This window comes from Merops nubicus, unplaced genomic scaffold (assembly GCF_000691845.1).
Source record: "Merops nubicus isolate BGI_N331 unplaced genomic scaffold, ASM69184v1 scaffold7930, whole genome shotgun sequence".
Taxonomy (NCBI): domain Eukaryota; kingdom Metazoa; phylum Chordata; class Aves; order Coraciiformes; family Meropidae; genus Merops; species Merops nubicus.
In genome coordinates, this window is record NW_008580810.1 from 61501 (window position 1) to 128351 (window position 66851).

Below are 66851 nucleotides of genomic sequence, written 5' to 3' on the forward strand. Positions count from 1 at the left end.
CCCCCCCCCCCGCCTTGGAGAGAGAGTGAATTTCTTTCAGTGTGATAAATCAGAATGCCTATTATAATAACAACTGTTATTTTGGCATGTGGCTAACCAAAGAAAAGAATGCAATCTTAGGTATATTTGCATGCATTTGTAACTCTGGTCTTGCCCAAATCTTCCAAAATTGTGTGAGTTCTGTTAGACACATATATTTTAGCTGTAGTGCACTTGAGGCTTACTTTGCTTTGGCTAACCAAAAATTATGTTTGATTTAAATGAACATCTATGTAGATATATGCATGTGTATGTATACATGTATTTGAAGACTCATACCTTTGGTTTCTAAACCTGAGGAAAAAAAAAAAAAACCTGAAATTTTCATGGGGCACCACACTGTTCCAGTGTTTCCATGATGGCAGTTATATTTTGCATAACTTAACAGACCTTTAGTACTGAAAAAAAGAAAATGTGGTCTTTGAACTATGAAAAGATATAGGAAAATATTCCACATCTGTTTAACTGGAAAGAACATCTGCAGTGAAAAATATTTGATTTGGACTGTTTATGAGATGATGACATTTTTCTTAAAAGCTGATTTATAGTGCAGAGTAGCTGATTATAGTGCAGAGTATCCACTTTAAATCTTTGATTTGGAAGGCTATGATGAGTCACAGAGTAGACTGTTAGGAATGGAGAAATTCTGTATGTAGATTTCAATAATTGAAGTTCTGGCTTTCATTTTCCTCTCCTTTGCATAATAGAGCATTGCTTCTTGTGAGTTTTAATCTCTCTATCTTTGACTATTCCACTACAAAATGGGTAAATCTTTCCTATTACAACTGATTTTCATTATACTTTTGAAATACTGTTATGAACTACTGGTATCACTAAAGCGATATAAATATATTATTTTCTTTAGGGTGGAGGTAGCCTTTTCATGGATAATGCCCTTTGGCGTGTTTGTGTATCATTTGATCTTTTCTGTAACACAGTTTCTAGTGACAGGTCTGTAAGAATTTGTTGCCATATTTGAAAGGCATTTGTTTTCAAAATGTACAGTAAATTAAGACATCTAAGGTCAAACAGAGACTGAAATCTTACTTGTGTGTTGTGAAACTTCATACTAATGCTCCTGTATGCCAGCAGTGGTGGCCTACAGTGGTGTGGTCCACGTCTGGAATGTAGCATGCTGTGATTTACCTAATTCTTTTACCTGGAGGAGCTAGGAGTGATCAGATTGCAGGTACACACCAAAGAGCACTGTGTTCTGACTGGAAGCCCACCAGACCTGTGCCATTCCTCAGAGCGAGGCAGGGAGCCAGTCTCTCTCAGCAGCATTTTTCTTCTGGCCACCTTGTGCAGGGCAACCTGCCCTGGCAGGCTTTGCAGCTCCTCTGATTTTTGTGCAGGCAGTGTGGGAAGGACAGGGGGATGTGTTAGAGGGCTGCAGTTGCTGGGCAGGCTGTGAGAGAGGGGATGTGGAGAGAAGAGGACGTGTGGTGCCCTGTGGGATTCGGCGGTGGGAAGGCAGCACGGCTTCTGCCTGGCTGTGGGTCGCTGCCGCTCCCAGGATGGCGCCATACCCCTGGTCTGGCCGCTGCAGCTGCTGGGGTTGGATTTTGCTGGCCACCTTTCAGCTCCTGTCAGAATAACAGTTCATCTGAGACCCGGTGCTTTTTGGTAGTCATGCTTTTTTTCCAGAAGGACTCTGTTGGTTTACTGCTTCTACATACTTGCCTTTTATAACACGAGAATCTTAAATAGTTTCAACTTGACTTCAAGATGTGACAGTTGGCTTTACTTTCTTTTCAGCCCTGCAAGCAGACTGTAAGCCTGTACTGGGCTGTTATTAATCCCCGAGCAGATCATTTTCTAGGCCTGAAGGAGAGGAATACTTGTCTGTTTAGGGGCAGTGTTTTGTAAGCTCATTTCAGTTTTATGTTGCTCATCCTATTTTGTTGACTGATTTGCATTGCTGTACTTGAAAAGTTTTTTTAGAAAAACTGTCTGTAGTGGTTTAAAGTAGGCATCTTTTGTTGAAGGTGTTGTATTGTGCTGTTTAATAAAAGATGAAGAGCATGATAAGAGTGTATTTTGCCATTTTAAAATGCTGATTACTTTTTACTTAATTACATCTTAAGTTCAGATTAATAATGCAGGAGCTATCCTGAAATGGAAAACAATCTTTACCAGCATTAGGTATCTCACTGGATGATTTTTTTTCATTCTTCTTCTCTATGTCTACATAGGATGCAGAAAATAATAGGAAAATGTTCTTTTTAATTCACAGTCCTTTGAGCTTAGAACTCCTCTTAGTAAGATGGCAACTCCTAGAATTGTCTCCAAACTTGACTGCAGACCATGGTTTCTGGGAGAATCAAAATTACTTTCCCTCAAAATTCCTACATTTCTTTTTGTTAATAATCATAATAACATCCCTTCCCAACTGTGGAATTGTTCTTCTGTATTTCTGGGTTCTTCCCAGAAAAGAGAAGAAGATCATCATGTCTATCCAAGAAATTATGTTCAGGTAGCAGCAGCATGCCAGGCTGCTTGTCTCATGGGCTGCAGAATGTAGGGAAATTAAAAAGAAACCAAGAGAGCAATAAAGAGGAAAAATATCAATAGAAAATACGTTTGTAGAGAGGTGTGTGGTCAGGAGGAAAAAAGCATGTAAGTGGAAGACCTGGTAAATTAATAAAAGGGAACAGAAGAGACTGTGGTGATGGGTGATGAAGAAACAGGGAAAAACTGTAAGACAGGAGAGCTTGACCCCTGTGCAAAAGGACTTTGTTTTCTTTTTAAGACACGTGGTTTAACTTCCAGTTTTGCTGAGCTGTCACAGAGATATGAAGTAGGAGCGAGAGAAATGTAGAAAGCCTGGGATAATCACAGAAGATAAACAGTAGTGCTCATATGTACACTCAAGTAAATACCTGCATGAAATACGAAAGAATGTGTATTTAGAGATCAAGAGAATGCCAGAGAACTACAGTTGAGATAGCCACACTGGGAGAGCAAGAGAATGATTAAAAAATCATGTGCTGTTTTTAGCAGCATGATTTCAAGTGGATGCAGGCATATAAGAGTTTTGACAAATTGGTGGTAGAGTGGAATTTGGGAACAAGTGAATTCAATGGATTTTAACCATGATAGGAAAAAATAACATTCATAGAAGTTTGTATAAACTGTGATAGATTTTAATCTTTAACCTGGCAAATTTTTTTTTGACTGGTTTGGGTTTGGTGTTCATTTTTTTTTTCTTCAGAAGTTGTCCCAGGAATGAATATGGTGGTCTGTAAAGTATCAGGAAAGTTCGAAGTTTCTTAAATCTTAACCATTTAAAACGCTTTGGCCTAGACTTGTTTACATTCAGCTTCAATAACTAGTTACTTTGATCACATCTAATCCTGGAAGCCCATCTATCTACAGAGGGCTGCTTATTTATTTTATCATACTTAATTCTTCTATAATTACATAGAACAAGCTGTGTTCCTGTGCTTAGCAATGGCTTTGGGGCACAGTGGGAGGAAACTGATGCTAAATGGATAATTCCTGATTTCTTGTGTACAAACTTTTCAAGCTGCTTTACCTGTTTTAATGCAAAAGCAGTCCTTAGAACCAAAGTGTAATCCCAAAGCTGTGTTGATGCAAATGATCTGAGTGCCAAAAAAGAAGCCCTTGTGTGAAGAAGGATAAAAAAGTGGACCTCAAGATGAATTTTGTTTTACAATGGCTGCTTAAAACATGTATGGTTGGTCTTATTAAAAAGAATGTGAAATGTGTGTACACTGTTGGATAAACATAAATGGTTTTGTGCTATTCTTTCTTTCTTTCCTTCCAGATTTGAACATGGAATTCAACCCATCAGATCATCCACGGGCCAGTACGATATTTCTCAGTAAATCACAAACAGATGGTAGGTTACTGAATTTATTACAGTATTTGCTATTGTAGGTATCTCTAAACTCTTTGTTAGAAGGCATGTGATAGTCTTTTAATATATAATTCTCCTCACAAAAAAAAAAAAAGAGGCTTTTACAGGCATCATGTTAGAGTTGAAAGAAGTCACGCCTTTAATTATTTTTTCAGACCAGTAGTAGAAGGTACAGGTTTGAATCTTGTCATGTCCTGAAAATCCAAGTTCCAAGTAGTCATTGTATTAAGTCTACAAATATGGATAAGAGCTTCATATAATTATATTTTAAAAATATTTTTCCCTAAATCAAAGATTTTCTGCTTAATTTTTTTTTTTTTTTTTTTTTTTTTAAACTCTGAACATTAGGCCAAGCTTCTGGGAGATGTAAATGCCAGTGTTGCATTAGCAAAGAAGACAGTCCAGAGTTTTCTCCAATGCAGCTGATACTGTAAAGTATCTCAGTACTAGACTTTAATAACAGAACAACTTCCATCCCACCCAAACATTCTCTCTTCTTCTTTCATTATGGATTTGATATAATCATACATTTGTCTGGAGTGGGTTTTTTTTGTATTCATAAACAAAATGATCCCTCTGGAATTATGTCTGCTAAGCAGGCCTCTTGATGCGAGTTAGTAGAATAGAAGCTATTTATTCTGGCTTTTGCATTCCCTGTTGGACATGTATGACATGTTGTTTTGGAAGTAGATGAATAATCGATGCAAAACACATTATTTTCTACCAAGACTTTCAAAGCAGTTTCTACATAGTAGTTCTGACTCTTCAGTATGAATTCTTTGTCCTTCCTTCTGCTGCCTATAAATGCTATTTTTGATTTACATAGTAAATTGCAGTGCCAAACACATAACTTAAAAATAATACAGTTTTTACTTACTGTATATTTTTTGCTAATTTTTGAGCATGACTAGAACAAAGAGGATATACATTTAGGCCTTAATTGAAGAGTTGATTATGGGAATACCTCTTTTGCCCTTCAGATTGTCCTTGTGCATTCAGCCCTGGTTCTGTCAATGCCTTACTCTGTGATTTTGGATGTGATATACCGTTCTAATCTGGTTTGGTAGCCTTTAATATGGTATTTTCATAGTATACTGTATTATGAAGATGTTGTCTATTTTGAAGTGTTTTTATAGTGGTTTGATACTGTATATCTTATATGGGTGCTCTCTTTCTTGTAACAGCTTGTTGAAAGAAATGGCGGAAAAAAAATTTCCAAATCCAACAACTAAAGTTTTGACCAGACCTGATGCTTGTAATAATAGTGATTAATTTATTACAGTATGAGATTATCTGCAAGCATTTTTTAAATGCCGGTTTAGACCTATGCTAGAGTTGATCAATGAGACTTTGTTCTAGTTTAAGTGATATGGTTAACATCCTTTTGAGTGAGAACAATGCATTATCAACAGGAGTGTAATATTTGTTCAGCTATCCTTGATCATTGTGGAGAAAATCCAAAGACTTACTTTGCTTGTACAAAAGAAAGAAGATTCTGCAGATGTTTATCGACTGATGTATTGCCAAGAACCATCCCGTTCTGGTGAGAGAACTCACAGTAGTGTGCATTTTGCTTGGCTGTACTTCAGGCCCATTGTGGAACCAAATGAGATGTAGAAGTTATCGCACTATTCAGGGATGTTGCCTAACACCAAAATGCAATAAAATGCTGGTTAAGGGGAAAATATAAGGGGGTTTTAGGGTGTGTAGGCTTGTATTCTGACAGCCTGCTGTGTAGTCTAGGGGATCTCCAAGTCTTCTTAAGACAATGTAGAAGGGAAGAGCTGACTTGGCAAAGTTGAAAAAACCTAACTTAGGCACGTAACTACATCTCTCCATTACTTGTATAGTGTTGGGCTGACAAACCTTCCTGTTGACTGTAACAGAAAATATTTCTATAGATAAGACCTGTGGAGATTTAAAATACACATATTGGAAAGCTGAGGGGCATCAGGACTCAAGGTTTCATCCAGGATCTGGCTGCAACTCTGGAGTGTGCATCGCGTGTTTGTACTGTGGGAAATGGCCAAGTCCATCACTATGTGCCAGAGTGATTCGGTGACGTTGCCTTCAGGCAGTTCCACGTTTGCCTCTCTCGTAGCCCTGTGCTCTTTCAGCCTCACTGGTAGTCTTGTAGGACTGTCCTGGCACAGGAACTGTGCTTAAGCTGCTTGTGATCAGCATGTGAGTAAAGAACAAGCTGACTACCCCAAATACAGTGAGACAGGACATGGCATCTCTATAATATGTGGTCAGAATTTCCCATTGTTCTGTGAAGCTTGAATGCCACACTAAGCGTTTAAATCTGTCCTGTTCCTCTTAGGCATTAGTCTGAATGTACCCTTAAGTACTTGAAAGTTCAGTGAATTTGTACAAAAGTTGAAGACTACCTGAAGTAGCTTTTCTAAATGTGTCCAACTCTTTGTAGGAATTTTCTAGGTGCTGAATCTTATGTGAGTAGTTCTCCCTGTTTAGAGAGCTACTAAAGAATACCACCTTTTATGGCTTTAATTTCTATGAGTGCTTTATGAAACTTCTCCCTTATTTGCTGAGTTTGTCCTGTAAGCAGGATGGTCTAGGTGACTAAAAGCCATGCACTCTTTAGTGTGTGGTTGTGGTTAAGCCAGGGTTTCCAAACCTTAGCCCTCCAACAGTGTAACTTCCTTTAATTATAACAAAGAGAGCAACCAATGCTACTTCAGGGCACTGATGATTGTCTTTCCTTTAAGAGGGTTACAGTTGTCCACCTCTCCTGACTTATATTAGGCTTTACACATATAATGTGCTGACTAAATTTTGCAATATGAGTGCAAAAGGGGGCTTCAGACTAAGAGGATTTTGAAATTGTATTTATCTAGTGGATGGAAGTGAACTAAGCTGTACTTAGTCTTCAGTGTTACCTGGGGCCAATCTCCTGTCTTGGATAAAACAAAACAAACAATACTTACAACCTCCCAAAATGCATGGCATTTTTATTGATGTAATCATTAAGGATTTTGTTGTTGATCCTGATATAGGTAACATTAAGACAGTCTATAGAAATTGCACAAAGAAAGTTTCTATTACAGCTCAATGAAAAATACATATATGCATACATGTACACACACGTACATATATGTGTGTATTTCCTCAAACCCTTTTATTCTGGGATATTTTCCTACTGTTTAACAGTAACAGTTTAAAGTGCCTGCAGAAATACAAACAGGTCATTGACCTTAAAACAAGGAAAAATAAGAATTTGGCAGCATCTCAGTCTCCACTTGAAGAGTTTCTTTCCAACTTTCAAGTTTTAAAATGTTAGGAGAAAAGTAGAAGTTTAATTGTTTAAAATGACTCTAAATCTGTTCAGCTTCATTTCATCAAGGCTTCATGTTTGAAAGCCAAAAGCCTGGAGTTTCAGTTAGGAGTTTATACTACAAAATGATGGTTAATTATAACTATGGTCTGGTCTGCTGAAGACCAGGCTGTGCTGTGTGAGCAGTGCAAAGTATCCTTAAACTAATTGAAGCCAAGTGATGGAATTGCCTCTTTACAGTCCTTTTGGCTTGGCAGAAGTGACCTTTTGCCCTATGCAATTATCATCTTACCCTTGTTTAAAGGGAAGTTTGTGATCACGAAGGAGAATGGTTGTGATAAAGTGGGTCTCTGCTATGCCCAACTCCCATCAGCATATGTTCTGGAAAGAGTTGGGCTTTATGTTACGCAGGGTGAGCAAGAAGTACAAAAGCACAGCTGCCTTCTTGTGGTCTCTCACTGAAGAATCCAGGCTAACTGAATTTCTGTTACATGGGGAAAATAGGGGAAAGGAGGTCAACGTGGTGCTCAGAAGAATGTGCAGCACAAGCAATGCTTGAGCTGGGAGGAGCAAGGGGTGTGTAGAAATACATTAATTTGTTCTTTTGGAGATGTGCAATAGCAAATGAGCTGTGAGTAATATTCTTGCTTTGGTAAATAGATGATTGTACTTCTGTGGGGAATTGAGTAATGGGTACAAGGGACAATCCAGAAGATAAAAACTAAGGTAGGGAAAAGAAGGTGATTAAAATGGAATTTGGAGTGTATGTGCAGACTGTTTTTATAGGATTTTGTCCATAAGAACTTCATATGCGGTATAATTGTGATTAAAACACTGCTAAATAACTAATGACTGTGTTCAAAATTTCGCCGTTAACAGGTATTAATTTTCAGTTATGTATTTTATTAGGCTTACATGCAGTTTATCAAAATTGTTTACTGCCTGTACATTGCATTACGCAATACTAGACAAATATTTTGACTATTCATAGAAGACAGTATCTACCATCATTTTGTTGTTCCCCTTTAGATTACTTATATCCCTTGCTGGTGATAAATGCAGTGTGTGGAACTTAAGCATAGTGCAGTGTGTTAGCAGGATTTCAAGCAGTTTAAGTATTTACTAGGTGATCAGAATTTTCCTGCTTTTCCTGTTTAATTCTGTTTCTTATACAATGTCCGTAATTGTGGATCTGAGCATGTACTAAGTGACATGGCTAACATCTGTCATGTGTGATTCTCCTTTCTGCTCCCTGGGAGGAAAATTATGTAAGGATTTAAAAAGTTTTTTCTTATTTTCATTTTCTGTCTGCATTAAACAATTATTTCACAGTATTCACACATACAGCCTTGTTTACGTGAGATTGCTTGCTTATAACAGATCACAAATGATGGCTTCTCATCCAACAGGGAATGGACAGGCTATCCCACCATTATAACACTCTTGTGTTGCTAAGTGCATTGGGTTGCATAGCTTTCAAATCATGGTGCACCAAAGTGCATTTAAATCACCTACAGCATGAAACCATTATTATTTTAATCCTGCAATTTGATTTATGTGTTAGTTGCCTTCAGACTTGTATTCTAAATGCTGTGGTATTTTCACTGGAACAGAGCTCCACAGGCTCTCTATGGGGTGAGTTAATTGGGAAAGTGCTTTAAAAGAAAAAATTAAATAGAGTATATTTAGTCAGCTGTCATAAGCATTTGCCTGACAGTTAAGACTCTATACATCTATCTCCCTTGTTGTTGCTGTTTACATTCTGAATATTTTGGCTAATTGTGGCTTTGACTTGCAACCCTTGCTTGTGGTGACTGTTTCATAGTCACCAAAGTAATACATTTTCATTGTTGTATCTGACATGAGTAATAGTTTCAGGCTTGCTCCTGATCATTACAGAAGGCAGGAGTGTAATGCTTATGCTTTAAGGCTCCTCTATGGGAGTTAGTGCACAGTAAGCTATGATGAGAATTTGCCAACTCCGGAGTGCAGCTCTTTAGGTGCTTTCATACCTGCAAGGAAGAGTAGGCCACTTTGCAGCAAGATGCCTTGCACGAAGGCACTAGTGGCTTAGGAGCACCCCCACAGAGAACTGGTGAAGGATGGCTAATCCATTGCTAACGCGGACTGTAGCTTACTGCATATTAACTTTCCCCTGCGCACCAATGCCTGGTGAAGTACCCAAACGGATGAGAATTTTTATCCATCACTGCACTATTGAGCAAAAATGCCTTTATGCATACAGATATATGTTCCTTCTTTGTTTGATATATAAATATACTTGATTAGTGCAAAAGCAGTTATAATGTTGCACTTAGATAGCCTCCTGTTTTTGCCTTTTTTTTTTTTTTTTAACAAATGGTATATAAGAAGCTTAATCAGGAAAAATAGTCATGTAATATTTCTATCATATTTTGTGTTTTTGCAGTGAGAGAAAAACGCAAGAGTCTCTATATAAACCACGTAAGTGAAAATGCCTCGCTATGCAGCTTTCTCCTTGTTGTCTATATTATACAGTAAATAAGATTTATCACACATGATTTCCATATTGATGAAAGGGTGCTGATGCTTCAAGTGTCTGTTCTGCATCAGGATCCAGAAGTATAGGTCTCGACTACTGAGTTAGTGGGATGGATCTGTTGAAGACAGTATGATGCTCACGAGTGCACGTAGGTAACTGGTACCTGGGACATAGAGCTGCACACATTCTTATGATTTTAGAAATTATTACAAAAGCTCTCAAAATTTTAAGCTGCATTTGTATGCAAGCTTTCTTTGGCAGAGAGCTGCAGCATTTGACGTTTACACAGAAGTTCTTAAGTGCCTGACCAGTGCTGGTGCAATGCAAACATGGACTGACATGTGCTACATGCCGATTGTGAAGATGGGGTTTTGATATGCTTGTGTACTCTGGGCATTTTTCAGTTCAGTTCTCTGCTGCTTGAATCAACTTCTCAGTGAAGCTGAGAGCAAATCCCCTGTAGCCTACTTTCAGTGCAAGACCAGGCTCTTTCTCCTAGTATAAAGCCCTTGGAACCAGTGCAGTTCCCAGTACGTCAAGCACTATGCTGAAGAATCTCTAGTTATGCCTCAGTAAAATTGAGAAGGGAAAGAACTAATTGTCTCCTGAATGGTATTTGCTTTTAGGGTGAGGTGGGGAGAAGTTCTGAAACTTCACTCTATCTGGAAGTATAGGGCATCGTTCCATGAATAATTTTTAAGCCAGTACAGCTGCTGGAAGAAACAGATACAGCTTACAGCCTCCGCTTCCCCTTCTGCTGGGGCAGACATTTGTACAGCTCCAGGTAAACTGAACGGGGACATGAGTGCAGGTAGGTTCAGTACAGCTAAAAGCTAAAACTGATCTGCTCCTAAATGTGATTCACTTCTGGGCTTGCACCTGCAGAAAGAGAGGGAGGCATAGAGGCAGGTATGAGCAGCTGAGTGAGAAAGCAGGACTGCTTCATTTGTTGGCAGTACTGGTTTGTGCAGTGTTTCCAATACTGCTGCCTGGCTTCAAAAGCAAGCTGAGCTTTTCAGTTTCCCAGGTTAAGTTTGTGAGCAGTCATGAGACACTGTGAGGCTTATAAAAGCCTTAAAGTCGGCCCCACCAGGTTAGCAGATATTCTTAGTTCTTCTCACCTTCTATTCTACTGTAAAACATTTCCATTGTTCACAGTGCACGTGAGGGTGGTTTTCAGTGCAATTGTATTTCTGCAAAATTACTTGTCAAGGTAATACACTGGGTTCCTGTAGACTTAATAATGGGTGCTCATTAACCTCCAGCACCCTTTTTAGTCTTGAATTTGGAGGATTAAATGCAAAAAAAAAAAAAATACTATTTAGGCACTGCAGAGCAAGGTATTGAGTTTCTGTGACCGTCCACCTTGTCATGGATGAAACTCTTGTGTGTCCTGAATTGTTTCATGTCATGTGAAAGTTGTGTTCTGTGTTAGGCAGACTGCAAGTGGATTCCTCTGGTGGACTAAGCAAAGATGACTGTTACTAGTGCTGCTGGAAGCACACTACTGCAAACCCTGGTACAAAATAGCTTTTAGGCATTGCTGGAGTTGTTGCAGAAGAGGGAAGGGTGATCATACCACTGAGGAATTGTGTTGCTGGGAGCTTAATGTAGCAGCTAATGAAGCTGATACCCCAAACACTCTACCTCTTTGTAATTTCTTTTCTTTTTCAAGTATCATTCAAAGCATTGGCTAAGGTTGCAGCAATGTAAACTTCACTCAGCAGTCTGGTTTACTACTACCTTATGTCTGACTTCTTTGTACTTATAAAGTACTTCTCCTGAACTGTAAAGTTAAAAATAAACTTTATGAAGCTGAGGTTCTTGCCATGGCTTTCTCTGTGTGTGTTCTTACAAGTCAGTTAAGTTTTTTTTAGCCAGTACTCATAGATAAGCTATATTTTCAATGTAGCCTGTGATATTTAAGTTTCTACTTCAGCACACCTATAAGTATTGTTGAGTACCCCCTAAACATTCAGTCTGCTAGAGCTGATGCACAAACTGGTGATCATGTTTGAAGGGGTTGCTGTGGCCTTGAACTGGCAACTGTGTTTAGATTTGTAGACTGCAGGGAACCATCATAATTTTCCTAGACTGCCTTGTTTAAGAAATTTGAGGAAACAGAGGAAACAGACTTATGAAGTGTATGTGACAAATGATGGGTAGTATTTATATGATAAGCAAGTTTATGATATATCCTATTGATTGATCAGTTGTTTTCCACCACTTTTCAGTGTGTGCTAAGTGCATTTCTAACAGGAGCTATTGCTGCTCATCTGTTGCCTCATTGATGTGAAGTGCTGGTTCCCCTTATCTCCTCTGAAGGAGACAAGCCAGAGGACATAAATTTTGGAGCATTATTTTGTCTTCCTTTTAGAAGAATTCCTCACCATAATGCAGCACTCTTTCATTGTTTATCCATAATGTCATCTTTCTTTTTTCTTTTGTAAGTCTTTTATACTTATTCTTCTTTTGTAATAACTAAGATGAGAAACAAAATATTTTTATCCTTTTGTGCAGTATCTTATCGATTATTTTGCAAGCAGAGTTGAACATCTCCCGAATGATGAGGGTGGCTGGCTAGCAAGATAACTATCAGGAAAACTTGTGCTTTTTCTTTTTTAACTGCTTGTCTAGTTCTGTATAGTAAAAGATGAGAATAGTAGTTTATACAAATACAGTTTTAAAATGTTACCTATGGAAAAAAATTAATATTGACTCTGTCTCATTTAAAAGTGCAAGTTCTCAGTATGGTCATGCCATTTTTCTTTTCCTTTCTTGCTTCCTTTTGTTTGTAGAATATTTTAATTGGCTGAATAGCTTCAGCCAGTTTGATCTCCAAATACAAATAGTGGGTTCCTGCTTTGCTTGACTGCACATTGTCAAAGGCTGACAGTTGCCACATTTCAGATTCACCTTCTCAGTAGGTGTGACGGAAGAAGCCAGCAGCTGCTCTTTTTTCGGGGGAAGAAGGAGTTTAAGCAGGGGTGACAGGGTGCTGTGGAGAAGCTGTCATCTCTCAGTCTTCTTAGAGAATCCAAGGAGACGTTCAACAGGTTGGAGGTGGTGCTGGATTCTTTGCGTCCCTGTAGATGCCGCAGGTTACCCCGTGCAGTGCACCTGGCATGTTTGCTTTCTTCCAGCCTATTTCCATTTCTAAGCAGTCGCGGCAGACTCTGCTTCCCTTTCCCGTTGAACTGGCAGTTGTTGGGTTTTGTTATACCTTTAATGCCTCTTCAGTGTGAGCTTGTCTTCTAATCTGCTTAGTCAAGCTGCTGAAGGGAATAAAGATGCAGACTGAGATAGAGACTTACCTTCTTCAGAGAGGAGAGATTGCATCAGTATCTCTGCCTGTGCAAGGAAAGAAAACAGGAAGACATGTTTTGTGTTGGGGGGGGGGGGTTAAGGGTGGAGAGAGAGTGAATTTTTTTGTTTGCCATAGCTAGCTGTTTGTACTGCATGATTATTTTTTTTTTGCAGGGGAGTGAAAAGCTGCTTTTTTCACAAAGGTTTTTCTAGAAATTTTGCCCTTCAGACAAGATGAAAAAGCTGTTTGCCAAAGCACTTTCTTCTCTTTTTGAGATGAAAAAGAGAATCTGTGCTTATGAGCAGTAATATCCAGTAAAACAAGGGATATTTTTTGCACATTGAAATATTTTTTGAAGGAAGATAAAGGGCAAGAAAAGGGAAGGAAGGTAAACGGAAATAATAGCTCTCTTTTGCAATTATTTGTTTATTTATTGTTCTGGAAACCTTTCATCAGCCTTGTAGCAACAGCTTTCTTTCTGCATCATCTTGTTTAGGAATCTTGACGATTTCCACTGTCTGCTATCTGGCAACTGGATATTCAAATCCCAGCAGACTAATAAGGTTTTTGTCATTCCAAGTAGAAAAACTAACATCTGTGTATAGAACAAAATTTTTTCAGCTTCCTGGGGAAAAGTTCCTGGGCATCACTCATGACAGAACACTGGTTCCTGTGGGTGACCTTGTAGAGATTCCCAACGACAGTCCTGCTGATGAGGGCCTGCAGAGAACGAGAGGGTTCCTTTGCTGTACGTAGTTTGGCATAAGCAATTTCTGTGAGCTTTTTTGCATGCTTGAAATCTTGTATGGTATTTGCTACTGTGTAGCTTCCAAATTTTCTTGTCAGATTGGATAAAAAGCCTGTTCTGCTTCCTTGTTGTAGAACTCCTAGGTGTGTGACTGGTAATCAAACACTTTCAGCTAGTGATTATAAGGGAAAAGAAGATACATGCTGAAATGAGAACACAGTCTGAAAAGTAGTTTAATCTGTGTGAAATGCAAAGCATAACATAAAGTGTGAAATGTTTTTAAGTGGACTGCCTGAGGCTTGCTATCATAAAGGTTTGTAATTGCTGTCCAAATTCCTCAGGATATTTTAATTAACATTCCTTACTCGGAAAGGAGAACAAGGTAAACTGGAAGACAGATTAGAGGCTTCTCAGGTGCTCTTGAAGCTCTCCTAGGGATTGCTTAATGTAATCTTTGCTCCTTTCCATTGCAAGATGACAAAAAAACAGATCTAGAAGGGGGCCTTCACAGGCCATCTGGCCCATCTATCAGGTTCCCTATACTGATGCCATTCATAACAGATGCACTTTAAAATGCTTTTTCAGGCTTCCAGAAAGTTAGAATAAACAGGGTCGGTTTTTTTAATGATTTACCTAAGCTTACTGTTTGGGATTTTTTTTTTCCTTAATATCTTTAAGTCCCTTCCTTCCTGTCATCTAGAGTGAAGAATTTTACTTTTCCCATTAACCTCAAGTCAATAAGTTATGTGAAGTGACATACTTCTGTAGGGGAGGAACAAAAGGTAACTTTTAAGGTAGAATGATAGCACGCAGGAGAGTTATTGTACAAGGCTACTCTACAATACTTGCTGTGCTGGGAGCATGGCAAAGTCCCTCTGGTCAAGTTGCACAACACTAGCAATTATACACTGTGTAAATATAAGCCTTTGAGCTGCTTTCAGTGTTCAAAGAAATATTTAATCTTTCAGGTTTGTAAAGCAGGGTGCTTTATCAGTGGGTAAGTAGGGCCTGTGTGTGTGCTGCAGAAGAATTTACTGTTTTGGCCATTATCAAACACTGGTGGAGCTAATGAACTGGAGACAAGATTGAATCATGTTGAAGACTGATGAGATGTAATGGGTATTTCTTAAGAGTGGGTGGACTGGATCTTTTTTTACTGTAGATACTGACAGAGAAAGGTAAACATATAATGGGGCAGTTTTCTGTACCTTTTGTGGAGGTGAATATATCCATATCTTGTCACTAAATGTAGACAGTTATGCCCTAGTATCAAATTATGCAAGATGAAAATAAATTGAAGAGCTTTGCAGAGCCATGCAGAGAATTGTGTTGTATGGCTTGCTTGATTTTTGGAAGCACTTTGTTGACCTGTGAAACCATGTTTCTACTGTGAAAAATGTTGTCAGAACTAGATCATGTCCTGAAGCAATAGAAGATCCCCAAGATAAGAACCTCCTTTTTCCAAGTCAGAAGCAGTCCTGGTATTTTTGCTTGCTGTTGTAATTTGGCTTCATGTGTACTTTTACGTGCCAGTTTTGCCTGTTAGCATTTTGGCCAGCCTCTACTGCCTGGAAGCTAATGGGCATGTCTCCACAGATGGGTGCAGCAGGCCTCAATTTTTCCATGGGGGGAAATACTATTTAATAGTACATTTTAAAAACATGCAATAACTTACACCTGGTTTGATGGAAGAAGAAGCAGTGCCATCATTATTTAGCACAGAAGCTGCTAATTATCTTTTGATGGACAAGTGCAAAAAACTACTGAAAAAGGCAGAAGCTCCTCTGCCAAACTGGAGGCTGACTGGCTGAAGGCCAGCTTGGGTACAAAAGCTGTACAGCTTCATTAGGGAAATGTTGCGCCCAAATTAACAAATCCTGCTGAGCATCAGGGCAGAGTGCCATACTAGTGTTGCTAAAGAGCTTCCAGGACAGAGCTGGCTAGTACCCTTTCTGGTCAACTCTGTGTGTTTTGGTCAGTATACACCTGTCTGTTAGATGTTTCTGTCCCAAATCACCCTGAAATTACTATTTCAACAAAAGAAATAGTAACACTTGCTCTTTCCCCACAAATTTAGGTTTAATTTCTAAGTGATGCTGAAAGGAAGGCTGAAAGAAATTTATCCTTTAGTATATTCCCATTGTGAATTAGTTAGGCATTGTTGTGATTCCTTTCAGCAGGTACATAGAAGCAGTTCTGCAGAGTTCATATGATTTTGAATGACAAACTAAGCCATTCTGTTTCTGATATATTTTCTGTAAACTTCAAGTAAATCCTTGTTCAGATATCTTAAAGCAAATGTGGTTTGGAAAGTTGGAAAGTTTCAAGATGAAGCTTGGTGAAAAAGCAGTGTCCTATCTGTGCAGGAGGGAAAACCTGCTTTTCCTGAAGAGCTGGAGACATCTGGCATTGATGGAAGTACATTGAATCTTGATCTCTTAGATCATGCTGTAATGCATGGAAAACCTTAGCAAGTTCTAAAGCAGTTTTTTCTGTTATATATCTTTTCCTGTAAAGAAACATATTCCACAAAACAGCAATTATGTATTCATTGTAACTTATTGTGTCAGCATTTCTTAATGAGTGCCTTTGGTTGAAATGAGAAAAATAACAACTGTTTCTGGAGCAAAGAGCTACAAATCACCTCCACCAAAAGAAATTTAAAAATAATAGTAAATTGATCCAGGATTCATCTCAAGAAATTGTTCAGTCTGTTTTTTTTGCCTAAGAGCAGAAACCTGCATCTAAGCTATTCCTGGCATATGTTCATTTTACCTCTTCTTTGTAGCTTTTCGTGATGGAGATTCTATCACTGCTCAAATCATTCAAACTATCTCTGCTATTAGAAAAAGGTGTTGGTTTGGGCAGGTATTCTTTGCCATCACCTCCTCTCACACTTCCATATCCTATCTTAATTTTTCCCTAGTTCAGTATAAGCCTGCTCTTTCTTAGCACACCCACAATGATCATGGAGAACAATGATGTCTTCTTTTGAGCTCACTTCAACGTGACTTAAGGCCATTATTGTTGCTCTGTTCTAGGAGAAAACCTCCACTCTTGCAGTTCTTCCTTCTAAATCAGGTTTTTCAAACCTCTGATTAATCTTGCTGCTCTGTCCTCCTCACGGACTCTGAAGTGAATTCGTCTTTCTTGAAGTACAGTGGTAAAAAGTAGATATAAAATGCCATCTGAGCAGAGTGGAAGGATGTTGTATACATGGTAAATATAAATCCTATTTGATATTTTCCTTTTTTTTTTTTTTTTTTTACAGAGGAGTCCTCTACAAGTTAAAGCCACCTGCAAATTGAGTAAAAAAATACCTTGATTCTGTTAGCAAAGTTATTGCTCAGTTATGAGCAATAGTTACTGCTCAAAAGGAGCTATACCAGTCCTTTCTTTATCCTCTGTCAGCCTTAGCAATGGGACAGAACCTGAGAAGGATCCCATGAATGTTGGAGGGTTTGGTTAGTTTCATCAAAGGCTATATAGTCTTTCTCAACCCTTTTAATTTTCCTTGGTTAGAGTTTCTCTGTCTTGCCTAAATGGAAGATTTTTGTGGTCAGCTGTAATGGATTTGAAACGTGAAGGCGTTAAGCTCCTCTACAGTTTCAGGTGTAGACTCATCCCATTGAAATGGGCAAAGAGGGGGGGGTTTCTGTACAGCAGTGCTGAATACAGAGGTGACGCTCAGCTACGTCTTTTGTCCTTTGCAAGGAGCAAGTTCCTGTGCAGCATTTTACTGAGGTTCAGAGAAGCCTATTTGACTAGACTATGGGGCTGTAGATGTCTTCCAGATTAGTGAAGCTAGTCTGTGAAACTGAGGATCTTTTCCAGTATTTTGGAAAAGGCAGAAAATCTGTCACCTGGCATACCATGTGACTGCAGCTGAATGTCAGGGCCAAAGCTGGGGATGTTGATCTACCAATAGGTTAGTTATTCACATGGCACAAGTGTGTGTATATACCCAGGAAAGTAGGGCTTGCACTTGGCACCATTCTTTAGCCTGTGAAAGGTAGGCCCTCCTGCCAAGTTAGGAACAGAAACTGAGGCATGAGACACCACATATTTTTCTGAAGTGTGAAAAGTTCTAAGCCTGAGGAAGTGTGATGTGGGCTGAAAAATGTGGAGAATTCTGTGTTGTGGTAGTTTCAGAAATAAGGTGCGTGGCTCTGATTATTGGCATGTATCATATGTTAGAGTGCTGTTTACATAAGGAAATTTAGATCTGATAGTGATGTTGCTACAGAATTGTTTTGTTTCTTACTCATGCTTGCCTTGAACTAATCCAGTCCTTTTATCTTAAATTTTATCTAAGCCTTTAAAACATGTTGGCACTTAGAATGTAGAATTAAAACTTCCCATGTACCTTTTTTTTTTTTGAAGTGATGCTGAAATGTCTACACCTCTCCCATTTCTCCAGCCACTAAACCGTCTCATTTTCAGCTGATTTTAAGTTGCTTTGCCTTTATTGTGCCCGTGGAATGTGTTTAACAGAATAATCCCAAAATTTGAACTGAACTGTGGCAGAATAAATCACCAGTCCCCTAGTAATTCTCTTTGTACACATCAATGCTAGATAATGTATTCTATGGCAATTCTATATGCTTCCAGTGCTTCTAAATTTTCTGCTTGGTGCCTTGCTTAACATATAATAGCTTGGAATGCTGATGGATTGTGAGCTTCCAAATTATTACAAAGTGCCTTCCCAAACTCCTGGAGAATATTTGAGAGGGGATAGTTTTAATTTTCTTGGTAAACATTTTCCACTTTCAAGAAAAGCAATTCTGCCTATGATTTTATTGATTAAGTGAGGGACCTTGACAGAATTTGTTAGTAAACTTTAAAATAATTTGAACATACTGTAACAGCTTCAGTAAATGACTTTTTTTTTTTTTTTTTTTTTTTTCAATTAACACAAGACTTTGAATGCTCTTTTAGGCATAAATGGGATAAATAGAAAGGTGACTCAGATGCATGTAGGTTTTACCAGGAGTCAACCTGTTCTCTGTTTAAAAAATGCTGCTAAGAATTCTGCTGCCTATGGAAAAGGAGACATTAGTGAGATGATGGAGTGCAGGCACTTACAATAATACCTATTTTGAAAATTAGGCAGGGTAATATGTATTGAAGTAGGAGTCACAGGATGCAGCCTAGATACTCAGTTGCTCTGAGCTGGTGCATGCCTGTGGATTACACCAATGGTGTTGACATGGGTCTTTCCACTGAAACACAAAACAACATTCATTATAAGGCAAACTGAAATTTCCGTGTCGATGTGCCAACTGAATTTTAAACTTATTTTGTTGAAGTTAAACATGTAATTTGACTGGTCTTAACTTTCCTGTCTCAGGTTGTTGGTCAAGCTATTCACTAGTGTAGGTAGAATAAGCAAGGATAAAATCAAAGATCATTAATGAGTGTGATAGCTATTAGCTGATATAATGAAACTATTCCCTTTAGACCAGTGGAGTGCTGGCTGCTCTAAGCAGCTGAAGGAGAAGGCCTTTCAACAAAAAGTCTTCAGAAATAAGTAGTGTTGTCAAATGTCATTTTGTGGTTGATCTTTCCAGTGTTTTCCTACAGTAGCACAGAAATAGGATTGAAATCTGTTGAAAACATTTCCTATGAAGAGATATGTTTCTTTTTTGTCTATCCATTTTCTCTTACATCCTTTGATCAATTTTATTCCTGTCTCATAAGTCTATTCTTCATGAATTATTTTTTTCTTAATTTTTTCCTTTAATTTTTAGAGGTTTTAGTAGATTTAAGTTTGATTGATAGTTTGCTTTTTTTTTTTTAATTCCTTTTTCTCCAAGCACAGTTTTAGATCTGTTTTTAAATCAATCTTCATTGTTAGCACAACTTCTTTTTCACTCTTCCACTTACTCTTTTCAAATGAGGACGTAAAGATAGGTCGTGTTCATCTTTGCTTTCCAAATGTGTGTATGTATTTGAGTAATTCTGCGTAAAAGTTTTTGCATGGTCTTGGGGGAGCAGGGATGGAGGGGAGACTGGGATATAAAAGCCCTAGTCAAGGCTCAGGCAGAGACTGTTGTGACTTTTGCACTGGTAATTATTTCTGAACTTTCTGAACTGCTTCAAAACATGATCACATTACTGTGTGCGTCATTGTGAGAGACAGAGACAGTTATTTTTTAGAAATTCTTACAGCTCCTCAGAAAAATGCTTTGGTATTACATAATTGCCATTGTTCTTTTGTATGTTTTTCATAGCATCCTCCTGGGCAGTTGCGAAGGAAATACAGTTCCTGCTCCACTATTTTCCTGGATGACAGCACAGTCAGTCAACCAAACCTCAAGTATACTATCAAATGGTGGGTTTTATAAATTTTTTTTTTTCTACCTACATTATAGATGTGTATTTAGGTATACATATTTCTGAACCATTAATAACCAAGCTTCAAAAGTTCTAGGGTTTAAGTAGTAAAGTTGCTTAATCCAATCATGCTCCAGAGGCAGTGAATAGGATGAACAAAGGGTATTACTCTTAGTTTAGGTCAGTGCAGAATCAACCTCCCAGTACTGTGTGTCTCAACAGAAAGTACAAATTAAGTATCGCAAATTCTAGCAACTGAAATCCTTGTGCTTCAATGTTCAACAGGGTTCTTGATTTGGATGAGTACTCAGAACATATATATTCAGAATTTTGGAATTATCTAAAAATGAAGAGCCCTTTTCTGTTCATGCTCATTTGCTAAGCTTTCCTTTTGGTTTTCTGTTTGAAATGGAAATCAATTGCCTCCAAATTCATATCCTTGTTGAGTATAAGAGTACTGGCAGTTTATTACACAGCAGTGGGGAGCTTTGTATGTGGTGTGCACATGGGCTTACCATAACTTGGGTGATGTCTCAGTTGGTCATTTCAGGTTTCAGTGGTACCTCTTTACATTTGGAGGGAAATTAAATTGATATTTATAGAGTATTGTTCTGTATGTTTTGTACCGCAAGGGGGAAAAGTAAGAGAACAAATGCTCAAGTACTTTGTTTGCTATGATTGATACTCTCTTGAGTTATTTGTAGGATGGTTATCTTGGTGTACTCAAATGCAAAAATCTATGAAGACGAAAGTCTGTGCTACAGAGGTACTTATGAGAGCCGACCATATTCACACTAAGGTGTCCAAAGGAGTTGGTGCCATTAAAACATGTTCTTAATTTTTCTTTTTGAGGAAAAAAGAAGGGAGTGGAGAAGAGATTTGCAGTCAGATTGACACCTTTTATTTTCCTTCTGGAATCTCATACTCTTCTGCTCTAAAATCCTTTGCATGCAGATTTCTATAAGAGAGCCTTTTGGGTGGGTTTTGAGTCCCTTTTTGCATCAGAACTGAATCTGCTCATGAAAGGAAGAGATGGGTTCTGTTGGCTGCAGCAGCCAAGAAGAATACTCAGCAGACCGCAGTGGCCAGCAGTAGCCTTGTGAAAGAGGAGGCAGCCTGGGGGGAGCAAGGTGGTGATGTTTGAGAGACATCTGGGGTGCATGGCAGGGGACGGAGCTGTAGGGGCGAGGGTGCACATCAGGCTGGAGGAGTGAGGGGAGTTGTGCAGGACTGGGGCCAAGCTGCCAGAGTGGGAAGGGTTGGAACCTGCAAGGAGTCAGAGAGTTTGAAAAGGGGTTATGTGGGGTAAGAAACTGGACTCTGGCATGTAGGGCCTCCTCTTCTTTCATGTCTGGCTGCACAGATTAAAGGGTGAGGAGATTGCAAGATTACTGCTTTTGTAGCGCAGCTTCCCTTCTTGCACCCCATCCTGTCAGTCTCTGCAGATAAGTGACTAGCGTATGTAGCTATATCTCCGAGAGATGTATTTTGGCCAGCGCATTTATTTCTTCTCAGTCGTGTTATGCACTGATGTGTTTAAAATACTAGTGCATCTACTGGAGATCTACAGCATCGGTCACTAGGGTGGGGTGCTGGAAAACTCCATAAGCATCTTTCCTGCACTTGGAGTGCTAGCTGAACCAGTCTACGAGAAGCAGAATGAAGCTTGGATCTGTGTTAATCTTTTACAGCTCTGAAAGACTACCAGATTCTGATACAGATTTCTAAATAGTAAATATTTTCTAAAGTTAATTTGACGTTTAGTTACAGAAGCAACCATATGGGCACCAAGTGGAGCTGTGCACATAGATTCTTGCATCTGCTTTCATAAAATGAACTGGAGATGCAAGTGCGTTCCTAAGGCCATAATTTAAAATTAAATTTTAGGACTAATTCATTTTGTGAATAGCTTTCAGCAAACTAAATTCATACATAAATGTGTTTCTTGTGTTCAGTGAGGACTATGTCCCTTAAATATCCATGGTACACAGTATCTCTTAATCCCTTAAGTATGTATTTATATACAAAATCTAGTCTAAAAAACATTTATGATCTAAAAACATGTAATGCAGTCAGGTAAAAGCTATAGTGCTTATACAAAGTTAGTAAAATATATTTACTTTCAAGTAAGAAAAAATATTTTCTACTACACAGCTGTTTAAAAAACAAACAAATAAACAAAACCACAAACAAACAAAAAAAAAACCCCAACCAAACCTGAAATAATCTTAAATTCTACTAACGGAGTAGCTTCAACATAGTGTTTTCCTACAATGCAGTATGTCAGTTTTCATCTAAAATTTCTGGAATAAAATTACAGAGCAACCTCTTGATTCTTTTAAAAGGCCTTTTATGGAAAAGAAAAGAAGGGGAATTTTGCATCAGTGTGAGACACAAGCATCATGCGGTGAATCACTGGCAAGACAAATTGTTAACAAATAGAATCAGTGAACTCCCTCCTCCTTCCCCTTTAGCTTTGGCTGGATTTTATGCTACTGGAACAAGTAGAGAGGGTGCCAATGCTGATTTATCCTTCCATAAAACTCTCCTTCGATAAAGCTGGAATTGTGAGTTGGAAACTGGAGAATAACCATGAGAAGCCATGTCTTACTTTTTTTCAGTCTCAAATGTGAACGAGACCAGTTAGTTGTATCTGTAATTAAAACCTGAGCTCTCTGCGAGTATAAGGGTACTTTCTGTCTTTGTGCAGAATGTAAACAGGGGTACTTTGGTCTCTGGTTGAGAACATGGGAAATGCATACTGCAGTCAGTTATTCAGGGAGTTGCCTTTCCTGAGTTAAAATAAGTAACTCGAGGCCATAAAACTGTAGGAGCCTGGTATTCGAGTCTGGTACGTGAGTAACTACATAGAAAGACAGCCAAAAGTTAATGGATTTAAATATAAAATCATAAGCCAATGGTGATTAAAACATTTCATGTTAGCTTGGCAGCATTAGCAAACAATAAAGGAGAATGTTCAATGCCTGTGATGCTTTGTGTTAAACCTTGGAAGTCAGTAGGAGTTTGACTTGAGCGAAGTAGGGCGCTAAATAAAAGGTATGTGTAACTTGGTATTTGAAGTAGGAGTGTTTTTGGAAGGTATTTCATTACTAGTGAGAATGAGGCACTTGGAGAGTGCCTCCTTATTGTAAATGCAATATTATTTATAAATATTATAAAGTTATCTGTTGACAGCTGTTTTCCAGGTATCTAACAGTGAAGAAAACAGGCTGTTGAGCATTCTTTTTGCTATACATTATGCTAGATTTTAAATTTGCATGTTAATATGACAAATGCTATCATTTGACTGTCCTCACATGTTAACTCTGTGTTTCTTTTTACAGTGTAGCTCTTGCAATATATTACCACATCAAAAACAGGTATGTGAATAATGGAAGCTTGTACTGAAGATATCTTTAATTAAAACAGATGAACTGCCCAAACCCTAAAAATCCATGCTCTGTTTCTTTCAGGATGTTTATTTGGTAGTAGTTTTCTTACTTCCCATGCTAGAAATGAGAAAATATATTCTCTTGTATTTTTATATCTATTATTTTGCTTATAAAAATAACAATGGTAGGAATACATACCACAAAGATCTAGAAGTACAGCTCAGCATTTAAAAACTTTGATTCAGTGTTTGCTTTTATGTGCACTGGGAATTTCTGCATTGTTGCATGTGTTGCAGTTACGTACAGAGAATCTTGAGTGCACTTCAGTTTTATTTTTTAGCTACACCTTTATAGAGTTAACTGTGTAATTCAGTTAATGGATTTTGAAATAAATGCCAATAATTATACAGTAATAGTTACATTGTGAATAGATGTAATTCAAGATGCTTCAGAAAAAGAGCAGGTCCTGGCTTATCTCTTCTGGTATAGTATGTTTTAGATCTCTACTCGGTTAAGTGGATTGAAATAGAGTAGAAAACAGGTTCTCTAAAAAGTAACTTGGCGCATACATTAGCTTTCTTCATGTTGAATGGAGCTTCTGTATCTTAAATCTCTGTCCTCGTGATATATAAAATATCATCCTATCATAAAATAATATTTCCATTTGTAGTAGAGATAGTACAAATACTTTAAGTGACTTTTGTGTCCGTGGCTTTTCAATGTATCTTTTCAGAGAACTTGGCTTAGATCTTGATCTAACAAGCCAGTTACATGTTTTTTCTTCTGGACTCCAAGACATCCAACTAGAACAAAAGGAATTACTCATAAGTTTAAAGTTAAGCTAGTACGTCATTTGGGACCATGTTTCAGGTCACTGGAACCAATTATGCTTCTTGAAACAAGGCTGACATCTAAAGAGAAACCTTTAGAAGTGCACAAGGGCAGAAAGTCTTACAGCTTGATCCCTGTTGAAAGCTCTTCAAGGACTTTTCCAAGGTATCAGTGGGCCTTGGACTGAAACATGACAATATGTAAAGCAAAAGTTGAAGTGAAATCTTTTTGCAGACTTTTTAATCTCATTTCCCAGGATGTGAGGCATTACTGATCATGCGTGGATTCCACTTGTTAATCCATCTATGGTTCCATTTTTCCTCTTTCCTCCATTGTCCCTAGCTTAGTTTTGCTAACTAGTCAATTTTTACTATGCTTGACTAAATAATAGAGATCTCAAAGATATTCAGACTCTAAAATTTTGTGGAAATAAAGTTATTCTTAAGTGCTCTTGACTCATGTTAAGTATCGTGCCAGCCAAGTAAAAGGCTCAGGATAATGGGGCACATCAGGGACAATGAAGGGTGAGGAACTTCCGTAAGAGCTCACAGTCAAGCAGGAGGAATCCAGATCCAAAGTACAGCAGACTTGCTTGGTGCCAATTGCCATGGAGATGATTTCTGTCTGCAGTAAATATATGCCCATCTTGCAGAACTTGATGTAATTTTGACCTACAACTAGTAATCAGAGACGCTAAACCTTTACAAGATAGAGTCCTATGTCAGTGTCTTGAAAGCAGATGCATTCTGAATGTTATCTTCTTGGGAAACTTGCTGTCAGTCCTTTTGCTTTTGGAATGGAGGGGTGATTTACTCAGGAAGAACGGGTTACTGCTTCTCCCTCCTGGAGCTGCCTGTGGTGGAAGGTGTGGTGTAAATGTGCCCTCTGCTGTGCTCAGGATGGATGGTCTTGCTGGTGATACTGGAGCAGGCTCGTGGGGGTCGGTTAGTGACTCTGAAATACACGTCCTGTCTTTGGTTGTCTCTGACTTGGGAACAGAGGGACAATGTGATAACAACTTGCTGCTGAAACAGCAACAGCAAAACATGTTCTGCTTCCTGCCATTATAGGCAAAAAGGGAGTTGTTGGCATACATGGTAGATTTTGGTTCATTATAGGGGTTGACGAGTAAGAAGCCACTGTAACTGTTATATAGACTCAAGGTTGATTTTGACAGCAAATGAATCAAGCACCTGCTTTGCCAGAGGATAATCCTTTTCAGACAGTGTTCAGTTGATCTTTTCTCCTGCATAGTAGGCTTAAAACCAGATTGCTTCCTATTATTCCAAACTTTCACCAATCCCTTTTTTTTTTTTTAGGAACTATACATGAAATAGAGTATTCCTTCATGTTTTCCGCATTTCAATTGATTGAAACATTCCAGTTGTCCTTCCTTCTTTTCCCAATGTCTCCTGTCATTGTTACATTGATTTGCTTTCTGCAGCTTTTGCTGTGCTTAGCTATTTGACAAGTGGTAAAAGGCTACACCTATACATGAGTATTGGTGAACTTGCTGAATCAATATATAAAATAAATCCCAACAAACTAAACATGAAAAATGTTTAGATCAGTTAGTAGATGGTTCATTTTTTAAATAAAGCAATGTGAATTTGTTCTAATGAAGATGAAAATCTATCAACCTCTTTTTTTTTTTTTTTTCTTGCTGTAATAGATTTTTTGAGGGCAATCATATGTACCTTCATAGCATGCAGCAGGTACAGCATGAAAAAATAAGATAGGAAATTCAGTTTGCTGTAGTACATCAGTGTTTCCAGTGAGATTACGTCTACATTAAGATACCAGCCTTTTTATGTGGGTGTAAAAAATGTCTGGCCTAAAATCCTGGCTTATTAGGAATTTTCTAGTAATTATAACAACGTGGGGTTTTTTTTTTGTTTGTTTTGATTTAGATACTTTTTTAAAAATGGTTTTTCCAGCTGTAGCAGGCTTTATAGCAGAAAAAATGTCATCTTCAGATATTGAGGTTTAAATGTTAGGTGCTATTAAGTACATTTTGTAGACAAGAATTCACTATAAAACTCAGGTTTGCATGCTCTGAGGCACGTGCTGTTGAGTAAAGATGTAAAACCCATTCAGTGGTTTCTTTCTTAAGAACTCTATAACCAGAGTACCAGGGATGCTATAAATAAAGATGGGATTGTAATAAGTAGGTCACATGGATGCATCTTTCCAGAAAGTGACCAGTTCTAACTGGTACTGCTACACCACTCGTTTCTGTGATTGTTGGTGTTCCTGCCAAGACTGCACACAGCAAAAGTCTTTACATTGCATACTGAGTCTTAGGCTTACAAAATTGCATCAACTTAAAACCAGTGAACTGGAATATTATTTTTTTTTTTTTTTTTTAAATGTACTCCTGTTTGATATCAGAAATCAATAGTAGGATAGGATTTTCCAAATAAATTAAAAATGTATGTTTGTATTAGCTAAAGGATAACTGTAAAAAGCATTGCATATTTGCAAAGATTCATGAAGTTGACAATAAAAGAGGAAGAATTAAGAGACTGCAAGGATTAACATGATGAAGTTAAGAAAAGGAGAGTAAGATGGGCTGATTTTATTGTAAGTTATAGCAGTACTATGAAAGCCTCACAGGAGAGTGCACAAAAGCTGTACCTTAGGCACTGAAAGCTGAAAATTTTAGTGTACCTTGTACTATTGATTTCATATTACATGTGAGCCATACGTCAGAATAGGACCCACCTCTACTTGAAAATGCCATTTCTGCACCGTTTCTGAGCACCGTGCAGCATGAGGAGTACTGGAGCTTTAGCAGTACACACGTGCCTGTGAGAGCTGCATGCTGTCATGTTCAGATAATAACACGGCTTTGGTTTTAATACTTTTTAGGGACACAGACGGAAGAATGCTCTTAGATATTTTTGATGAAAACCTTCATCCCCTTTCGGTAAGTTCATCTGCCTCTTCTTCCTTTTCATGTGAACTGTCTTTCTTTCTGTCTGCTTCATTTTGTTTCAGTCACCTATTTGGAAGTATTTCTTCCTTAGAAATCCGAAGTGCCACCAGACTATGACAAACACGACCCAGAGCAGAAACAGATTTACCGCTTCGTTCGGACGCTGTTCAGTGCTGCTCAACTGACTGCTGAATGTGCCATTGTCACCCTGGTGAGTGCCTGAGAGGTGACATCAGCCATCTGACAGACCCAGTTTTGTTCCCAAAGCTTGGGTTTGTATGATTTAATAGATCTAGGTGCTGCCAGGGAATTTTTTCTCAACATGGAGTCCAAGGAAATCTCCTGATGGGAAAAGATATGTTTTCTTGGGGAGAGTAAGTGATGGAAGAAGAGATTGGGTCACATGTGACACAGAAGCCGGGGTTACATCTTGCCCTCACGGAGTGATTATGTTACAGGCCACCAAGGTGACTAATAGAAAACACATAAGGGGTCTGAGCAAGAGGGAATGTTAAAAGCAAAAAGGCTGCTGGTTTTGGGGGGGTTGCTCTGTATCTTGTAGCTCCAGCAGAGACTCAGGAACAGCTGTAGGTAATGCGATAGCACTAATAGGAACTGATGGGCACATGAAGGATTCTGTGAGTGACTGGGGCATGTTGGTGATGGCTCCTTTTTACTTGCACTGTACTTGTCTTTCAGGACCGTATCACAGGGTTAAACAATTGTTCTCAAGGCTGGAGTTTAGCTACTTAAAAATAGTCCAGTACAAAAGAAGGTTCAGATTTTCAGCTGGTGTGGATCAGCATAGCAATGTGGATTAAAGAAGCTAAAGTGCTCTCTACCAGCTGAGAATTTCTTAATTTTCTTGAAATTTTTATCCCGCAAACTCCGACAAGCCTCTTCAGCTTTCAGGCACGATTCTGGCCATGTTCTCAACTCAGAGATTTTAAAAGAACAGTGTTTTTTTACCACTACAACATGTGGTTTCATAACAGCTGTGTTACACATTTTAGATGGAAGAAGGGGAAATTGGAGAAGGTGGATGTTGAAGCACAGACCTACAAATTTCCTCTGTTAATCTCTCTCTCTTGGCTTCTAAAATTATTTGGCGAGCTTTTTCTCCTTTGGACAGTCAGAATGAATTGTACTAGCCATGACAGAACAAGAATATGAGAGAAATAGGGCAAGAAACACCCTGCGGTTCTCCACCCTTACATTTTGAAGTGTTACTCTACCTAGTTACTTGACCCAGACATTACTTGTTCTATGAAATAACATTTTGTCTGTCTCTTTTACATAATTGCACTAAGTGTTTGTCCTCCTCTCTTTTCTTCCTAAGTGTTCTCTGCTGGAGGCAAGATATGTTGTGTGAATCAGTATGTTCTTCTGTAATTTAATTAATCCACTGTCAAATACAGTGGAACCTTGTTGTAGCTATCTGTTGTTCAATCTTAGGCTATTTGATCAGAGAGGGCACTATTTAGTAGAAAGGAAGAGGGCTTTTTTTAACTGAGTATTTTCCTGCTATTGCAATGCATGGAAAGTTCTCCACAAATCTTGTCAACCTAGGCATATATTTCAGTATCTTTCCTTTTTAACTCTTCATTGCCTCTTTTGATTCTCATGTGGTTTCCTTGCAAACAACTTGGTTGATGTGATCTGCAATGAAGTATAAATGATTTTTAGTTGATTTGTTATATTGCAGAGGCAGTTTTCGTATGTATTAGCACTTGAAAACTTAGGTGGCTTAGGGTTTTTTTACCCAACACAGTGATAACAGATAAACTGTTTTATAGCCTAGTTCTCAAAGCAGCCATACAGATCTTGGTGGCTAGATCATCAGAGGTGGCAGGACATACTGATGTCCTGCTTCAGAGGTTTTGGGTAAAGACTGTTTTCCAAGTATGAAATTCTGCTGCTGTTGTTCTGGATTTCCTCTGTACTTGTAGATCCCATTTCTTTACTGTCAGTGTCATCAGGAGGGGCCCGAGAGACCAATCATATTGTTTCTGCAATGTTCAAATGTGGAGATTAATCTGTTAAAAGGCATTCAACCCTTCTCCCTTCCCCACACTCCTGAAATCTTAATAGTGTTGTTATTGCTATTTATGAGCTCTCCAAGTGCTTTCAGTGTTTATATCCGGTCTGGAGAAGAAGGGAGCAGCATTCCCTGCATATGTTCTGCTATAGCCTGGCTGTCCACTGGAGAGCAATCTGATATCCCTGTCTGCCACTTGTTCCTCCTGGGAGGGTTGCCAGAAGAGAGGAAATGTATCTGTGAAGATATATTTTGAACAAGATGCTACAACTGTTATCTTTCTTTCACTCACTTTCATTATTTTTAAAAAGTCCTGACCACCTCGTTTTACTGCCCAGATTATTAACATGGTCTAAGGTGTGCAGTTGGATGCACTCGCTGCTTGTCTTTTTGCTTGCCGTTACCAAGGCAGGAGCAGCAGTTACAGTTGGTTATGTAGCAGTGTGTATGTTCAGCACAGGAGCTGAGTAAATGTGAAACTCGTGACACTTAGATAAGCTAGTCTCTAGCAAAAACCCAGCATTGTGTTGCTTCGAACACTTAATTAAAATATTTCAATTAAAGCCTCCACTATTACAGCAGAACCAATTTATAATTAAACAAAAAATTTAATTTTCACACAGCCTCCAGAGCTGCCAAGAGATTTCCCATACTGGTAGGTGAACAATTAAAATCTCAGGTTCAGACAATTAAATACTAATTCGCATTATTTATTTATAAAATAATACCATAAGAATAAAATTACTTTTAAGAATTATGTTGCTGATTTGAAGTCTTGCAAATAACAGCTGAACTATACTCTGTGACCTGACTTGGTGAGAAAGATAATGCATTTCCACCAACCCAAAGTATTCCCACCCTTGCTAAAACACAAATGCCTGTCTGGTCTTCACCATCTCCTCAAATGCAGAGGTGGCAGATTGTACTTATGATAATCTACTGATTGGATAGCAAATAAAAACCTTCTACAGGAGCGTTGTCCGTACCAACAGGAAAACAATACAGCATTTGTATGTCATGAGAATTAAATATTTATGCTTTGTTCTTTTGTTCTGTAAAAGCAATCTTATTAACTAGGCCTGGAGAGGAGAATAGCCCAAGTTTTCTGCTTTGCCTTGGCATGACTTCCAGAGTTATTTGCAAAAAGTCCAAATCTGAGGCTCCTAATGTACTTCTGTGTCTGTAGTAGTTTCAGAGAGGATATGTTTTGCATTTCTAATTATGCAAATAGGCAAATACAGTAGGCCTGTGTACTCTAGGCTGATCAGAAGCAGAGATATGTAAATACATACAGTAGATGACCTGAATTTCTGTGAAGTTCAGAGGAATGTGCTTTTGAAATATGTCACAGAGTTCATACTGTGACTGAGGGGATTTGATATTGGGAAATTTGAAATTTGAAGTACGTCAGAGTAAATTCTCCTTATGAAAAACAAGGATTTAATTAATCCAGCCAAATGTTCCTGAGTTCTTATTGTACTCTTCGGTCATGTTTTCAGCAATTAGGTACAGAGAGAATATTGTTGAACTGTGTTGTGAAAATTGGAGTATTTGAGGAGAATTTTGTTTTCTGTGTATTTGGAGAAGAGGGGAAAGTATTTAATTGATTTCACTGGGCTGTTTTCGCTTTTAAATGCTATTTTTCAGTTAAAGTGTCAAAAATCTGATGCTTGTTTAAAAGAAAACAAAAACACAAAAGAAAGTGATTAGAGTCCATAGAGCCACTTGCTCTGCAGCAGAAGTCCTTTTCAGCTGGCCCATTATAGCTACCAATACTTAGACAGCAAATAGAGGAATAATGGAGAATTCCAGTTCTGCTGAAGACCTCAGTCCAGTGCAAAGTATTGTTTGTTTCCTGATTTGACACTGTTCCTCTCCATCCAGTGACCATAAAGGACTGTGAGTGTGGTTGGATGAGCAAGGCAAAATGATTAAGCTGGGCTTCACCTCATGTAAGGAACCCATGAGAATGGTTGTGTGTTGGTGTGCACCTTTGTTCTGTGTTTGAAGTATTCTTCAGGAGCAGACTGAAGCCCTTCACCTTGCCACATCTGAAAAAGGTCTCCCAGGTGCAGAGAGAAGGTCTCTCCAGCTGACCTCTGGATCCTAAGCCCCTTGGTGTCTGCCCATGTGTCAGGGTACCCTCTGAAAAAGGCGAAGAAGAACAGGGGCTTCATACCTGTGCTCCAGGCACTGGCAGGAACAGAAGACTCGTTTTCTGGTCCCTGCTTTTAGGGCTATTCTCATCTTTTAGCTATAGTCTAACTTAAAACACTTGAATTATTATCATTGAATATTTATATGTCTGTTAGTCAAGCCTTGCTTGAGGCCTGTTGGGATATACACCTCAAGAAGAGAACATTCAATCTAGGGCTTGGGAAGGAATTTTTTGTAAATCCCTGAGAAAATAGGACATTCAGTCAGAGAATGGGTGTCTGTTTCCTGGTGAATCTCTAAGGGCTTCTGTGTGGGCAAGGAGTGAAAACTGATCCCAGTTTTAAACTGGGAAGAAGATATTGCCTAATAGTTTGAGTGCATTTTATATGTATTATAGATCTTTGTCTTCAAATGGGTAAATTAAGGGGAAAACCTAGAGATGTGTGACTTTTCTGAGTTCCATTAGTGCTTCCTATAAATATCGACAATGGTACTTTGCAGTTGTTTACATTCTCAGAATTTTGTGATGGCATTTGTTATTCTTTTTCAACATTTGGTCTCAAAAAATAAAGAATTCGGTGAATTTGCAAGGACTGTGATGATATGATATCCTGTTCCACCAAATGGATGGCACCAGACCTTTGTGGAACATTTCAAATGTCCAGCTGGGCCATTGCAAGGCACAGTTATTTCTGGAGAGTTGTGGTGGGGAACTGGCTGATTGCTTGGAACAGAGCATATGGCAATTTAGTGATTGGATTTGAGCCGTAATTTGGCTACGTGGGACCCACTACCAATTATAATTTTTTCCGTACAAATATCTTCTTAGTTTCAAGGTATTTTGACACACTGAAGTTTTCTCATTAAAGAGAGAAGGTGGTTGTCTTCATTAGTTACTCTGTGCTCCTGCAGTTTATAATGTTAATTACCTGGTGAGTTCATATGGAGTTTAAATGGGAGAGGGAGAGGAATGTGGTTTTTCAAAATACATGTTCATTTGTAGATTCTCAATTATGGCACTTAAAATACCGAACCCATCCTCTCCTTTCTGTCAGTGTAAATCTAGTGAGAAATAATTAAAGCCACTAGAGTTTTACTGGCAAAATAGAGATAGAATTTGACATAAAGGACTATAGAAGTGGCATGAGGTAAGATAATGATTTGCTCTTGCTGTCACCTCAAATTTCAGAATTGTCCCAGTAATGTGAGTGACATTCCTGGGTGATTGTCCATTTCGTTAACCTGCTCCCACTCAGCCTTCTTGGAGGCAGTGCACAACTTCTGACCTCTCCATGTTGCACCACAGGAAACTCCAGTGCTGCAGACACATGGAATCATGGAATAATCTAAGTTGGAAGGGACCTATGGAGTTTATGCCTGGTCTGGCCTCTGCTCAAAGCACAACCAGCTGGATCAGGCTGATGAGGGCCTGCCCAGCTGGGTTCTGAATTTCTCCAAGGATGGAAATTTCATAACCTCCATAGAAAAACCTGCTCCATTGTTTTAGGGAAACCTAAAAAAAAGAATGATGCTATTTTGGGTGCTTAGACTGCAACTCCAGTGTGATAAGAGGTATCAGTGGGATATAAGAGGTTAATGCTGAAGAGCTTCAAAATGAAGCAACAGAAATAAAACTTCTGAAAGAATCACACACTAGGATTTTAATAAAATTTGAGTGTTGCTTTGGATGATGAAATATTGAAATGAAATTATTTGACACTTTCATATTTAGTTATTTGTTATATATCCTGAAGGGGGAAAAAAAAAAAGAGGAAATAAACTTCCAGTATTTTAAATTTTCTTTCTACTTGAGAGTATTATATAATATACAAAGTATGTTATGATGTCCTCTGAGGTGGAAAAAATGAGATGCTGTTTTGCACTAATTAAAACTGAACTCTTCAGTGCTATCTTTAGGTTTCAGTTTCTTCAAATGGATTTATGTTGGGATGTTGCGTAATCAACTCTCTGCTCTCCAGGATCACGGGGAGCAGGACATCCTAGATAACTGGGACAGCATTGAATGCTGTGATTACTGTCAGACACTCAGGAAGTCCAGGATGGACTCACCCAACTGCAAATAATCACTCTGAGTATTAGTTCTGGCTCAGCAGTGGCTCTGCTGGAGCAGCATTGCTGGAGCTTGAAGGCTGTTGCTGAGTCTGTTAGTTTGTGCCATGTTACAGTTCCCTGTCTGGTTTAAAAAAAGCCCTCCAGGACTAGTGGTGATAATAGATGGCTAAATGCTTCTCTACCATACTATTGCAAGCCTGGGAGTTAAGATCAGAGGCATCCAAAGTAGGTCAACATGAAGTCATTTTGGGTCTGACAGATTTAAGAGCTCAAGATATGTGCTGAAACATATTGGTTCTGTACCTTTGCTGGACCTGAAATGGCTTTGGATAACTACATTCCTGTGGTGCTGCATCTAAGCTAATGAACCTCCCTGGAGTTCATTGAACTTGAAGCCAATTTGGGATTATCTGTACCAACAGAGTGGTAATTTTATTTAATTAGTAGAATTAAATTCTTTTTAATTCAGATAAATGAATTCTTAGCAAAGGCAAATCACCCAGTTGGTTTCACTTACCATTAAATACTAATTTTCTGATATTTCAAATGCAAAGGTCAATCACTGCAAAATCTTGGTCCAAGTCTGTGGGAAGAGTTGGAAAATAATCCAGCACTACTCTTCTTAAATCTTAACTCCATGCAGTGTATCTTCTGGTGGTGTTGGAGTTAAAACTGAGTTATACTTGTTCTTTGCAAGCGGGAAAAATTCAGAATGATACATTGTTTAATGGAAGCCACTTAGACTGAACCACTGAAGAGTTTCTGATAATGTCACGTCAGTAACTTTCATGTTTTATTTAAATAGTTTTGTTATCATTCTGTAAAAAAAAAAAAAAAAAAAAAATAAAATTCTAAAAGTACAGTCATAGAATTAAGTGGGTTATGACAGGTGTGATGAAAATGGTTCTTGGAAACAAAGTGTTTGAGGAGAACTAGGTGTTGAATTAAGGCTGAATCCATCTGTTGGTTTTTCTTGATTCGACCTTTGAATGTCTAGGAGAGAAGTGCTCAAAAGTTTTGGTGTAAAAGCTTGCTTTCAGAAGAGGCACTGCAAAGGGTGAATTGAAAGGAGGGAAAGTAACACTGGTATAACAACTTCATTTTGTTTTAAGCTTTAGTTCCATTCCTAAGCATGTATACAGCTGTTAAAAGTGGGTGGAGGCAAATCACAGTATTTATTTTAAGTCTTCTAGACACAAAAAGCTCATTTTATCTTCTATTAGTTCTGGTTCTGTAAAGGAACAACAATAATCCAGGCAAGATGAGGTTTTCAGACTTACGTTTAAAAAAAAAAAAAAAGAAAAGAAACCCAAAAGTTTCTGACATTGTTTCTTCTGCATTTTTTGGTCTTTCGTCATAGAATTATATTTATTCCAGCATTCTGGAATGTGAGTTACAACATTCTACAGTGAGCTTTTAAAATTCAGCTTTATTATATGAATTTACAGCACCTAGTCCTAAAGGAAATTTAGAAAGTGTTTCACTTTTGAAAATCAGGCCACAGAAATTCATTACAACACACAGATACCCTGAGCTGCATAGTACACACAGAATCCCGAGTCTGATACAAACCCCGTACTTAAGAAAATAACTCCTGTGTTTAAGACACTATTCAACATATAATTGTATGCAAATGGCATTTCCATGTGTCACATTTACCATTACTGGGTCAACATTTTCAATGATTTTTGTTTTTTAGTGAGATGAAGCATGCCTGCCTGCGTGTGGGAGGACTCACTTGCCCTTGCCAGCAAAAGCAGGTGGTGTTCTCCCACCAGCCATGAGTTTGTTTGGGAAAAGTAGCATAGTCACTAACCACCCACCAGCCTCCTTCAAAGGGGCCGAGAGCCACCTGGCTCTCCTCCAAAAGTCTGTACTGATTCAGCACATCTTTGCAGCAGCCAGAAGCATCCCCGCTCAGGAGTGCAGGCTGCTCAGCGCATGGCAGACTCTGCCTCTCCTTTTCACTGTGATGCCCCAGCAAGGCTAAAACCTTGGTGCTGGGGCTGCTGCCATGGCCTGGGCCTAGTACGTTGAAATGCTCTGAGGTGAAAACAATGGTTGAACTCCATTTGTAAGGAATAATGACCTTTCTTACCTTTGTGTAGGAGACTGTGCATGGCTGTGTGTATACTGCTGTTATGAGAATGTTCTGCAGCAACAGGGCGAGAGCTCAAGTATGTTACCAGCCTTTCCTCTGCCTAAATTTCACGATCTGTGGAATCACCTGTTTCTCTCTGTATTAGAACTAGAGAGAGCTAGAACAAAGTCTGGTTGTGGGCTGAGTGGGCTTCATTGAAAAGTTGAAGAACTACACTAATGTGGCAGCACAGGCATGTCTTTGGGAAACAAGTACCAGATTACAGTGAATTCCTACATTAGCTGAGGAGTTTGATAAAATCCTGTGCATGTTTGCTGCAAGAAGGTTTGTTCTTTTTCTGTCTTCTCTTACTTGAGCACATACACTTAAAACCCAAGACTGAGTCAGGGAGGCCGCAGCAAGTGAACAAAACAAAATGCTCACTTTTAAGGCATTTTCAAGGAAGTAGCCAGAAGCCACACTAAGCACCTTTCTCCTGGCAAGGTATTTATCATCTTCCATTTCATCAGAAGATGATACAGAGCCTCACTCCAGTGAACCATATGTCTGCAGTTAAGCCTCAGTTATCACCAAGGATTCAAGTGATTATTCATATCCTTCAACAGACTGTTGGAAGGTGCTTAAGTATGCTAATGATGGTAGTATAAGAATAGTGTCTTATCAAGCTCCTATTAAATTTTTAAAGCTGATATCTCAAGTGTACACTGGTGAGAAGATAGTAGCAGGCTTATGCTCTCTTTTTACTTAGGTTTAAGTTCATCTCCTTGAGGTGTAAGTTCATCTGTTATGAATTATTCTCATTTGTGTTTTGCCTTGTAACATGGTTCTTACCTGTTCTTATGTCTGAAAAGCCTTTGAATTTGAGCTCACAACAGAGTCCTTACTTGGTTTTCTTTTTTTTTTTTTTTTTTTCTTTTTTCTCTCTCTTCCTAAGCCAGAGCTGCACATAATAAAGGACACTATTTAGTGATTTTTCTGTGCTTTCTGTATCTATATATGTGGCCTGGTCATACAAAATTTATTAAAACTGCACATGGGAAGTTGAAATTTAAGATGTTCGCATTAACAGTAAGGGGTCAAATTCAGCACTGATGTAAAGGAAATGAAGTGGCATGATGTTATGGCTTCTATACACTTTCTGCTTATGAAGCTCCCTCTACTAGCATGGTGTATTGCTTTCATGAAGTCTTCTGCTTCCCGGGGACAGTTGCAGGGAATGCTATTTGTTCATAATTCAAGGAGCAGTTTTTCATGTGAAGTTGAGCAAGTTTGTGTAATACTGTGTACAAGGTGTTTTTTTACTCAGGCTGCCTGGAAAGCGAGAGGCAGCCTCTTAAATAGGGCTGTCTGGTAATGCAAACTCTGCTGAGATTCACGTGACCTTTTTCCTGTGCTTTATGTTTCTGTGATTTTATAAGTATTATTGGACTGCTTGAGAAGTGGTGAGTCTTTTTCTTCTCCACCACTGTTCTGACCTCACCCACTTATATGCTCTTTTTTCAGTTTCTGCCTCAAGACCTTGCCTTGGAGTGACCACTTGCTTATTTTTAGGGACTTAATTTCAGTTTCTCAAAGGATTTAAACCGTGCTGTTTATTTTGGACTCATACATCACCTGGAAAGCCTTCATAGGCAAAACTCCCAATACCAAATTTTATACATCAAAGTCTTTTCAGAGATTAAAAATTCTGTTTTTAATAATGTGCTTGACAAACAATTTGGAATTTTATAATTTTGTACTTAAATAGTGTTTTGCCTTCTTTTTGAGGAAAAATTAATTTTTGAACAATAGTTAATTTTACATTATTACAAAATAAAGTTACAGTTTTCTTCAGCCTTAGAATGGCAGGCAGGGGTAAATCATAGCTAAAGAAGAAATTATATATTCTGGAGTCTAGCATCTGGCCTGTTGAAAATTCAGCTTTAGTTTTATGATATCTTACTACCTGTGTTTCTTATTTGTTAAGAAAAAGCCTGAAAAATTAGCAATTTTATCTGTGAGATCTCACAGATGTAAGTATTCTGAGGTCTTTTACTGAGACTTATCCTTTTATTTGACCAGTCTGTAATGTCCAGCATACTGGAACTATTCGGAGTTTTCGAGTATTCTATAATGTCAAAAATTCATTGAAACTATTTTGGCATTGGTAGGATCAATGAGACAACGCATTTCCAAATAAGTTTTCTATGCATCTACCACTTTGTATATATGCTCCTTTTATAATTTTTGTTGTTACTTGTTTAAAGTCAGTCCAGTATTTATTTGAAAGTACGGATATCCCCAAAATTTGGGATAACAATTTTCTAAATATTTTGTGGGGTTTAGTAAGTATCTATAAATAGGTCATAACCCTTCTTAAAAAAGATGTTTTAAATTGATAAATAAAAAACTTCAACATTATTTTTAAATGTGTATTTCTTAAAGTAATATTTTCACTTAGTAGCCGTGTACTACTTTTGTTAAAGTAGAGGTAAATTCCCTTAAGCATCTGTAGAAGAATATCTTTAGGTGGTTAAAATTTTAAAGAAAATGCTTGTCCTTCAGAATCCAAAGCAGTGTTCTGTTTTTATAAAATATGCAGCCTTTCAGGTAGTATTTTGCATGTATATTGTACTTTGATCAGAATATCTCATAAAATCTTCCGCAAGTTTCTGTCAGTCAGTGTAGACTCTTTTAAGAGTACCAGCGACCTAAATAACAGGCTAATTGCTTTTTATCACAGTGCAATGAAGCGGATATTACAAATTTTATTAAAGATGCAAAGAATAGGTTCTTCTTTAGTAAATGCAAACTTGTATTTTTATAGAGTAGCATAGCAGAACTATTTGTTGGTTATGTAAATGTGTCTGTTTGTCATGTTGAAGCACTTCCAGTTTCAAGTTCTGCTCCTTTGTGCACAGGGGTGCATGGGTGAGGTTCTATGGGTGAGAAATGAAACTGCAGAACAAGTTCACTTCCGTGGTGCAAGCGAAGGCAGTAAAAAAATTTATTTCTGAATCAGAGTAGAATTTACTAACTGAGTAAGTAGCTGCATCTGATTTTCCTTAAGTTATTGCCAGAAGAGTGCAGTGAAACCTGTCTGAAACAACCACGCAGTGGACTCAGAAATCTGTTGCTGGAGAGAAGTGGTCTGCTGAGGAGAGAAAATTTTATTCTTTCTGCACATGAATTCATTGTAATGTAACTGTATCAGTGAATGTTACAGACACTATAACTTGAGTTTTATTTTCCTTCAGTAAGAGAATGAGGCAAAGAACTTAACACTTTGTGGTGGCCACTTTGAACAGAAGTTGTCTAATATTGTGTTTTGTGGTTTTTCCCATGATTTTCTTGCTTGGTATGGAATTTGTCCTCGAGAGCATATGAAAAGTTAATTTTGTGGGCTGAATATCTGTGTACATGTATTCACATATTTAAATTTTTTTTCATAAAATATTTTTTTCTGTAAAATTTTAAATAATACAACAGCTGTCTATTGGTTTTAATGATCTTGTTGCCAGCCTTTCATTACTTGTACATATAATTGTGAAAATTCATGAACAAAACTATATTAAGAATGTAATTGGTCTTGGTCTTATTGGTGACTCATGAAAATAGATGAGCTTCAAAAGATATGAATTAGTATTTTTTAAGTACATAATACTTTCTACTAAAGCAAAACTTTTCCAGAAGCACAAATCACTGGAGGTCGTCTATTTGCTTGTGTGAGTGTGCATCCTTATAGAAAATCACATGAGCTGTTCCAGGTTTTAAAGTTTTCCCCTCTATGTTCTTCCTTTCTCCTTCCCCTCAAATCCTTACCAGTGTGTATCCTACACTGAATTTCGTATATACTAGCTATTCTTTAGGCGTTATTTGATTAGATGCTAATGAACATTAACTTAGTCAAACTGCAGATTTATTACATGCCTTCTCAGCTGGTGTATAAACTGTTTAAGTGTTGTGAATTGCAGAAGCTTTTGTTTTGTTGTGAATTGGACAATCAGTGCGACTGATTGCCCATAAATTACAACTATGGGTGTTTCTTTGATAGCTGGTAACTGTTATTGGTTGACTTCCTTGTTAGACATTAGCATTTTATGTGTTGACATTATTATTTTAATAACATGTTTAAGCCATCATTTGAATTCTTTCCAATCTTTTACTATATTGCCAACAGTTACAGACAGAAAAATAAGTTTTTTCTGGTAATATGATCAGAAGGCAAAGGCCAGCTAAAATATGAATTTATCACACCCAGTCTTGAGCTTGGCATAAATGTTTGTATTTAAACCTTTAAACTTTATCTAAGAATAGTTGCTGGAATGGGTTTATGAGAACAGTTTTAATTTTCATTTCTATTTGATAGCAAAATACATTGTCTTGATTTTAATGTGTTTCCACAGGTGTATCTTGAAAGACTTTTAACTTATGCAGAGATAGATATTTGTCCAGCAAACTGGAAGCGAATTGTACTGGGTGCAATTCTACTGGCATCCAAAGTTTGGGACGACCAGGCAGTGTGGAACGTGGATTACTGCCAGATCCTGAAAGATATCACAGTTGAAGACATGTGAGTGCAGTATGTTTATCTTTGTCAACAAATGCCAAGGTCTGTGCACATGAAAGGGGATGGGAAGCTCTCCCATATTTAAACTTTGTGTATCTGCACTGTATCTAAATATGGTGGATGCTGATAGATGGCATGAGGTCTACTTGACAGTTGCTTACATAGAAGACGTGGATTATTTTTGTTTTCTGGTTGAAGTGTATTTTACCAGTGGATATTCTTGCACAGTGATGAAAACATACCAAAAAAACCCAAAACCAACCACATCCTGTATATTCACTACAGCAAGATTTACTGTCCTGCTAGTTCTTCATACATACAGTAGAGCAACATGTAAGGCAGAAAAAAAAAACAAACTTGTGAACCTGATGATCTTTAGATGATCACCCACTTATTTATTGCCATTATTCAAAATTAGTGCTTTTGGGTTTGGGGTGGTTTTTTTTCCACCTTGTACCCTGCAGAGTTAATTTCCAAGATGTTAAAAATCTAGTATTTTAACTTGCAAAGAGAATTTCCATTTTCCTTTTTTTTTTTTTTTTTTAGAGGGATTCTTAAGAAGTGCCTATTGTAGGCATTTGATACTCCCAAAGCATATTTAGAGTATATTCCAACAGTAATAAAAAGAATTGTTATAAGAATAAACACAATTAAGATCTTAATGTTTACAAATACCAAAATCAATGCTCATTTCACTAAATAAGCTAGTGCTTTTTTGTTTGGTTGGCTAGCAGGCGTTAGATATATTGGCTGAAGCACCTGTAGTTTATATCATCTTTATGTTCCGGGCTGAGTCACATACCACATGCCATAAGGGCACACTTTTTCAGGTAAGGCTGCCCTTACCTGAGCTGGCACTTGTGCAAGAGTGGCACTGGAAGGGCTGCAGCTGGAATTGGTGCTGGGATGAGGCTGGGGCTCCAGGTGCCTCAACAGGCCACTATGGCTCATGCATTCAGAGGGTGAAGTTTACAGCCTACTAGTGCACACCTTTTTTTTTTTATAGGAACTAATGACCAACTATTAAAAAAATGTGTTAGTACAGTATCTGTGTGTTTCAGAGCTATTTTAATCAGAGCTAAGTATTTGTAATCAGAAGTATATGGACTGATTTCTGCTTTAGCTCACTTAAGTCAGGTTCACAAACACTGGAGTTTGTTGTGGATGAGTACTTTGGGAGAGGAAGAAAGAAGGAAGGAGGGAAGTAGATGAGATGAAATATTTATATAGACAGAATGCTTTTTGAATCTCAGTTTGCAGTCTCAAAGCAGTGAAAGGCCAAGTGTTTTGGTAAAGCAGCCCTAATTTAGTTTTGTATCAGTTTGTTGTTAGTCAGATTTATAGCTGGTCTAAAAACTGTCTGTTAAATGTTCTGAGTCAGCTGATTGCTTTAAATTAAGCATGCTCATACACTGCCAGATACGACTTAAAAATTGTGAGTAGTTGTCATTGCTCAAGTATTAGAAAAGTTATCTCCAAATCTTGTATTAACAAGCAATTTGTGATGAGATTTTTTTTTTTCCCCCTGGGTCAAAGGGATAGACGTAGAGCTTGCATTGCAGTAGGTACTTGCAGTAGTTTTGGGGAAAACTCTCATTTCAAAATAGAGGTGGGAAATACCACATAATGCCTTTTCAGTATCAGTTTTAAAATATGAAAGCTACTTTCAGGGTGGTTGATGATACTTCTTTTCTGACATAACCTAGACAGAATGAGATTTCCAAAATAAAACAGGGTGTAGCAGCAACGAGAAGCTAAAATCAGGCCCTTCACATTTCTGTGTGCAACATTATTCCATGCAGAACAATTTGATAATGTGTCCATGACTGCTTTGAGTGTTCCTTGAATGATTTTGCTGAGCTACTTTTCCCTTGATCCTTTTCTCATTCTTTCAGCTATTCAGTGGCAGTAAGGGCCTCCGTCCATTCAGTCCTTCTACAAGGCAAATGTGGGAGCTTTTAAAGTATTCTTGAAGCTGAGACATGTACTGAAGTAGAGTGCTTGAAAAGCTTGAAGCAGACTGACAGGCTTGACTGTGCCATATGACAGTATTAATCGGGAATGGTTATAAATATAAGTTTTGAAATTGCTGGTTCTTAGGGCTTTTTTTGCAGGCAAGTGGTGAGGCATACTGTGACAGTGTAAAAGGAAACAACAAAAAAAGAGAATGTATTGTTTTTGACAAACAAATGTGATGGTGCTTCTGTTAGAATTTGCACCTGAGCTATGTAACACCATTACTCATATGGCAGACATGTGCTGCTGTGAGAACATTGGCCTTGGTTCTGCACTACACATTCCCTGTGATGAGTCCTTGTCCCCCCAGGTTTTTAGCTTCTTAACCTTTTCTTGAAGATTTTACGATTCTCACAGTCTGCAAAACCAGAGGCCTGTGGGCAGCCTGTGTTCTCTACATGGTTCTTGGTGATCTGGCTCATGGGCTTAGTCTTTGGGGCTCCTTGTCAATCTTTCAGCAAAGAGTTTGGTGCTTGTTGATCTGATGATTATATTTCTGCTACCATTATTTCAGTTTATTTTTTTTCCCCCTCTTATCCCTGGTTTGGTGGATTATTATTTTTTGCTTCTTAATTGTTCAGGTATTTGGCACAGTACAGTAGTATGATTTTGAAGTGTCTAGCTCTATGCAATAGGGGCTTTTATTGTTTGTATTAATAAGGCAGAAAAACTCTGAATCAGATTCTTCAGCAGCTGTGAATCATTCAGCATAAGTGTATCTTCCAAAACATCAAGCAGACCTTTCAGCATATCTGTAGGTATTCAGTATGTATCTGTAGTCATGTGTGTAGCATTACCTTGAATTTCTGTGTGAATTTCAGGATTGGCCACAGGAAAGCACATGCTGAAGCAGTCTAATGTAGATTTATGGGGGAAAAAAGATATGGTGGTTAGTTAAATTACATTAGTTAAAATAAAAAAAAACTTGTATTTTTTTTGTTCTTTTTCAGCTGTAGTTAGTCTGCTGGTCTAACCTTCAAATCTGGGAGCTAGGGGATAGTAAGAATATGAGGCTATGTGTCTTTCTTAAAGATTTGGGAATGCTTTTCAAATGAGGTACAGCCAATGTCTTTCTCCATTAAAATAGGCTTTATATTATCCATTAACATAGATATTTAGGCGTAGCTTGCAGAAGGTAAAATCTTGGCAGTCTAAAAGGACATTGAAAGATAATATTCTGTATTTATTGGTTGATGTCTCGAAAGGTCATTTTTTTAATTTTGATTTTTAAAAAGCTATAATCTTCAGCGGTGTGAATACATGCTAAAGAGTCCATATCCAGCTTTTAGATAGTCTTTTAATGTTAATTAATATTTAGCATTATGTAAAAATAGAATTTTGGCAGAGAGATTGTGAAGGTAAGGAAGGACAATGATTGTGATGTGAGAGTGATGTAAGAATAAAGACTGAGAAGAAGAAAAATCATTCAGTGTTGAAAAGCTACTGTACCAGTACCTTTTCCTTTTATCCTAACATCCTTCCTCTTCTGTTGCCAACTGCCTGCACATTCCTTGCACACTTACACTCCAGTGAAAATGTAATGTAAATGCAGTATCAGAGTCAGTCAACACCTGCTGGTAACACAGCTGTGCAGTCCCTGTACTCTTAGCAGACATTCACAGCTTTTACCACCCTTTCCTGCCTCAATATCTTGAAATCACTGTTTTGCATGTATCATATGTCCCTGAATAAGTGTGATGCAGGATGTCTAGATACCATGAAATTTATGAAGATATCCAGTCCTTGATTTTCTTATTTCTTACGGAATTTTTAATGTGCTGGTATAGATCAAAACGTATTGCAATACCAAAGTTTTCATGGGGTGGGAGCTCAAAGAGGACCTCTGTTCCTATCAGATATTTTGACAAACACATTTGGTTTACTGAAAAACAAATCATCACTATGAATTTTGGTTGGATGTCCTAGGGAAAAATGCTTGGTTCTGTTCATAAAGGCAGTATGCTGAAAAATTCAGATTTCCCCTGACTAGCTCTAGACTGATTATGAAAGGCTGAAGGGAGTAAATAATTTCTTCAGTAATTTAGGTGTTAGAGTAATTTGCAGTACTCATGAGAGACATCTGACAATTTTAGGGCATATCTGCACGTTGTGTTCACATAGCTGTGTGTGCAGGTCCACCTAGTGGAGGTAAGGCAGAAACTGCAAAACATTTTTTTTCCTGCTAGCTTTTCTTTCCCAGATTCAATTGGCAAAACTGATAAAGGTGCCTTTCTACTAGTACAAGTTTGTGTCTGGATTTGATTGGCATTGCAGTAGCAGCTACAAGATGCAGCATCTCTTATGCTGCTCCATATGGTGTATGTATGCTGATAGAACCTGGTAGACTAGGTCAAACCTCAGGCTAGGATAATTGCATCTGGCAAGAATAAGAAATTCTCTTGGTTTATACCATATGCAACTTAAAGTAAATTATAATCAGAATGCACAGCCTGAAATATGTTTACACATGTATCTTCTTCCTACAGGAATGAGCTGGAGCGCCAGTTTCTTGAGCTGTTGCAGTTCAATATTAACGTTCCCTCCAGTGTTTATGCCAAGTATTATTTTGATTTGCGTTCCCTGGCAGAAGCGAATAACCTGAGTTTTCCTTTGGAGCCCCTCAGCAGGGACAGGGCATATAAACTTGAGGTAAGACAATTTCAGTTGAGTGTGCTCAGAGTGGAATATAAAGGGGAGATTTGGAATTTTTGTGTTGTTTCTCCCTTCTCCCATCTCTTCTTGAATATTCCCATGAGATATTAGAATATCACGTGCCTTGATTGTCATAACTGTCTTGTTTGTGCTGCAGGTATTCAGGGGCATGGGAACAGCTTTTTGGCCCAGTTTGCTTCGTACCTTGTCACGCTTTCCATTTCCTTTTCAGTTCCAGTTGTTTGAATGGGCCTTGTGAAAGTACCTGCAAGTTTTACAATTGCTGTGTTCACAGGCTGGTTTTGTGTGCTCATTCGGCTTCTTAAAACTGATTATCCATCTTAAAGGGCAGAATATTAAGAAGCATGGCTGAAAATAATTATTCCATGTGCTTGTTATGTGCTACTGCTCCATTTCACACAAACCCGAGTCTGTTATCTCCTGTGGTGTTTTTCTCAGTAATGGGAAAACAAGTGAGTGCACATCTTCAGTGAGTAAATCATGAATGCTTATGAGACCTGAATATACCACGTGTAGAAAGCTCGTGGAGTTGTGAAATGGAGGGCACTAAGGATTCCCACAGACACAAGAGGATTTTAAAATCGTTAGCCAGTTGTAGGCACTTTGCAAGACTGGAATCTGTTTTTCCTGAGCTCTCTCATGGGAAGTTTTTTCAAATAAGGGCATTATTGCATGAGTGTGTACATGTTTTGTTACTAATTTTGAAATTTGTCTTTAGGTGGTAGCTGCTTTTAACCTGGTATGCCTTTAGTTAGGTAACAGCTTTGCACTGGAGATTGCTTGCCTGTGGGTTAGTGAGGTTTGCATGTTCTGAAATTTATAGTGCTCCTGCAAAACAGGCAGGCAGTACTACACATGTTTTTGTGGGGGGAAGTGGTGAGTGGGAAGGTTAATTGACTTGTTTGTGACTGTAATTGGAACAGAAAGCAGTGGAGAAAAAGTCAGAGCAGATTTCACTAAAGTTGTATTTCTCATTCTTTCTAAATATCCTTTCTAAATTTGCAGATAGCTCCAATATAAAAATGTAACAATTCTGTGTATGGAATGTGAGGTAAATTTGCATCAGATTTTGTTTCTGTTTAAGAGAATTTAAAAAAAAAAACATTAAAATTCCTTTGGCTTGTAATCTTAAATGACAAGAGAGAGTTTACTAAGTTATTAGATAATGGGTCTTGATAATAGGTGCCATTACATATATAGAAAATGAGTTAATTACTTTTAGAAGATAATTTAGAACACAGTAATTCCCAACACTATCAGTTGCACACAATATAGAGCAGTGGCTTACAAATGAGAGTGACAACAGTAACTCCTCAAACCTCTGAAGAGAAGGGAATAAATGATTGTAAATAACCTGTGAATGCTGGTGGTTCTTCTGTACTAACTAAAGAGAAGACATTTAAAAAGAAATGATGGAATATTTTTTCAATAAATCTGTATTATTAATATTTTTCCTTAGTGCTGCTTAGAAGCTTTGTGCTGCTAGCAGAAACTGGCTGTGAAGTAAGCCTGTTAACCAAAAAGGATGTCTTCAGGGAAGACGATGAGTGTCTGCTGTGAAACCAACTTGGTTTACCAGCTTCTTGGCTCTGTTCTGTTGCCAGAAGGAAGGGAACATGATGGGAACTGCCGTGTTCCATGGCAATGCTTGGTTGTCATTAGTGTGCCCTTGAAACTAGTTGATGGTATAATTTATAGCCTAGTTTCTTGAGCACAGTTAAGCATTTAGCTTGCCAAGAGTTGTGAAAATGCTTTTGCAGCACTTTTCTAGGTCTCTGGTGTGCTGTTCTGCCCAGAGTTCTGTTTTTGAAACCATCGCATGGATTGTCAAGCAGAGTAAATGTAGTACCACACAGGCTGTGATATTTTTGATACTGAGAAAAACTGCAGCCTGTGATGAAAGACAACGAACTCCTAGTGAATGTACGTACGCAGTGGAAGGATTTGCCTTGTCTGGTAAACTGTAAGGACCTTGCTCAGTCCTAAGATGTAAAACAACTTATTTACTGACATTTGAGATCACAAAAGGTCTTGCAAATGGAAATGGTTATATTATAACATATTTTTGTTACTTTTGCATTTTCAAGCTATTTTATGTATCTAAAGCAGGTGTATTAGATCTGGCACTGCAGAATCTGCATTGCTGTTTTTGCAAATATCATGAGGTGGACGTACCTGAGTCAAAAGAACTAGCAAACAAGAAGATCAAGTATGAGGCTAGTAAATACTGTTCCTCATCAAAAGGAAATGCTGGACAAGATCCATCAGCTTAGAGAGGTTATGAGAGGATGTAGTACTTGTTAAAAATGACATCACTTTCTGGAGCATCTGCAGTGGATTTTTTTCCCTTATTTGATGTTCCCACAATTGACATTTAAGTGGCAGCTTTGTCTTTTAAATGACTATATGGAAGTAATATTTTTCTTATTTTTCATCAGCCTGTGGTCAGAAATTGTTCTGAATTTGTTATACCAGTTTACCTGGTAGCCAGAAACCATTTTCATGACCACTCTTCTTTTTTTTTTTTTTTTTTTTTCCCCATTATATGGAATCATGCAAGTTAAAAATGGCAAGTAACCTTTCATTAGATCATCCATTCTGTCCACCTGCCAATGCTGTTTGTTCCAACCAGCATATGTTGTAGTATGTTTTCTCCTTCTGTTTAATTATGTCAAATATCAAGGCTTCCTTTGGCTTCTCCTGAGAACTGTTTTTCTAATATGGGAGATTTTTCTGCCAAGAAGGTTGTTGGATAACCAACCTTAATCAGCTATTTTGTAATTTCCTACTCTTGCACCTGGTTATTCTCCTGTGTGCTAAGCTAAATGAGAGTCAGATTCTGCTCTTTGGGGTAAGTCCACAAAACATACCTACCTAATTTCTGCTTGTGTTCTTAGCACTGTGCTCGTTTCAAGGCTAGATTTTGAAAGAGTTTAGTGCACTCTCAATTCAACTGACTGTAAGTTGTCTGAGCTTTTTGTTGTTAGGATAGCACTTGAGCACATAGTTCAAACCTTTTGAACTCCATACTGTATTTTCTTGACCTTAAAGAGATACCATCCCATAGATCAAACAGCCAGAAAAAAAGAGGAGAATAATATGTAGGTTACAAGTAGAGAAGTGTCTTTATATCTCTCCAGCTTCCCATTGTCACAGTGATTGATTGCAATCCTGCGGGTTTTGTATGTTCAGAACCCTCTTAGCCAAGAAGTGAAAGGAGAGCAGGAGTCCTCTGCTGTTTTGTCAGGAGCAATCTGATTGTTTTTCTTTTAATATTTTCATTCTCCATAAATTAAGGAGAATGCTCATCATTACAACTTGTAGTTATTCTAATATTTTTTTGTTGTTGGGGTTTTTTTTTACATTTTCCTTATCTAGAACCCTTCCAGACTTAGTACTGTCTGCCACTGCTAAGTTCTCCCTGCTCTGTCCATTTTTTGGGAATGTTGTAGCACTCACAGTTACGTGCCTTTGTGCATTCCCAGCAGTGAAGCCATAGCCAGCCCTGCAGCTTTCCTGTTCTGCACAAATGTGCATGCAGCCAACATTTGTACTACTGCTACTGCCTTTCTCCCCTCTCCTTTCTCCTTATATCCACTCACTGCAACAGTGATAAAGTCTCATCTAGAGTCATACAACTCAGCAGAGGAACAGACTTCTAATTCTGTCTGCATATATATATATAATGGAAGAATATATATATATGTGCATTTTTCTAGCTGATTACATGTTACAATCAAATCCAATAAAACTTCACATAATTGAACAGTGTTGCTGTTTTTAAGAATGTTTTGATTTTATATGAGAAATGGTCCCTTGCAACTGTCAAAAGTTGGTTTCTTTTTCTATCAACAAAAGCAACAGGCAGATGACAGAAAGGTGTTTGTTTATAAGCTATTTGGAGTTATTTTAACTGAAGGACAATATAAATATTTACAGTTTTCTGGTTTTGTCTTGTTTCCCCATATGTTACAGTAAAGTTGACTAACTAACTTGCCAAACAAGCTCCAAATGCCGATTTTGTAAATTATTTGCAAATGGAAAGGTATCTCTAGGTACAGAATTGCTTTAAACAGCTGTCAATGTGTTTCTTATCCATATGATTAACACCAGAGACTAGAGAAGCCAAACATTAAGTGCCACTTCCAAGTAAACTTTCATTTTGTCTGGCCAAATGCCAGGACAGAAATTTTCCTGTGAAACAGGAAATTTTGAAGTGATCAGCTGCTCTGGCTGTTTGATTCTTGAGGAAACAGTCTGACTTTGACATCTGAAAGAACCTGAGCTCCACCTCAGTACACCTATTTGCCAAGCCATGCCTTGGCACATTATTTTGTGTTTAAACGCTTTTCATCTGTTCAACTTTAAAGCTGATTGAATTGCATTAACTGTCTTAGTCCATTGAGTTCCTGGTTAAATTAAATAAACTGTTATTTAGCAATTTTAACAGGGTTGAGTTATGGACTACAAAGCATCGGGAGTGTTTGTGCTATTATATTCTGTTGTTCTTTTCATACGTACCAAGAAAGAAAACGGTGCAAGAATGGTCCTAACAAAAGGAAATCCAATTTCCGACTAAAAAGTAGCTACTCTTTTCTTGGTGGTAGCTTTTGTGGTTTTGTTTTTCGTTTTTGCTTTTTTTTTTTAAGTTTAACTATATTTTGTGGTTGGCTTGACCGAAGTGTTCGGTGAGCTTGCTCTCAGATGTCTGAGTTGTGTGCTTCTGTCATAGCTGCCTCTGGTCTTTGCAGGAGTATTAAAATTAAAGGACTCTTCGTTGCTACAACTTGTTGTGCTGTAGAAGTAAAAGTCAAGAAAGAAAATGAACATCAGTGAAGTCAGGCTGTTTATATTGTCTTGGTTTATAATCAAACACTTGTACTGGATTTGTTTGTACGGTACTTTTTATTAAACAACCTACCTTAAGACACCACTTAAAAGCATTCCTGTGGAAATAAAAAATAGTGGTTTAAATGTGACCTTGAGTACTCCTTTCTCTGCAGTTCTCTGTGTTCGATCAGCAGAGTTAACTTCCCTCCTGATGCCAACTGTAGCCTGGCCCAAGCATACAAAGTCTTAACAGACATGCTATTTTAGGGCACAGTGCATTTGTGCACATGAGGTCCATAATAAATATTTGCTTTAAACTTGACTAAAAACATAAAACATGTTAACTCCATCACAGTATGATAGGTGTCAACATTTGAATGATGATTGTCTCTCTCTTTAACATTTCTATGCATTTTTAATGCAAATTAAGTTATTCTGACTGAGTTATGCTTCCCACTGATACCATATAAGATAGCCTCATCACACAGAAATCACTATCTCCTTCTGAAAGGCAAGTAAACATCAGCCCTCTAGGCAAAGCAAGGTGAGTATTCTGCCAGACCATTTATCAGTGGAGAGTAATTACTACATGACTTTCTAGGGAAAAAAAAAATCAAAAGCCATCCTCTGTAAGTATATTTGGAGAATTTATAAAATTTCTGTAACTGTTTTCATTATGTGTTCCCCAATTTTTCACCAATTAAGTGCTACACGAGTTACCATATAGCAGCAGGTAAGCATTGTCAGCTCCCTCAGTGAGATTTGTGATGGCCAGCCTGTAAAGAGGAGGCCTGGAATATGCTCATTGAGTCCTCCAAAAGTAGCTGTAGTGGGCAGTGCAAAGTCAGCCTGTTTCTTGCTTTTAAGGTAAATAGATGAGGAAGAGGATCTGGGGAGAAGCTCTTCATGTGTTTTGCTTAAGGAAGTGTCCTTTTGTAATTCTACCTATATGTAGAAATCTATGTTTAATTTTATTTTACCTTTACAGCTGTGGCCAATGCAATTGAGGTTTTTTCATTCTTTTGTCTTACAGGCCATTTCCCGCTTGTGTGAGGATAAATATAAGGACTTCAGGAAAGCTGCAAAGAAACGGTCAGTCAGTGCTGACAATCTGACTGTGGTTAGATGGTCTCCTGCTATTATCTCCTAACAAAGGAGACTGGAATATTCCTATGGACGTACTGTTTCATCCATCCATTTTTTTTTCGGGGTGGGCTGGGGGGGAAAACAAAAAGAGACTTTTGATTTTTTATTTTTAAATCTGTCGAGCTGCCTTTACAGTGCCTCCCCATTGTGTAGCACATGAGTAAAATACCTAGTGGAAGGAGAAATGGAGAAATCAGTGTTTGGGAGAGAAGATGGGCAAAAACTTTTTTCTTGCTTTCGCTAACAGCTTTACCTTTTTTCTGAGGAAACAGTAATTCAGGTGCTTGGAAGAAGAAATGAAAAAATGAAGTAGAGGCAGAAAAATATTTAAGAACTGTGCTATTTTCTAATGAACTGTACTCATAAAGAGAAATGGCAGCATGAAAACAAACCATGTAGTCAGATGACTGTGCACTAGAGGAATGGAGTTCGGAGAGTTTCATCTTAAAGGTTTCTCTTAATATCTTTTTTGTTGGTTTTGTTTTTTTATGTTCCTCATTGCTGCTTCCCAGGATAAATTCTTCCCCTTGCACAGCAGCAAATATGAAGTCTGTATTTACAGTAGCACAAGCCCCTGAATAAATAGCGTTGGGTTTTTTCACTGCACTTTTCTCTGTAAGCTGTCTTATTAGCATTATTCTTCGTAATTATTATGCATATGTTATATTTCTTGTATGCCTTTTATTGTATTTCAAAAGAGAGAACTTGACCATAGTGCTGAACCAAAAGTGTGTACAGGGATCAGAAGATCTTCGTAATTTCATGATGTGTTTTATTTATAGTGTACTTGGGTGTGTGTGCCTTCCTGAGTTCTTGGAATCATTTAGTTTTCCTTAATATAAAGATACAGTTATTAAAGTATTCTGATGATGATGATAAGACTTGGGCCAAATCTCTGCAATTTGCAACAGATCTTGTGATCCTTTTTGCAGATTTTCATAGCATTAGAACTTTAGCAGAATTCATTTTGAGGGAGATATTTTTCTTTTTATGGCCTGACTAGTTCATTCCTTCACCTCCAGGTCCATTGTTGCAAGCAATATTCTCAATTTTTATATGTTTACTTTAAATCAAAGTGAGTCTGTTTTTATAAAATGAAAAAGAATAAAAAAAACTGTTCCGGTGAGAAGTCCCGTAGAAGAGCAGAACGGAAATCTTAACAAGGTATTTGTCACAAGTAGATTGAGTTTGGAAGCTAAAATAACAAGCCCTGTTTTTTTTCAGCATAGGTGCTTATAGAAATTAAAAGTAACCAAACTGTGAACATCATTTTCAACTCTAGTTATTAAGCTCTTCTGTTGTTGTTATTAGTTCCCTCTTACTGTGGCTGTTACCCTCTTGAAATTTGTAAGAGCATTTTATAGAAAATAACTTGTCATGGTAAACTTATTTGCTTTGTAACACCCCAGAATGATTTTGGGATTTCCCCCATTTCTTTCCCCCCACAGTTTAGAAAGACAGAGCTGAAATCTCTTAGCTCCCTGAAATTATTTCTTTGTGACTATCACTGAAATGAATGGCAGCAGACGTCCCTGATTTAGGCACTACTGTGGTAAACCATAAAGATTCCGTATTTGTTTTATTAAGCCCTATGGGCTTGTAGCAAACCCAGGGGCCAGAAATGCACACCTCATTTCAAGTGCAGTGCTCCTTGGGTGCCTCGGGCAGAGAAGCACTGGCGGGGTAGAAGGAGTAATACCAAACAGTTTTCTGTTAACTTCCTAATGTGATTTGTATAGTTTGAGACATGAAGGTTTTGTCCATAAATTCTCCTGATGTCCTCTGGGCCTTTAAAATAATCTCATTCTCATCATTCTTGTTGTGCCAATGCATCAGAACTGTGAGTATCCAAGTCCATTTTTCCCTTGAACACGGAATGTAAGGAAAGTGTTTATAACAATACAAGTGCAAATCACAGCATTTGAAACCTCTTTACAGGTAGTATCAAAAGGAACATTTTCAGAGAATTTGAAATTCATCCTTTATAAGCATAAATTTAGGCTTTAGAATATGTAAAATATTTTGATTTATTGACACTTTGCTAAACTTATTTTCCATTTAACTTGATATCAGGAATATTGGTTTTATTCATTTCTGGGTGATAGAGATATGAACTTTGGATTATGTAAAGATCTCAATGCATCTACTATAATTTTTGTGAAGTTTATTAAACTACTTTAAAGATTGTATAGTCTATTTATTGTATGTATGTACATACAGTCTGATACTTTAAAAAGTGGATTCCGTAAAACCTGGCTCAGTCTTGTTTAGACTATTGAATATCGTTTTAGCCTTGTGCACTGGACTCTACCTCTGTATAGGAGAATTTTCCATATTCTGAATTAGTACTGATTCTGTGATTAACTCAGTTATGTTTCTTGCACTAAGAATTAAAACAAAAATCTGCTGTAAGTGTGGATTTTTTTCTTTAGTTTAAGTTTTGCTGTAACAATCCTCTTTGTTGAGATGGACATTTCTTTCCCTCATGGTTATAGAATCATTCTTTGCTTTTTCTTCTGGTTTGTTTCAGGCTTGCCAAAAAATATACCTGTCAGTAAATCTCAATGAGTGTCTTTTGTTTGCAAGGTATTCTATACGATATAATTAAAAACGAATTATTATTTAGGATTATGTTGTGTTTAGTGTAGTTTTTTTAAATATTATCTATGGAAAATGCTATTTCAAGGTTAGAGGATCACCTGGGGTGTGAGGAGGGAGGAGAACCAAATGGCATCTTAATTAACAGCACAAATACTTGTGGTTTTCATTTCAGAACCTGAAACTAAATTTGCTGTAAATGTTTTCTGGATTAAGATTTCCATTATTGCTTTGGGCACCAGCTCAGAAATGAAAAGGTGTAGGAGATGTAATAAACCTGTCCCTTCAAGCATCACTGTCTTAATGAATTATTGTTGTAAGTTGAGCCGCTGGGCCATTCATTTGGCCATTTATACATTGGTCATGGGATGAATATTTGAAAAGGGTGACTTGTAAGGGATTTTATTCACATATCTCTCTGTAGCCCACAGACATGTCTCCAGTTCCTCTTTACATCTGCAGGCTTGTTTATATTTCTTTTTTTTTAATATTTAATTTTTTGTCAGTGATATGTATCATTCTGACAGACACTGTTCTTTGGGACAGAGAACACTCAAGTCACATGATGAAGTGCAAAAAAGAAGAAAAGAGTCAAATCACCGTTTCCACCTTCCACAAACCAAATCAGTCTTTCAGATTCATGTTTTCTATTGCTAAAAACATACAAAATCCCATCCTATAGCAGGATAATGATGTTAATTTCAATAATTGTAGATGAGAAACGTGATGGAAGAACTGTTTACATTTATGCAGTCTTAGTTCAGACTTTGTTTTTTAACACCTCTTTCTCTACTTCCTAGCTTTCCTAGTGCCAGAAACCTTAGATGTTACCTAAAGATAAGAAGTACCAAAAACCTCATTGGAAAAGAGTGATGGCGTATTGGTGGCAGGTGACAAAGTGATGTTTGGTAGTGTTGGCTATATATAAAAATAGCAGTATGTGGGAGGGGATAGAGGAGTTGAAAGGACAGAAGCAGAAAAAACCCAAAGCCTTAACAGCTGAAGCAGCAAACAATTTACAGTTGTCCTTTGTTGGTAACAAACACTGGGTTTTCCAATTACATGGTTAAACTAACTGAAGTGCTGCACATCCACAGCAAACTTGTATTGCCTTTTGCTTCTGTGTGATCTTCATAAGGAGTTCGCTCTTGAATTCCTTATGAAGATCACATTGAATTCTGAATTATGATAATAATTATGAATTCTTTATTGCTTACTCACTTATTCAGAAGTGACTTGGGTCACTTCTGTTTCAAACACATTTCTGTAATTAGAATTTTTTTTTTCTTAACTTGAATTGGCAGTAGTTGAAAACAATCTGCCTGCCTCTGCAGTGGAGTGCCCACTTTTGAGTTGCATAAACTAAAGGTAATGACAGAAAATACGTACCAACCACTGTTAGAACTTGCTTTTAAAAAGGAAACAAAATATAGAAGAAAAACTGTTATCATAAGGAAGCCAAAAGTGTTAGCAGACATAGATTATGATGCTGAAAGTGCTTGTTTTATAGTGCATATGAATCTGCTTTTCTGCGTCCTTTTACGAGAATCCACAAAAAGTGACTGGTGAATCCCAGAACCACAGTTTGAAAATGACTGAAGGCTTTAGCTGAGAAAACCATGCTTGAGGTTTACTTCTGCTGCCTGGGCTGATTCATCAAGCTCTTCCCATTCAAGAAAGAAGCAACAGAATGGCACACTGAAGAAAGACAGGTGACAGAGCAGTACAAAAACAGTCTATTTCATGTGTTCCTTCTAGAATGGTCAATCTGAGGGAATTTAATGGGGTCCCCAATTAAATGGGGAGGGCTGAAAAAGAGTTCTTTTTTACACCATATGTAATGTGTTTCAGCATTATCAGCAGAGCTTTCCAGCTGTTTACCTGGAGATACTCTTTGGTGATGATACGCTAAGCAAGCTTCTTGGTGCAGGAATAGGTGACAGTAGACCTGCGTTTCCCATACGGTTTGTTTAGAATCTCTGTAAAGACTTTGTAAAGCTCACTCAAGGCACTGGAAATACCTTTTGTGAAGATGTCAATGGTCTCTACAGATTGAGAGAAGCAAATGGCAACAAAATGTCAAAAACTGAATTTGTGGAATACAGTTGCACAATGTACTTAGTCTAATTTCAGACCTTGTTTGTTTTTTTCTTTTCACTGGCAATGAAGCACCTCAAAAGGCAGATGGAGACTTACACATGTGACATGAGGGCTTTACTAACCAGGTGTCAGAGTAAGACACCTCCTACATGAAAGAGATTCTTCTTCACGTAAGAGCACTTTAAGTCTAGAACTAATTCTCTTACCTGTGTGTTTTCTTTCATCATTGCCTCTGGGTTACCCTTTATTTTAGATGTTGGTGCAAATTATTCTCCATGGAAACAGTATCTTGGGAACTGGCAGCTGTGATACATTGCTGCCTTATATTTAAACAATGCAGATCATCCCGTGACCACATACCTCTCTTTCATGTAGTTCAGGCAAGCTAAGCATTCTTCTGTGGAAAAAACGAAAGACTAAAAAGATGGGAATTGGTGTGTTGGAAGTGTTATGAGGAAGAATTAGGAATGCATAGCTTTAAAATAAACCAGGTAATAAAGATGGGCAAATGTATTTGTATCTTATCTGATGTTAATACCAAGAATCATTGATGATACTTTAAGTAGTGTAATGATATTAAATCAAGGACTTTGAGGGATAACTGATTCCCTTCAATAGGCCAGGATATGCAGATTGTATTGCCATAAACCCTAGGAGGAGGAAGAGCAGATTGTCTTGAGCAAGGTGGCACAGAAACAACACATAAAATACACACACCAGATAACCTTGAATATCATGCATTAGAGCTGCAAGGCTATCTCAGTGTGGTTGCACAATCTAGCTAGCAGTCTTTGGTGGTCACCTTGCATAACTAAATCTTGTCCCTTTGTAGTCATAAAGAAAAAGGTCATCCTGAGGCTTAGCACACTTTATCAAATACTAGAATATAATGAATAATATTTGGAGACTTAAAAAAAAAAAAAAAAAAAAAAGAGATATGTAGAAGAGCTTTTGTTAAGAACAGAAGCTTCTGGGTGTAATGTGGCAACACTGCAGGTCTTCCCCAGTATGCACATTGTGTAAAGAGAGGGCTAAAGAGTCTCCTGCTTCTGACACCTAGTTTATGTCAGTGACACTTTTGGAGGCACAAAGTGAAAGGGTGTGAAGAATTGAAGACACACACACACACCCCACCACCACCCCAAAAAAAATCTAAACAAGGCCATTGTTGTAGTTACAGTAATTCTGCATTAGCAATAGCAGAGTTGTGAATTGCAGACGGGAAATTGTCTTACAACTTCTTTATGTAGTCACCCTGCACAAAAGTGAATGGTTTAAATATCCAAATTACCACCAGCATTGACAATGTTAGATATTTAACTTATTACTGCCAACGAGTATGCACATTACCTTTTACCATAGAAATGAGTCCAGAGTGTGAATGTATACTCTGACAGTGGCCATGAATTCTGAATCTGTCCCCTTAAGAAACTGGAGAAATGATTCTTGTGACCTAGAAAAACAGTTGGGTTTACCTTGATATTTTTGAATACTGTCAGGTAAAGTGATCTTCCAGATGTGCTTGGATTTAAGTCTTTGATGAAGGATTTCTTGAGCTGAAGAGAAAGAAATACTACAAAGCCTAAAGCGGCAGTACTGACTTCATGTACAGAAATGACGGTCATGCCACCCTGACACTTGAGCTTCATTGAACAAAGGGCTGCTCTGATTCTTCTGCTTCCCCATGTAATAATGAACCTACTTCTGAATCTCAGTGAAAACTCCTTCAGTGTTTCTGACCTCTGAGAAATCTAGATCATGAAATCATTGCTATTGTGTGGTGGCCTGTCATGATGGTACATCAAGAAAGGCTTTATTTGTTCTGCTCTGTTCCGCTGGCATGTGGCAGAACAAAACCGATCTGCTCCTTAAAGCATGCAGGTAGCTAAACCATGCATTGGCTAGCTCTGTGTGCTTAGGTAGCCAATTCCCAGCTGTGATGTTTTCCCTTTAACTTTTCTGAAAGAAGTTTCTTTTAGAAAAAGAAAACAGGGCAAGAAATCAGTTGTGATTTTTTTCTTAAATACATAGATTGCAAATCAGCACGTAATATTTTTTTTTTTAATAATTTCATCTGAGCTGAATTTTCCTTGACACTTTCTGTATGTGAGCGTGCATGCAAGCATTTATTTTTGTTATTAATTGTATTAGGTAAGGAATTTCTATGACAGTTGCTAATAGAAAAATCAATTATTTTAAATGTCATTCGAACGTGTTTGCCTCCCTGTGGAAAGTACTTGTATGGATTTTTCGCCTTACTAAGAAGAGGTAAATCCAATGATACAAGATTGCAGGTTTTGGCACTCTCCCCTTCATGTTGTAATGTGAACAATTAACTGTTTACAGATTACAATAAAAACTGAAAGCTTCAGAGGACTGGCGGGATGAGGAACAGAAAAAAACTGGAACTTTGTTTTCTTCAGCAGCCTCTAATATCTGTCTCCCTAAGCTTTTCTTCTCCATAAAATGTCCTTCAAAACAGTTTTCAGCATCTATTGTCAAATGTACTGTGTTCTCCTGAATGCAGAATTGCTCAGGATGTGAACAGAAAGCCCCAACTCTATCAGGCCTTTCTGAGTTGAGGTGTGGTCCCAGGGCAGTCAGGCTGCAATGCAATATGAAGTGGAAATGCAGGGAAGCTGGGGAGGAGGATCTCTTGGGGAAGTGGAAAGCACCTGCTTTCCAAGGCCAAGGAGCAGGCGAGAAGGTCCAGCTTCCCTAAGTGGCCCCTGTACAAATTCTTCACCCTCATCTTTGCAGCTGAGATCTTCATACTGACACCCAGGTCCCTCTCCTGGGCATTGAAAACGTCTGATTCTGTAGATCTGTGCTGGTTTGTGTTACCAGCTTGAGTACAGGGTGTGTTTAAGTGAAATTGGGCCTGTATAACTAGGCAGCTCCAATGCTTCTCAAACCTAACCCATACTTGCAGCTGTTTCTGCATTGCTCTACAGAGATCCTCTTGCACACAGCTGACCTCCTCCTGTGCCATACCTGTCCCCGTGGGGTGTGCTGGTGCCTCAGGACCCTGCATGCTGGGTGGAGCTCCTGGCATTCTTAAGCAAACGTATCTGGACTTCCTGCTCCAGCAGCTGATACTTGCATTAGCAGCAATGCTGCTCTTAGTCTTAGATTACATAGATCATTGGTAACATCAAATTTGGAGGTTACATCAGGAATTACGAAATCTTGTCTTTTGAGTTTCAGAGCCGGATTGTCAGCCAGTGGATTTTCTTTGGTTTATTTATTAGCACATCCTTCAACAGTGTGTATATTGTAGTGTATGTAGTGGGGTTTGTGCATTAAAACAGTGAAAGTCCAGGGAAAATGAAGTCTTGTCAAGTACAATTGTGTAACAGCCACCTGCTCCAAGAGGAGAGAGAGCTGGACTGAAACACTGAGCTCACATTAGGCACTGTTAGATACTTACAGTTACTTTGTCAACATCAGGGTTGAAAACTATAAACCTGGGGGATAATCACTGAAGGTAGGAAAAGTAAGAGGAGTGCATTAATTGAGGTGTAAATTACCATTGCCTACTTCTCAGCACTGCAATCTGGGACAGGAATTCCTGCAGGTCAGAAGTGGGTGCCTCGGGGATTCTGCCATAAACCGCTGAATGGAGGGTTAGTCAATACGTAAGTACCCATCACGTTGAACAGTGCATGAAGAACTTTGTCTTCCTCACTCTCTTGGGTGTGAAGAAACAACAGTATGACTGTGGGAGAATACAGTTTAAACACATCCTGAAGGATTCATGCTGGTTTTCAAATATATGCTATATCTTTCAAAAGTTGTATATTTTTGCAGATAGATTAATTTGTTCACTGAGGGAAAGATTAATTGTCTATATATACGCAAACATGACATACCTTCATTTGTCATGTACACAACAGAACACAGTTACATTGAGGAATGCAGGTATTTGGTAATTTATACACTCAGTTTCCCAGAAATGGAAACATCATGGACAAATTGAGTGGGTTAAAATACTTAAACAACTGTTCTTTGAAATATTTCCCAAGACTTCTTAGATGCCCAAAATTTTTTCTCATGAACAGGGATATGAAGGCAGCAAAAAGAGAAAACAACAAAATATTACAAACTGGGGTGTGGGGGGGTAATAGACAAACTGAAATAGAACCAGCAGTTAGGAGGCACTATGCAGTTCACAAAGGAGTATATCCTTAAATATCTCTGGCCAGTTATAAGAACTAAGACAATCTTTAAATGTGACAGAACATAATTTATAACGATATGCTGGATTAGATTAAAATGATAGATTATGTCATAATGTAGAAGAGGCAAAAAGATTGAGTTAATAGTCCTGCTTTGTCTTTGCACACTGTGTTCTTGCTTTGCCATAGGAATGAAATTGCATTTCTATTATCATTACTAAAAGAACTTTTAGTGGAAGCTGTTTGATATCTTGAAGTGGGCAAAACCACTTTACCCAGACAAACTGAAAGGTTTTGCCGAGACAAAACTTTGTGGGCTGGAGAAGTTTCTGAGGTCTGGGAGGAAGCCACCTTTGGAACAAAGCTTAAATAGAATACGTACACAAGGTAGTTTAGTCTGCATTTATCCTGGGCACAGTTAATGGAAAGGCTGAAGTGCCCTGAAAGTGGTGGGTAAGTAAACAGCATAATCAGTAATCCCTGCTGGGGCATGGAAAATAGACTCTCAAACTGTCATTTTAAAACAAAACAAAACAAAACAAAATACATTATTAATAGGGATGGTAGAGAAAGACTTCTTGTGTACTTTTATGGGTAAGGCTGACAATATATTTTGTTGAATCATATTGAAAGTATTTACTCTGTATTTTCTTGCATTTATAGTGTAGACTGCGTCTGCTGAAGCTGTAAAGTTTCCAGTAGCATAAGCCACGTAGGACTTGAGGAAGCACTCACTTCCACACTCAGTTCTCCAATAATCAGCTAGTGGGAAATGTTTATATCAGTGACTTTCCAAGAGCTTTGATTGTAAAAGCTTTGATAGCTAAAAACTAATTTCTGCTACCAATAAAAATAGCTGTCGCCAGCACAAAGCCAACAATTACATGTATCAGCACTATCAGTCAGCAGCTCTGTGGCAGGCTGAACACAAGAATTTGTCAGGATGTATTTCATCTTCCCTTGCCTAACAAGATGTGAAGCAGGACCAAAATTGGCCTCCTTTTCCATTTATGCCCTGGTCTACCTTCCTGGCAAAATCTACTTATTGCTATCTGCTTTGGCCCAGATACAACATTCACCGATGTACCTACCACATGAGATTTCCCTGTCGATGGGCCATGCAGGGGGGAGGCCCTGGCGAGGCGAGTGCTGCTGGTGGGATGCCATCTGCAGCCTGTTTTGGGGCTGGGAGTCCAGTGGGGAAATCCACTCTTGGTTATTCTCATGTGTTTTCTTTCTCTTATGGGGTTATGGTAAAAATTTTCAATGGCATGAATGAGATTCAGGCATTGAACTCGTATTAATTTCATAAAGGACTGAGCCATCAAGCTGAAGTTTATTGTGCTTTTCTCTTTAAACCAAAAAATCCTGGTTGATAGAATACATCAAGTATGAATACTGTTGCATCTTAACGAGTCAATTCCTCGTTTACTGTCCAATGTGTTTCAAGTTCATTAGGGATGATTATTAAAAAATGCTCTTTGGGAGAAAGCAAAACAGAAACCATGGAAATGGTAGGCAAATAGCAAGGTAGGTCTGTATTGTAAATTAAAGGGATTTTGCGGGGAGGCAGGGGAGGAATTAAAATCCTGAAATTGTATTATTTTTTTTTCCACCCAATGTTGTGGAGGTTGGCCTAGCTACAGGAGGGGGGTTAAATATTTTTTACAAGACCATGTTAAACTTAAATAAACAGACTATTAGCAGGTCACAGATTAAGGTCAAAAGAAATCTCATAAAATACTGGCTTGAGAGCAGATACTGGCTTGAGAGCAGCCCTGATGAGAAGGACTTTGAGTGCTGGTGGATGAGAAGCTCAACATGAGCCGGCAGTGCGCACTTGCAGCCCAGAAAGCCAACCAGATCCTGGGCTGCATCAAGAGAAGTGTGGCCAGCAGGTGGAGGGAAGTGATTCTCCCCTTCTACTCTGCTCTGGTGAGGCCCCACCTGGAGTACTGCATCCAGTTCTGGAGCCCCCATCACAAGAAAGATATGGAAGTGCTGGAACATGCCCAAAGAAGGGCCACGAGGATGATCCAAGGGCTGGAGCAGCTCTCCTATGAGGACAGACTGAGAGTTGGGGCTGTTCAGTCTGGAGAAGAGAAGGCTCCAAGGGCACCTTATTGTGGCCTTCCTGTATCTTAAGGGGGCCTACAAGAAAGCTGGGGAGGACTTTTTAGGATGTCGGGTAGTGATAGGACTAGGGGGAATGGACCAAAACTAGAAGCAGGTAGATGATAAGGATTAGACGTTAGGAAGAAGTTCTTCACCATGAGGGTGGTGAGACACTGGAACAGGTTGCCCAGGGAGGTGGTGGAAGCCCCATCCCTGGAAGTTTTTAAGGCCAGGCTGGATGGAGCTCTGAGCAACCTGACCTAGTGGGAGATGTCCCTGCCTACGGCAGGGGGCTTGGAACTAGATGATCTTTCAGGTTCCTTCCAACCCTGACAATTCTATGATTCTAAAATCAAGATGACATTCAAAAACTCATTTATGTATTGTGCTATAAGTGATATCCTGTGTCTAGATGTACACACATAAGTTGTACGTACTGATATTGTTGCAAGAAATCTAATAATATGACTAACGACGATGAGGAATATAAATTTTCCCTTAATTTCTCCTTAAACACAGCTGAAGATCAAAGTCACTTATTGTAAAACGGTATGATAAAAGTACATGTTATTTTAGACAGAAATACTCTTCTGGATAAGGATTTTATTATGCACAGGATACAGCTTTTGGGTGGGGCTTTAAAGTCATATTTTCAAGACATAGATGAGAATTAAAAGAATGTTCCTTTTGATTTCTTCATAGGAATGAGTTTACCTCTGAAATAACGTTTCTTCACATGCGAGAAGAAATGCAAAGTCCATACTGGCTGCAGTGATTCCTGAGGTTTAAACTGGATGTGAAATAGAGGATGGGGAAAAAAATATATATATTTCTCTTTTCAGCTCCCTGCTTTCGTTTCTGTGTTAGTTTATCCTTTTTCCCATGGTGCCCAGCATTGGGTTTGAATGACCATGTAGTTACAATTTATCTGACCATAGTGAAAGAGAAAGCAGTGGTAGTTTTCAGTAACAGAGACAACAGTGTAGGTTTTGTTTCTTAAAATGATCAGCCACGAAATACAAGAAGGTGTAAAGAACTCTTATTTTAATTCCACAGCAGCTGCCTGTACATTAAATCTGAGACGGCAGATTTATTTACTGTATCCAGAACAGACACAATAACCCCTTTTGTTGGGCATGTTGAAAACGGGGGTTTATTTGCTCTCCACAAACCTAGCAATGTTCATTCAGAGATGCGATAGCATGTACTTAATTTAAAGCACAGTCAGCCAAAGATATTCTTGCCATCCTTTGTTTATTCTGAAATCTATTTCCCAATTATTTAAGGTATTTTTCTTATTGAAATGTTTTCTACAATATCAGCACACCATACTTTTAGCCTGCCTGATCATTGGTGGGTTTGGACCTGCCTGAGCGAAGAACTTGGCCTCTCATTGACTTCAGGTGTCGGGCACTGGTGAGACATGCTGACACCACCTTCATCATAAAATGTGAGATCCCAAAACATTCCAAACCTTCAGATTTGCATTGGCACAGTGCAAAAAAAGTGTAAAACTCAGTGTCAAATGTTAAGCGCAAAATTTAAAAAATAGCTGGAACCTCTCTTATACTAAAATTTTTTGGACTTACAGCAGAGCAAATTTCAGTCATAAAGCCATGTGCTCATGTAGCTACCTATTTCAGTGGGATTTAAGCAGGTATTAATAATGTGCTTTTAAAAAACACATGGACACGCTTTGTGGTTTTACTATTTAGTAAAAATTTAATACTTTTGAAGAAATTTGCTCTGAGATTCTGATGGGATATACTTCAGACATATATTTCCCTTCAGATCAGTCTTGAAATGTTTAAAATTCTTGGTTGAATAGCTTTGAGGTTGATGAACCCAAGTGTGAAGGAGAACTGCTTTTTCCATTTGTTATCCTCTTAGAAGTAGGTTCCCTTTAGAAAGGTGACCTTTCTGAACCTTCAAATATTTATAGTAAGGGGATCCGTTTGAGGCAAAGTAAGAGAATAGTCTAAATCCTTAAGGTCATGCAATAAAACAGTCTTTTTTTAGATTCACTAAATTAGCAAACGAAGAGGGAGACAACATGACATATGTGAAGCACTATAGGCACCAGGCTGAAGTATCAGAGACGATGAAGCTTGTGTGGAAGTTCTCAAGTTCAAGTCCAATCAATATGAGCAGATAAAATGAGCAGAACCCTGCTCTCCTGGGTGTTGTGCTGGACTGTTTCACATGTATGTGCATTGGCATTTGTATATATCTATCTATCTCCTTCTTGGGATTGGAAGGAGGACAGAAAAGGAGAGGGAAGAGTGACACATTCTGTGAAAGTTCCCTAATAGACCTACCACATAATGACACTTCTGGGGACCAAAGGATTGGAGGCTGAACAGTGGGGTGTAAGAGCATGCTGTTTGAGCTCCCCATTGAAGAGTTAGTTCATAATGGAGAACAGTCAGCAGTCCCCTGCCCCAGTCTGTGTAGGCTCCATAGCCCTAATTCTGGAGTTATCATTTTCTTGCTTTCTCCATGTCTGATTAGCTACGATGGCTGCTTTGGAGAAAGGCTACTTCTGAACACATTCTGCCCGCAGTGATACCCGAGTGGCAGACAGAGAGAGGTCTCGGGGAACACAAAGTGTGCAGCTCTGTGTGTGCCTGTGCAAAGCAAGGGCTTTCCATATTATGCTGGCTCCTTTGCTAGGTATATGCTATAGCAGGGCTATATATGGTGTTGCATTACTTTGAAGATTGACATGTTTATGTGCATCACTATGTACATCATAGTGATGCACATAAAGGACATTTACTGTGGGCAGCTTTTCCTATACTTTCTTTGCTATTGTCCTTCACGGTTAGATTGCTTTCCCTCTCTCAACCTTCTCCTGTTTTTCACAGATTTTAAAAGTAAGACCATCAAAATTAATTGCCTTTTAAAGTTTACTGTCCCTTCTGAATAGGGTTTTTTTTTCCCTAAAATTACAGCTTACCTTCTGAAGAGCTAGATTTACTGCAAGACTATTCACTAACACATCATTTTTGTAACTGGAAAATTTTAAAATATGTTTTAGAATTAGACTTTAAAATATTAGACATGAACCTGTGGTTTTTTATTCTTAAATAATAATTTGCTGAAGAACCTGGACTGAAATGCCAGATACTGTCTGTATTAGGGAAGCTGCTGTGCTGGCCCATTTTGCCTTAATATTAATTACAGTGGTAGAACAGGTTGCTTTATTGCCAGCTGCTGTGTAGGGTGCAGTCTCCTGAAGTAATTCCCACTTCATTGCACTTGTCATTACTATAGGTATTGACTGGGTAAGACAAGTGTCCTTGGGAATTGCTATACCAGAGGAATGCTTGTAATTTCTGGGGCTTTTTGGCAGTGTTGTGATGTGGACTGTTGCACCCTCCAGGTGATGGATTCAATCCGGGATTGGGAAGCCCCAAAGTGACTTCAAGCTAACTCTAACCTTACCTCTGGGTGACATTATGAGCCAAGGTCTAAGTGAAGTGTCTTTGCTGGGCTTTGTGCCAAGTAAACCACAAAAACTCTCTTAAACTCTTCTTAGCCTAGAGACATGACACAGGTCCACAGTGAGATGCAGTTCCAGTAGTTCAGAAAGTTCCAATGGGTTGCTCAGAGTGATGGAGTCATATCTGTGAATTTTGCAGGATCAAGCCTTGGATCTGAGGTAAGGGGTTAGAAATGTGGACAGCAGTTGTGAATTTTAAAATAGATTTAATTGCATCTTCTTATGTTTCATTGTTGGTCTCTGAAAGTTTTCCAGTGGCTTTTAGGACCCGTCCTAAAACCAGACATGCTGACATACTGCTGGGTTTCAAAGCTTAGCTGTACCCAAAACCATGTCAGTGTTTTCTGCCTAACTCTCTTATTTAACAAGATTTCAGTGCATGTTCACAGATTTCACAATGTTATAGCCTGGGAATAGTTGTCTGTGAGATTTTAGTACTGGAGTGTGTATGGAGGGATGGGGCAGTGCACCACATACCCATCCTCTGATGTGGAAGATGGTGCCATACCAACTGATGGCACTGTGGAGCTGGACTCCCTCTGCTACTGTATCTGAGTCTGTAATATTCCTCTCCCTCTTTACTTACAGTCTTCACAGGCAGGAAATACAGGGAACAGCTAAAGATAAATATTAACCAAGGGGTATGCTGAGTATCTTCAGACACTGAGTATCTTCAGATGGGACCCCTGGCCTGGAAGATAGTGCTGAGTCAAGGGGTGAAGAAGCTATAGTCTATGTTTTTGCAAACAGCAAACACTTTATAACAACCACCTCAGCCCATAGCCCAAAGCTGGACTGATAACAGGGGCTTGCAGAGCAGAGCAGGCCCATGCCCTGTGTTTTTGTCCTTGTGCAGACATGTTGGTGCTTCAAAGGCAGTTTTTGTCACTGCACTGCCACTGAGGGCCATGCCCTGACATTGGCTATGTTTATTTCCCTGCCTTGCTGTTGTCAAACTGCTCCAGGTCACAGCCAGAGGAGGCCTCGAGGTGCAATAAATTAAAGCTTCTGGGGTGTCTTGGATTGCTAGACAGGCTGATTCTCCTCCCAGAACCTGGGAAGAGAACACATCACCAAAAAAAAGTGTTGAACTGAAGCAAGATACAAGCTGTCTGGAAAGGTGAAAATAAAAAAGTTACAGTTACATGAAAAAGCTAAAACAGAATTTAGGCTTTCTGATGTAAACCCAGCCCTGAGTTAAGCTGCACAGTGAGTCTGGAGAGTGACGTTGGTTGCCCAGAAAATGGGCCATCCTACCTCAGTACATCCATGCTGTGGCATCAGATGTCACTTGATATAGTTTTGCAGGCAACAGTTTGGAGGTTTAAATCCCCTAGCTGTTATCTTTCTTCCACAAATGGTAGAGGTCTCACAGCAACAACGAGCAAGGATATTTTAACAATATTGACAGAGACAATTTATAGTCTATTGTGTGGATGCAGCTGCTGAGCATTCATATCCTGCCACCATCTAGGCATTCCT

At 38.3% G+C, this 66851-nt stretch overlaps 1 protein-coding gene across 1 annotated transcript; it reads left to right on the forward strand.

Annotated features, from left to right (window-relative positions):
* The first annotated feature begins 3835 nt into the window (after window positions 1-3835).
* CCNY (cyclin Y) lies at window positions 3836-50949 on the forward strand. Its single transcript, XM_008940511.1, has 9 exons — window positions 3836-3904; window positions 9646-9680; window positions 20027-20127; window positions 23474-23509; window positions 27224-27281; window positions 27382-27501; window positions 40045-40211; window positions 44711-44873; window positions 50761-50949. The coding sequence occupies exons 1-9, from the start codon at window positions 3838-3840 to the stop codon at window positions 50875-50877; spliced, it is 864 nt and encodes a 287-aa protein (XP_008938759.1). The 5' UTR covers window positions 3836-3837; the 3' UTR covers window positions 50878-50949.
* The last annotated feature ends 15902 nt before the right edge of the window (window positions 50950-66851 follow it).

Excerpts from the sequence above, each read along its gene's own strand:
- CCNY (XM_008940511.1), top strand. The coding sequence starts at position 3,838 with ATGGAATTCAACCCATCAGATCATCCACGGGCCAGTACGATATTTCTC. Across the intron at positions 23,510-27,223 it reads TATTACCACATCAAAAACAG|GGACACAGACGGAAGAATGC; the intron begins GTATGTGAATAA and ends AATACTTTTTAG. Across the intron at positions 27,502-40,044 it reads AATGTGCCATTGTCACCCTG|GTGTATCTTGAAAGACTTTT; the intron begins GTGAGTGCCTGA and ends GTGTTTCCACAG.